Genomic DNA, 72,089 nt, shown 5'->3' on the forward strand with positions numbered 1-72,089 from the left:
TGGATTGATGATGTGATCGATGATTATGATGCGATTGATATGATGGATTGATGATGTGATCGATGATTATGATGCGATCGATATGATATGAGGTGATGATGTGATCGATGATTATGATGCGATCGATATGAGGACATGAGATGATTTGATCAATGATGCGATGATCTATCTATAATTCCAGTAATCTCTGTACGTTTGTACGTTTGTACGTCTGTTTGTCTGTGACCGCTGTTTCTCGACAACCACGGGTCCGATATACTTGAAACTTGCCAGGTATATTGCTGGGGACCCGAGGATGTGCCTTTTCAAGGTTTTAAATTAATCGGACAAGTACTTACCGAGCTATGTCCAAAAAACGCTTCAACCAATCAGAGAGCAGCGAGCTATCACGTGTGCCGAACGTGGCGATCAGACTCTGCCTCGGACGGCACATTTGACAGCGTATTCATTTATTTCACGTTGGAAAACTATGTTGCCGTTAAACTATGTTTTAAAACGAATTCAAACTGCGATTAAATTAAAACGATTCATCGTAACTGCGATTTGCGAACTTCCGACTTCCGGCAGCCAATCACAGAACGCTTTGTTGCGTAGGCGTGGCCGATGTGAGACGAGCGGAGCTGAGCGCGTTACGAGCTGACCGCCATTACGGTACGTAATTCGATTTCTTATGCGCATTATTTCTCCCAATTCAGTCAGAGCGAAGGGCGGAAGCGAAGAGCGTTGTTTTTTTTGTTTACGGGCGTACGGGCGGGGTAGAGCGTACGGGTAGCGTTTTTTTTTTTTTTTGGCAAGGAACGGGCACCCACGTACGGGCAATGCCCTAGTATGAGATAATTTGATCAATGATGCGATGGTACGATCGATGATGTTCGGAATGGTAAGTACAAGGAGAAGGATAAAGTTACGATGGTACAACAGTGCACAGCATTTTGAACTATCAGGTGCATGGCTCGGATACAGTGGGTACGTACTCTGAGCAGCACCAGGTGCATGGCTCGGATACAGTGGGTACGTACTCTGAGCAGCACCAGGTGCATGGCTCGGATACAGTGGGTACGTACTCTGAGCAGCACCTCGAGAGGGAGCAAGTCCTCGCCGGGGAAATCAAGTCACACAGCAAATGGAACACCTTCGCCGAGAGCGACGATGGAAGAATCACTTTCTGCTTCCGCGCCTCCACGATGTTCTTAGTGATGAAATAAAAGTTCAGCTGCTGCACAAAAAGTCCGGGACCTTTCCACACGTCGGAGCCATGGTCCGAAAAATCCTCGTCGCCAATTGTGGTGTTTTTAGTACACAGATGTAGACACGTAGAGGACATGAAGCAGCATCTTTATTCCAGGCAAAATAGGCCTCACTCGGCCCGCAATGTGCAAAAGACCCCAGCAACCACATTCTGTAACTCGTCTCCAAGGACGGACACGGGACACGTGACCGCAGCAATAAATACATGAACGGGGCGTACGTAATAAATAGATGATCGCGGCGTACATAATAAATAGATGAATGCGGCGTGTTACTTGGTCCATATCTCGTCAATCCCGCGTCGTAGAGAGACCTGTGAGGACTCGTTCGACTCGGGAGAGACCCCTCTACCCTGTGGACCGAGTTGTTTCCCGAATCGAGGGATTCTTACAATTTAAAGTTATAGCGTTGCAATTAAACATAAACGTTCATCAAAAACTCATTTCATAAAACTACATAATGTATTGTACTTATATGAATACATTGTGTGTGGAAAAATCCGTTATAAACGTGTTTTTAATCTAAATAAACATCGTCCCTCCATTCTCGGAGCCTCGCGCGAGTCCCTCGATATTAATGTGCAAAAGACCATAGCAACCACATTCCGTAACTCGTCTCCAAGGACGGACACGTGACCGCAGCGTAAGGCGGGGCGAGGCGGAGTGATACAGCGGAGGGATTCGACGGTTTAAATAAAGCCGCGATGAGGCGGATTTTCATTGGGACCTTCTGGCTTCTGCCTTCATCCTGATTTCGTTAGCTGCGCCATCAAAGGTAGATGGAGGTTATGTTTTCACTCCTGTCTGTTTGTCCGTCTGTTTGTGAACACAATATCTCAAAACGTTGTGGACGGATTCGGACGAAATTTTGTGGAGATGGAGCGTGTGTGACAAGGACGAAATGATTAGATGTTGGTGAAGATCCGGATTCGCATCCGGCTACTAGAAGTCTTGAAGTAAATCTTCACCATTGGGAGACAGGACCAAAACGATACATAGCGGGATATCTCAAAAAGTTATGGACGGATTTGGACGAAACTTGGTGGACAGGTTGGGTGTGTGACAAGGAAGAATCGATTCGATTTTGGTGAAGATCTGAATATGGATTCGCATATGAGAATTATTTGATTTTTTAAGTGAATCTCACCATTGAGTGATATGGCCACCAGGTGGAGGTGTGCTAACTTCCCAACAAGCCGTTCGAGTTTAAACTGATTTGGCGGCGGATTGACTGCGCGGTGTAAGAGATTCAATTTCCTCTCTGCTCTCTCGAGTTGTTTGCTATTTTAATGGTCAGAACAACGATTGCCGACAGGAGTTTGGTTATTGTACGAGGAGAATAATAAGGTAAGTTTGATGTTTGTGACATTTGTAGTTTTTAAATTATCGTCGAGGAAACAAATCGCGCTTTTACCTCAGGCTATGGTCTTGACTAGTCTATCTATAATTCCATTAATCTCTGTGTGTATGTTTGTTTGTTTGTATGTTTGTATGTTTGTATGTCTGTATGTCTGTGACCGCTGTTTCTCGACAACCACGGGTCCGATATACTTTAAACTTGCCAGGTATATTGCTGGGGACCCGAGGATGTGCCTTTTCAAGGTTTGAAATTAATCGGACAAGTAGTTACCGAGCTATGGCGATTTAGCCGTTCGCCGTTCGCCGTTCGCTTTGGCGTTGCGAATGGACCAAACCATTTCATGTAAATAGAGGGGGGGGGGGGTTCTGTGGTCGTTGCGAATGGACCAAACCATTTCATGTAAATAGAGGGGGGGGATTGTCACTGCACTCGCAAGCCGTTCGCCGTTCGCTTTGGCGTTGCGAATGGACCAAAACATTTCATGGACCAAACCATTTCATGTAAATAGAGGGGGGGGGATTGTCACCGTACTCGCACCCACGTACCCACGTACCCACGTACCCACGTACGGGCATTGCACCCAGGTACGGGCATGCCCTAGTAAAGATAAACAAGAATAATAAAGACAGACATACAAATAGTGTCCACAAATACAGAATACAGACACAAAGGTACGAGGAAAGCTTGATGACATCATCGTTGATTTGGAACGGATAAACCTGGAAGACTTCCATGCCTGCTATGATGTGATCGATATGATGGATTGCTGATGCGATGATATGATGCGATCGATATGATGGATTGATGATGCGATCGATATGATGGATTGATGATGCGATGATATGATGCGATCGGTATGATGGATTGCTGATGCGATCGATATGATGGATTGATGATGCGATATGATGGATTGCTGATGCGATGATATGATGGATTGATGATGCGATCGGTATGATGGATTGCTGATGCGATCGATATGATGGATTGCTGATGCGATCGGTATGATGGATTGATGATGCGATCGATATGATGGATTGATGATGCGATCGATATGATGGATTGATGATGCGATGATATGATGCGATCGGTATGATGGATTGATGATGCGATCGATATGATGGATTGATGATGCGATCGATATGATGGATTGATGATGCGATGATATGATGCGATCGGTATGATGGAGTGATGATGCGATCGATATGATGGATTGATGATGCGATGCTATGATGCGATCGATATGATGGATTGATGATGCGATGCTATGATGCGATCGATATGATGGATTGATGATGCGATGCTATGATGCAATCGATATGATATGAGGTGATGATGTGATCGATGATTATGATGCGATCGATATGATGGATTGATGATGCGATGATATGCTGCGATCGATATGATGGATTGATGATGCGATGCTATGCTGCGATCGATATGATGGATTGATGATGCGATGATATGATGCGATCGGTATGATGGATTGATGATGCGATCAATATGATGGATTGATGATGCGATGCTATGATGCGATCGATATGATGGATTGATGATGCGCTGCTATGATGCGATCGATATGATATGAGGTGATGATGTGATCGATGATTATGCTGCGATCGATATGATGGATTGATGATGCGATGGATATGATATGAGGTGATGATGTGATCGATGATTATGATGCGATTGATATGATGGATTGATGATGTGATCGATGATTATGATGCGATTGATATGATGGATTGATGATGTGATCGATGATTATGATGCGATCGATATGATATGAGGTGATGATGTGATCGATGATTATGATGCGATCGATATGAGGACATGAGATGATTTGATCAATGATGCGATGATATGAGATAATTTGATCAATGATGCGATGGTACGATCGATGATGTTCGGAATGGTAAGTACAAGGAGAAGGATAAAGTTACGATGGTACAACAGTGCACAGCATTTTGAACTATCAGGTGCATGGCTCGGATACAGTGGGTACGTACTCTGAGCAGCACCAGGTGCATGGCTCGGATACAGTGGGTACGTACTCTGAGCAGCACCAGGTGCATGGCTCGGATACAGTGGGTACGTACTCTGAGCAGCACCTCGAGAGGGAGCAAGTCCTCGCCGGGGAAATCAAGTCACACAGCAAATGGAACACCTTCGCCGAGAGCGACGATGGAAGAATCACTTTCGGCTTCCGCGCCTCCACGATGTTCTTAGTGATGAAATAAAAGTTCAGCTGCTGCACAAAAAGTCCGGGACCTTTCCACACGTCGGAGCCATGGTCCGAAAAATCCTCGTCGCCAATTGTGGTGTTTTTAGTACACAGATGTAGACACGTAGAGGACATGAAGCAGCATCTTTATTCCAGGCAAAATAGGCCTCACTCGGCCCGCAATGTGCAAAAGACGAAAGACCCCAGCAACCACATTCTGTAACTCGTCTCCAAGGACGGACACGGGACACGTGACCGCAGCAATAAATACATGAACGGGGCGTACGTAATAAATAGATGATCGCGGTGTACATAATAAATAGATGAATGCGGCGTGTTACTTGGTCCATATCTCGTCAATCCCGCGTCGTAGAGAGACCTGTGAGGACTCGTTCGACTCGGGAGAGACCCCTCTACCCTGTGGACCGAGTTGTTTCCCGAATCGAGGGATTCTTACAATTTAAAGTTATAGCGTTGCAATTAAACATAAACGTTCATCAAAAACTCATTTCATAAAACTACATAATGTATTGTACTTATATGAATACATTGTGTGTGGAAAAATCCGTTATAAACGTGTTTTTAATCTAAATAAACATCGTCCCTCCATTCTCGGAGCCTCGCGCGAGTCCCTCGATATTAATGTGCAAAAGACCATAGCAACCACATTCCGTAACTCGTCTCCAAGGACGGACACGTGACCGCAGCGTAAGGCGGGGCGAGGCGGAGGGATTCGACGGTTTAAATAAAGCCGCGATGAGGCGGATTTTCATTGGGACCTTCTGCCTTCATCCTGATTTCGTTACCTGCGCCATCAAAGGTAGATGGAGGTTATGTTTTCACTCCTGTCTGTTTGTCCGTCTGTTTGTGAACACAATATCTCAAAACGTTGTGGACGGATTCGGACGAAATTTTGTGGAGATGGAGCGTGTGTGACAAGGACGAAATGATTAGATGTTGGTGATCGCATCCGGCTACTAGAAGTCTTGAAGTAAATCTTCACCATTGGGAGACAGGACCAAAACGATACATAGCGGGATATCTCAAAAAGTTATGGACGGATTTGGACGAAACTTGGTGGACAGGTTGGGTGTGTGACAAGGAAGAATCGATTCGATTTTGGTGAAGATCTGAATATGGATTCGCATATGAGAATTATTTGATTTTTTAAGTGAATCTCACCATTGAGTGATACTAGGACGTGCCCGTACGTGGGTGCCCGTTCCGTGGCCAAAAAAAAAAAAAAAAACAATTTCCAAATTTAAATCAAGTGTACCTCCCTGTCTTTGCTAGCCATGACATTCGATGCCATTGACCATTGCCACTCCTACGCCACGGTGAGGCGACAGGGTAGGATTTGTAGGAGACCTGAAAGTGCAGTGTCAGTATGTATTCCATGTTCGAATTGTATTAGTTTTAAAATAGTTAAAAAAAAAAAAGGTTTGCAAAGCATATCAGCAAATTGAAACAGAATTGAAACAGAGCAGAATTCGTTATTATTATTATATCTATTACTACAAATTATTACAAATTATTACATTACAAATGTTATTCGTTAATGTTAATTCCCTGCCATCACCCTCTGCCATCACCCTCTGCCATCACCCTCTGCCATCACCCTCTGCCATCACCCTCTGCCATCACCCTCTGCCATCACCCTTCCATCACCCTGCCATCACCCTCCCATCACCCTGCCATCACCCTGCCATCACCCAGCCCCATCACCCTGCCCCATCACCCTGCCCCATCACCCTCCCATCTCCCCCCCATCACCCTCCCATCACCCTCCCATCACCCTGCCATCTCCCTCCCACCACCCTCTGCCACCACCCTTTGCCATCACCCTCTGCCATCACCCTCTGCCATCACCCTCTGCAATCACCCTCTGCTATCACCCTCTGCCATCACCGTCCCATCACCCAGCCATCACCCTCCCATCACCCTGCCATCACCCTCCCATCACCCGGCCATCTCCCTCCCACCACCCTCTGCCACCACCCTCTGCCATCACCCTGCCATCACCCTGCCACAGCACCCTGCCACATCACCCGCCCATCTTCCCCCCATCACTCTCCCATCACCCTCTGCCATCACCCTCTGCCATCACCCTCCCATCACCCTGCCATCACCCTCCCATCACCCTGCCATCACCCTGCCATCACCCAGCCCCATCACCCTGCCCCATCACCCTGCCCCATCACCCTCCCATCTCCCCCCCATCACCCTCCCATCACCCTCCCATCACCCTGCCATCTCCCTCCCACCACCCTCTGCCACCACCCTTTGCCATCACCCTCTGCCATCACCCTCTGCAATCACCCTCTGCTATCACCCTCTGCCATCACCGTCCCATCACCCAGCCATCACCCTCCCATCACCCTGCCATCACCCTCCCATCACCCGGCCATCTCCCTCCCACCACCCTCTGCCACCACCCTCTGCCATCACCCTGCCATCACCCTGCCACAGCACCCTGCCACATCACCCTCCCATCTTCCCCCCATCACCCTCCCATCACTCTCCCATCACCCTCTGCCATCACCCTCTGCCATCACCCTCCCATCACCCTGCCATCATCCTCCCATCACCCTGCCCCATCACCCTCCCATCACCCTCCCATCACCCTGCCATCTCCCTCCCACCACCCTCTGCCACCACCCTTTGCCATCACCCTCTGCCATCACCCTCTGCAATCACCCTCTGCTATCACCCTCTGCCATCACCGTCCCATCACCCAGCCATCACCCTCCCATCACCCTGCCATCACCCTCCCATCACCCGGCCATCTCCCTCCCACCACCCTCTGCCACCACCCTCTGCCATCACCCTGCCATCACCCTGCCACAGCACCCTGCCACATCACCCTCCCATCTTCCCCCCATCACCCTCCCATCACTCTCCCATCACCCTCTGCCATCACCCTCTGCCATCACCCTCCCATCACCCTGCCATCATCCTCCCATCACCCTGCCCCATCACCCTCCCATCTCCCTCCCAAACAAAGAATAATAAAAATTGTCTACATGTACATTGTACACACCTTTATGTCGTTAGCACCACTTCATAAGGCACCACGTACGGGCTTCTTCTTTGTTTCCTCGTCCTGGGCAAGAATGCGGAGGCTGCTGGAACTGCCAACCCTAGAGGTCGCCACGTAGAACTGGCAATGGCTGAAGAAGGCTCTTGGGCAGAAGATCCCAACATGGTGTAGCGACTGCCAAAAGAAGTTGTGCATGTATTTTGATGAAATCTTTTCGTAACAATTTTTCTTCAAGTAATAAATAAATAATAAGAATTGTCCACATGTACACACCTGTATGTCGTTAGCAGCTCTTCATAAACAACATTGCTGAGGAAACGGCACTTCTCCAGGAGATCCTCACATGGTGTACAACTGGCAAAAGAAGTAGTGCATTTATTTTGATGAAATCTTTTCGTAACAATTTTTCCTCAAGCAAAAAATAAAAAATAAGAATTGTCCACATGTACACACCTGTATGTCGTTAGCAGCTCTTCATAAACAACATTGCTGAGGAAACGGCACTTCTCCAGGAGATCCTCACATGGTGTACAACTGCCAAAAGAAGTTGTGCACTTATTTTGATGAATTCTTTGCGAAACAATGTTTCTTCAATCAATAAATAAAAAATAAGAATTGTCCACATGTACACACCTGTATGTCGTTAGCAGCTCTTCATAAACAACATTGCTGAGGAAACGGCACTTCTCCAGGAGATCCTCACATGGTGTACAACTGCCAAAAGAAGTTGTGCACTTATTTTGATGAATTCTTTGCGAAATAATGTTTCTTCAATCAATAAATAAATAATAAGAATTGTCCACATGTACACACCTGTATGTCGTTAGCAGCTCTTCATAAACAACATTGCTGAGGAAACGGCACTTCTCCAGGAGATCCTCACATGGTGTACAACTGCCAAAAGAAGTTGTGCACTTATTTTGATGAATTCTTTGCGAAATAATGTTTCTTCAATCAATAAATAAATAATAAGAATTGTCCACATGTACACACCTGTATGTCGTTAGCAGCTCTTCATAAACAACATTGGTGAGGAAACGGCACCTCTCCAGGAGATCCCAACATGGTGTACGACTGCCAAAAGAAGTTGTGCACTATTTTTGAAGAATTCGTTCGAAACAATTGTTCTTCAATAAATAAATAATAATAAAAATTGCCTACATGTCCATTGTACACACCTTTATCTCGTTAGCACCTCTTCATAAACAACGTTGCTGAGGAAACGGCGCTTCTTCTTTGTTTCCTCGTCCAGGGCAAGAATGCGGAGGCTGCTGGATCTGCCAACCCTACTGGCCGCCACGTAGAACTGACCATGGCTGAAGAAGTCTCGTGAGCAGAAGATCCCAACATGGTGTAGCGACTGTCCTTGGGATTTATTCACAGTCATGGCAAAGCAGGGTCGTACCGGAAACTGCCGACGCCGCAGAGTGAACGGGAACATGTTGTCAGATGGACTCAAGGTTATGCGTGGAATGAGCAATGTGCGTCCAGAATTGACACCCATCACAGATTGTGCAACCAACAGATTTGGAAGGATCTGAAGTATGATGTACCTTGAGCCATTGCAGTGCCCGCTCTGCTGGTCGAAGTTTCGCAGCAGCATGATGACCATACCCACCTTGAGAGAGATACGATGTGGCGGCATACCAGATGGACAGAGGGTGTTCAGGAACTCAGGCGGATACAAATGATCACCCTCAGATTCCGCTGTATCGACGCTACAGCAAACATGTTCCTCCCCTGGAAATATGGTCGTCATGTAGGCATTTACCTGATCGACTTCAGAATTGGTCGGACATAGTATAACACGCTCGCAAAGCCACTTGGGGTTGCTAATGTTGTTATGCAAGTCTTCGTACACCCAAGCGACAATATCCTGAAGTTTTTCACCAGGAAGAATGAGCGGTTCCCTGAGCTCAATAGCAAATTCACCCTCTTCTGGATTGACAGGAATCTTCCCTTCACCCAGATCCAGCAGGAATTTTGCAAAAGCAGATTCGTCCTGTTGTTCTCCAGCACCCTGCATGATCCTCATGTTTACTCTGAGACGAAGAATCTGCACTTTTCTCCACAGGTATGAGCTCTTGAAGCACCTTCCAACTATGTCAATACGGCTACCGTGTGGCACAACAGTAAGGATTTGCCTCCAGTCACCACTGAAAACCATTGCGATGCCGCCAAATGGTTCCTCGGAGCCCCGAAGCCACTGGAATGTTCGATCTGCTGCCTCCAATGCGCGACGATCCATCATTGAAACCTCATCCACCACCATCAGATTAGTCATGCGTATGAGTGCTGCAGTGGTGTCATTTTCACTGATGTTGCAAGTGGACTCATCAGTGAGAATGAGAGGACACTTGGTCCTACTATGGAAGGTGGCCCCTTTAGGCAGCAGCGTAGCTGCAATACCACTTGCAGCAGTTGCAAGAGCCACTTTGCCCATTGCGCGCACTTTGTTGAGTATATGAGACAATGTGAAGGTTTTCCCAGTCCCACCACTTGCATCAACAGCAAGCATGCAGCCATGGCCGTGTTCCACACTCCACATCACTGTATCGACAACAACGCGCTGCTCGTCATTAAGAAGGCACTCTGTTTGAGCGATGTGAGCCTCAAGTTCTCCTATATTGTGCACTGTTTCGTGCTCGATGACGCGCGGAATGCGAGACTGGAAATGAACTGGGTCAGGCTCAGGAAGGCCAAAGGTCCTACTGAGCGAAAAGCCGTGGCACTCAACTTTGTTCCTCAGCTCTAGTAGCACTGCACTCACAATGCGTCCATTTGGAACATTCACACCTGCAGCACGCATGAAGTCCTCGCACAGCACATACTTGTGCCTTTCCCAGAACTGCACGTGGTTGCCTCTGAGAACGAATATGAGCATGTTGGCAAATACTTCGCGGACTGCAGGGCCAAAAGCAATATTTGCAGCCTCTTCCATAACAGAATCCACCTCCTGGTCATTGTCAACGATGCCATATGCAATGCAGGCTGCCAGATAGGTCTCCATGACCCTACCACCAACACGACGGAGATCCAGAAAGCATGTGGGGCCAGGCACGCGGTACAGTAGCATGCGGAGATAGTACAACTCGGCAGTATGGGAGTTGACGGGAATAATGGGGAGCCGCCCAACCGTATCAGCCTTACGGTTATCCTGGAAACTCAGCCTTCTCTTCCGCAATTGAAACCTTTTCCTCAAGTAGGTGAAGTGCTGGAATACATCTGGATATAGAACATGACGCATGTGTGGATGGAGATTCATGGCTTCGAAAAAGGCGGTGAGGGTTGTTGCAGGGGGTCCTGACTCTGCCACGTTCTGTATGGCACCTTCGTCAGTGAACGTGATCACCTGCTCATCCTGTAGATGGAGTGCCAGCATCTCGACTGGTGGGTACTTGCGTTGAATGGGGAAATCGTATATGCGCCAGTATCCCTCAGATGCGGTGATGTAACGCCCTAGTTCGTAGCGTGCCACTTCATCATGTCGTAATGCCTCTCGCATCCTCTCATGAGGCTCTAGTCTGACCAGGCACTGGTCCGGGCCCTTTTCAAGGTATTTGTACAGGTACTTGACACAGGTGACAGCACAGACGATCTCAAGGTTGATGTGAGCATCGTACCTGAGGACAATATATGGATTGTAAGGCACAACCCATGCATTGTTAACTAATACGTTAGCACCGCCTCGTATTGTCTTCATGATGGGATCACCAGGTGCTGCTTCTGCCCGTCTTCTGTACAGGGGATAGGAGTCATCAGAGAAGCTTGTCGTCTGACGTAGGGCTTTGGGATAGTCCTTTGTGCACTTCCGGTCTGCCATGCAAGGGCTCAAGATGTTCCATTCCCCACAGGGGCCGTGAATCATGTGTGATGTCACAATACGGTGTAGTTCCGGATTTGTGAGGCTGTCAGGAATCTCAGCAGAGACCACGCGATCGACATCTGCAGGTGTTCTGGGCTTGTCGGGAGGTACCACGGTCAGGAGCATGTGTATATGGGGAAGGTGACGCTTTTGCGTTTCCTTCACCATCACGTAAGCGTCCACATGCCCCAAGATGTCATGCTTGAGGAGGTCTGCGAGGAGTGCTTCCACCTTCATATGAAACACCCGGGCGATGATATCAGGTCTTGCATTGGGTGGCTGACCCTCAAAAACCGATGCTTTAATTTCTGGCCACTTTGGGTTGCAGGTGAAAGTTAGGAAAAAGTCTGGCTTTCCCTTGACTCGGACTAAAGCCATTGCATCCTGAAACTCTTTGGCATACCAACGTGGCGACCCATAAATTGACGGAGGCAGAATGGTGAGGCGTCCAGGTAGCACCTCAGCATCACTGTTTAACGCATCAACGATGATCTTATACTTTTCTGCCTTAATTGACTTCTGGTTGCAGCGAATCCAAGTGAGACGGTGTGACTCAATTTTTGCCATCATGTCGCATACGTACTGCTGTGTCAACCTTCCACCACGAAGCAGTAGATTGAAGTGATGAGTAGGATCACGTACTTGTAGATGGTAGCGGTAGAAAGTTGTTGGCGTAGTCCCTGCCAACTCAGTGTGGTACCCCTGAGAGCCGCAGGGTAGCAGAAGTATGTATGATAGTGGGTCATACGCTGGATGCATGGCGTCTATTGTCTGTAAACCTCCTCCCCTGAGGTGAACAGCGACTGCCAGCCTTCCAAACTGCTCAGTTGTCATAGCCCCTGGAGCAATGACAGCCACATCGCTGTCTGCTGAGGGAAGGTTGACGGTACCATGATGAAGGTCTCGGCGCCGCGTGCGACCTGTTAACACAATATTCAGTTCATTGGCGCTATCATTATGAACCACATACTCAATGGCTGATTTGAATTGCTGGACGTATGGGTTGCACTCATGAATGGCCTGTTGTGCTCTTAGCAAAAACTGTTCATTCAGGCCACTGTTTGAGGTGTGGGCACGACGATAATCCAGCTCATGGGCTGGATCGTGAAAGTAGATCTGAGCAAAGCGTGGGGTACAACCCAGATCGGCAAGAGGAGCACCAATGTAATGGTAAACCTTACCTTGTATGCGCACTCCAGGATTGAAGCCAGGCATACGTATCTCTCGGACACCGATACTTGCCATTGCCAGCGCGTTGTTGTACTGTTTGGCGTGCTTCACAAAGTCCTGGTTAAGGAAAAGGTTTTTAATAGCATCTGGAGGTTGTGATGGAATTGAACCGGGTTTTGGATTCGTAGGATCATGCATAAGAACGACCTTGCCGTGGTTGCAGCAAAATCCTCTTCTCTCCTCATGCCACACCAAAGCAGCACAATGCGAGCATTTAGGGCATTGAAATATTGAGGTCCTGCTCAACGCGTGCCTGTACTCACCATGAAGGACCTCTCGGAAGAAATCGGTATCATCGAATCGAGCAAGGTTGCGATTGTCATGGTGAGCCTGCTCCAGTCTCACACGGTGTACATCCTCATGACGCAGGGCATCCCTTACTTGCCGGTCTTCTCGCTGGTGAGGGATTTCTTCAGCACGACGCCTTGTCATGCGTCCAGTGTTGTCTGCCAAGCGAGCAGTCCGATCTTCATCCGTTTCAGCTGCACGACGCCTTGTCACGCGCGTAACGTCGCGTGTCAAGCGAGCAGCGCGTTCTTCAGCAGTTGCAGCTGCACGACGCCTTGTCACGCGCGTAACGTCGCGTGTCAAGCGAGCAGCGCGTTCTTCAGCAGTTTCTTCTGTACGACGCCTTGACATGCGTCCAGTGTTGTCTGCCAAGCGAGCAGTCCGTTCTTCATCCGGTTCTTCTGCACGACGCCTAGTCACGCGCGTAACGTCGCGTGTCAAGCGAGCAGCGCGTTCTTCAGCAGGTTCTTCTGTACGACGCCTTGACATGCGTCCAGTGTTGTCTGCCAAGCGAGCAGTCCGTTCTTCATCCGGTTCTTCTGCACGACGCCTAGTCACGCGCGTAACGTCGCGTGTCAAGCGAGCAGCGCGTTCTTCAGCAGTTTCTTCTGTACGACGCCTTGACATGCGTCCAGTGTTGTCTGCCAAGCGAGCAGTCCGTTCTTCATCCGGTTCTTCTGCACGACGCCTAGTCACGCGCGTAACGTCGCGTGTCAAGCGAGCAGCGCGTTCTTCAGCAGTTTCTTCTGTACGACGCCTTGACATGCGTCCAGTGTTGTCTGCCAAGCGAGCAGTCCGTTCTTCATCCGGTTCTTCTGCACGACGCCTAGTCACGCGCGTAACGTCGCGTGTCAAGCGAGCAGCGCGTTCTTCAGCAGTTTCTTCTGTACGACGCCTTGACATGCGTCCAGTGTTGTCTGCCAAGCGAGCAGTCCGTTCTTCATCCGGTTCTTCTGCACGACGCCTAGTCACGCGCGTAACGTCGCGTGTCAAGCGAGCAGCGCGTTCTTCAGCAGTTTCTTCTGTACGACGCCTTGACATGCGTCCAGTGTTGTCTGCCAAGCGAGCAGTCCGTTCTTCATCCGGTTCTTCTGCACGACGCCTAGTCACGCGCGTAACGTCGCGTGTCAAGCGAGCAGCGCGTTCTTCAGCACTTTCTTCTGTACGACGCCTTGACATGCGTCCAGTGTTGTCTGCCAAGCGAGCAGTCCGTTCTTCATCCCTTTCAGCTGCACGACGCCGTGTCACGCGCGTAACGTCGCGTGCCAGGCGAGCAGCTCGTTCCTCGTCAGATTCCATTGCGCGTGCACTACGTGCAGCTTCGTTCCTTCGTTCTCGTAAACGACGACTCGATTGGGGCATTGTCGTTATCTACAATCTATCTATAAGATAGACAGTAAGTAATAAGTATATAGCCGGTAAGTATAGAGCACTTCCGTAAGGCCGGAAGTGAAGTCTACACTGTCCGGAAGTTCGCATATCGCATATCTATCTATCTATCTATTAATGCCCAATTATTCAATTATCGCCAACGTATTTTGGCTTTTTGCAATTTAATCGCAAGGAAAAGTAGAAAGAGAAGAGGGAAAAAAAGAAAAGCCGTGCCTTGCTGCAAACAGCTGCTGCAAACAACAACAACATGGAAGGCTGCACTGTCCGGAAGTTGGCATATCGCAGTTACGATTATTTTAGTGTTAATGGCCAATCATTCAATTAGCGCCAACGTATTTTGGCTGTTTGCAATTTAATCGCAAGGAAAAGTAGAAAGAGAAGAGGGGAAAAACAGAAAAGCCTTGCAGTAACGCATTAACGCTTGCATTGCATTAACGGTTCGGCACACGTGATAGCTCGCTGCTCTCTGATTGGTTGAAGCGTTTTTTGGACATATCTCGGTAAGTAATTGTCCGATTAATATGAAACCTTGAAAAGGCACATCCTCGGGTCCCCAGCAATATACCTGGCAAGTTTCAAGTATATCGGACCCGTGGTTGTCGAGAAACAGCGGTCACAGACACACAGACACACAGACACACAGACACACAGACACACAGACACACAGACACACAGACAGACACACAGAGATTGCTGGAATTATAGATAGATGGCCACCAGGTGGAGGTGTGCTCACTTCCCAACAAGCCGTTCGAGTTTAAACTGATTTGGCGGCGGATTGACTGCGCGGTGTAAGAGATTCAATTTCCTCTCTGCTCTCTCGAGTTGTTTGCTATTTTAATGGTCAGAACAACGATTGCCGACAGGAGTTTGGTTATTGTACGAGGAGAATAATAAGGTAAGTTTGATGTTTGTGACATTTGTAGTTTTTAAATTATCGTCGAGGAAACAAATCGCGCTTTTACCTCAGGCTATGGTCTTGACTAGTTGCTAGGCCGCACCAGTTTTCGACGAATAAAGGGGTCAAAATTAACTTTTTGTATTTTCTTTTTCGTATCGCTGGATGCCTGAGGTTCGGAGCTTTCTGTGCATGTCAATGTGGATTGTCCATGAATGGTTTAGGAATCCCGAGTTCGGACTTTGGGGAAAAGTTCCTCTGGTATAAATCCTTATGGTGAAAATTGCGGTTTGCTTTGTGAGCTCTGACCGGTTTATTTTAACACGGATTTTATTTCTGTGTTCGGATTTGGGAGTTGCTTCATTCATGTCGTTACGCACAGCAGAGTGATTTCATTCGGTGAAAAGAGTACAAGGAAACTTCTAGAATGTGTAAAGTGGATACAAGTGGAAGGAAGTCCCGATTCATTTTTTTAATAACTAACAACGGTACCCGCTCTATGGGCGGGGCTTCAATTGGGAAGCCCATGAAAAGGCAAATTATCAGAAATTGAAGGTTTTTATTTTATTTTAAACGATTCATATAAACATCCGTTGAATCATATCACACGCAAATCATCAAAATCTAAACAGTACGTGGCGCCCATTTTGAAAAAAGATTGAATTCTGCAAAATGGAAGCGGGCGCTACACTTCTCAGTCGCACGTTTATGTGTGAAGAGTGCGCGCCGAATCTGTAACACGGAAGCGGCCGCTACACCTGTTTCTCAGTCGCTTTGCACACGCTGCCGTGTTTCTTCGGAGCCGCCCGTTTATATCGGAAGAGTTCGTCAGGAGTCGATCTACTCTCTCCTGGTATGTACAATTCCATCAAAAGCCACATCACTGTTCATATCGGCAAATATTATTCCATCGTGTTTGGAAAAATTGAAAAGCTTGGAAAAATTGGAAAAACAATATTGCCGATTTTACTCCCAGGGGTCCCAGGAATACCCACCCAAAATATCGTTACCACCCAAAATATCGTTGCGATCGGTTGAGCCTTTTTTGCGGTACCTTCAAACGGACAGACGGACATTTGGTGAATTATAGTATTAAAGATGGAGGTGGATTAATTTATCTTTTAATAAGAGCTTTGATAACTTGTTTAATAAATAATTTCAGTTCACGAAGAATAAAAATATATATACTCAGTTTGATATTAACCACATTATTGCTTTAACGCTTGTGAAAGGTTTTACTGGTTAATTTGATTACACGAGATGACAAGATCACGACTCAAAATTCACAGCAACACAGGTTTAACAAGAAAGAGCAATCATAGATTGCAGACCCTTGCCAGGATGTTTTCAGTGTTTTTTTAAGGCTTTTGTGTTAAAACATATATGGCAGCCGAACCACGTGACTGATGACGTCATCATTATTTTTTTCTCCGCTAATTTATCCCTAGATTATGCTCAATAAATTTCCTCTTGATCGGATGACGTTTTGTACTTGTCAAATTATGACGTCATAATGGAGGAACCTATGACATCATCATTAACATATTTTATTCCCCATGGAGAGTTCTTTACAATGAGCAATGTCTGAATTTTTTATATTCTGCACTTTCGGAGATACAGAGGTGCAAAGTTTTTCGGTTTTTCCAAGATGGCGGCCGAACCACGTGACCTATGACGTCATAATTATGATTTAAAAAATATACAGGTGGATTGGCAGCAATGGTGAAAATGTCCTTGTCAATCGGACCAACGGTTGCAGAGAAAAATCATATTTATTCTGTGCTGACAAACAAACAGACAGACAAATGAAAAATCACTCATAGAGCGACACTTGGCAAAACAGAACAAAGTAGAATGGCAGTCCGTAGAGCATCCTTTTGACCTCAAAAATAATTCGTGGCTGAATTCAGTGACCTGATATGCAAAGTTATGCAAATAGCACAGGGCCCAGAACACTGCCTTGGGGAACTCCAGCCTGAACAGGAAGGGGAGATGAGAGAAAACCATTCAAGGCCACACGTTGACTGTGACCGGAGAGGAAGTCCGCAAGCCAAGCGTGGAGATTTCCATGGATACCATTAGAGGAGAGTTTGGTGAGCAGGAAGTGGTGCCTGACCTATCGAAGGCATGACATATGTCAAGGGAGACAGCTCTGATTTCCTGTTTAGCATTGAGGACCTCCATCCATTGTTCCATTGTTGAGACAGCAGAAGCAGAATATCCAGATCAGAGTGGCTTGGTCTGAATCCAAAATGTTGATCAGAAATCAAGCCATTAGGGAAGAGGAAGGATTTAATATCAGAAGTGTTGATAGATTCCATGACCTTGCTGATGATTGGGAGTAGGCTCATTGGTCTATAGTTGCAGGGATCTGTTTTTGCACCTTTTTGTGTAAAGCAGTAATGTTGGGTTCCGGTCACAAGATTTTTAGACGAACAGAACGTTGAGGCATTCAGCTTTGTCACGTGCGGAGTCAGCTGTGAAGCCGTTTGAGGTAAGGGAGGGGATGGAGGGGGAACAAACACCAGAAACAGATTTGACCAGACGCCACCAGGATTTGGAGGAGGGAGGCAGGTTTGAGAGTTCAGTCTTGAGAGTAGAGAGATATTATTTCCTGGCTCTCCTCAGGGTAGACACACACAATTGTTCCGAGCTTTGTGAAAGGAAATTTTGAGATTTTTTTTACGCCAGTAAATTCCAGAATTTCTATTCGATAAATTTTACAATCTTTCTTTTATTTAAATTGAATTAAATACTTGAACACTGTTGAACACAAATCGCCTTCTTGGTACTTCCAATAACCTACGGTTTAGCCGTACTTGGTCATGTGAAATAGGGTGGTGAATAAGGGTGATACAGTAGAAGACTGCTTCAACAGCGCTTAACATCGGGAATTTTTCTTTTTAACAATCTTTAACTTCATTATTATATTTAAATGGGAGTATACATTCCATGACGTAACATGTTCTATGAACTCTCGACATGTTTTCAATCTAATTTCCCTGTAAAAGACTGATGCTGATTTGTACACAGATGATGTCTTTCCTGTGAATGTGAATGGCAGAAAACATAACAACGATTCATCTGTCACAGAAGATTCAAAATGTGCTTCTGAAAAGGAACATTCAGATGATATTCACATTAGAAACGGAAGTGCTTCCTGTTTTGCAACTGGTGAGTGGAAATGTAAAAAATTAACTTTCGATCTTTTGTGTTGAGAAAATAAATAATTTTGGGAAATGTGTTAAATATTTTGCATTTTGGTTTTAACAAAAAAAAAATTGCTGTGTTCTTTGTTTCTGTTGAACAATCCAGAAGTAATATGGGACAAATAAGGTCCAGTTGCAGCTTGACGGTGAGGAAGAAGCCTTTTTTCAAGAAATAATCATGAAATCAAGACTCGCTTCCTATAAAATACAAGTGCATGTCTGGGACTCGCAACACCAAGATTTACGTTAAATTAAACAAAAACAAAAAGGTTCCAGAAAAGCGAATACGTTACAAGTGTAATGTGTGCAGAATGGATTTTGCTTCAACGAGTAACATCAAAATACACATGAGGATCCACACTGGAAAACGCCCCCACAAGGGCACTATCTGTGATAAATGTTTCTTGACAAAAAGCAATTTGAATAAACACATGAAGATCCACACAGGAGAGCGACCTTACAAATGCTCGATCTGTGATAAAGGTTTCTCTCAAAACAGCCATTTGAAAGAGCACATGTTGACACACACAGGAGAACGACCTAACAAATGCTCGATATGTGATAAATGTTTCTCTCAAAAAGGCGATTTTAATGCACACATGAGGATCCACACAGGAGAGCGACCCCACAAATGCTCGATATGTGATAAAGGTTTCTCTCATAGCAGCCATTTGAAAGTGCACATGAGGATGCATTCAGGAGAGCGACCTTGCAAATGCTCGATATGTGATAAAGGTTTCTCTCATAGCGGCAATTTGAAATCACATATGATGATCCATACAGGAGATCGACCTCACAAATGCTCGATGTGTGATAAAGGTTTCTCTCATAGCAGCCATTTGAAAGTGCACATGAGGATGCATTCAGGAGAGCGACCTTGCAAATGCTCGATATGTGATAAAGGTTTCCCTCAAAAAGGAAGTTTGAATGCACACATGAGGATCCACACAGGAGAGCGACCCCACAAATGCTCGATATGTGATAAAGGTTTCTCTCATAGCAGCAATTTGAAAAAGCACATCTTGACCCACACAGGAGAGCGACCCCACAAATGCTCGATATGTGATAAATGTTTCTCTCAAAAAGGCGATTTTAATGCACACATGAGGATCCACACAGGAGAGCGACCCCACAAATGCTTGATATGTGACAAAGATTTCTCTCAAAACAGCCATTTGAAAGTGCACATGAGGATCCATACAGGAGAGCGACCTTGCAAATGCTCGATATGTGATAAAGGTTTCTCTCATAGCGGCAATTTGAAATCACATATGAGGATCCATACAAGAGTTCGACCTTACAAATACTCGTTATGTGATAAAGATTTCTCTCAAAACAGCCATTCGAAAAAGCACATCTTGACCCACACAGGAGAGCGACCTCACAAATGCTCGATATGTGATGAAGGTTTCTCTCGAAAAGGAACTTTGAAAACGCATATGAAGATCCATACCTGAGAGCTGAAATCTGAAATACCCAGAAATGAAAAATGAGGTGAAGAGGATTTCAAGATTGAAGAAACCTGAAATTGTACCAGTGATAGTCGGAGCAACAGGGAATCCGGTTGATCAAGAAAACCCTAACTGAGGACTGAAAAAGCATTCCGGGGAATATCACGACAAACAAGCTGCAGGTGGAGGCTGTCAGAGGTTAATTGAGGATTCTAAAAGGAACCCTTGGGACAAAGCTAAGATAATAAAAAATGCCACCCCCATCTACATCCTCCAACTAAGTTCAAAGAAAATGACAGCTTAAAAAAAATGTAAATTTGTTAATTCGGTTTTCCATATTCTCATAACAGGATTGTTGGAAACTTGTTGCCAAAAACTCAAATGTTAACAAAACTTAATCTCTCAATCTGATCTTGGATCTCATGGTGCTTCTTTCAGGGTCTTCCTTAGGTTGCCAGTTTGTTATTCTTGTCTCTGTCCTTGCCATGTATTCAGCCAAGTTCCATTTGAATTTTTTGATTGTGACCAGTGTTTAGGAATTTTGTTTTCTATCTAATTTAGTTGTTTTTCTTGTCCCTTTTTGGTTATGCTCAGATGGCGTCTTTCAATAGCAGTTTGAACATCAATTTTTACTCAATCTTTGCTGTAGTCCATATTTCATTGCCATGTGTGATATGGGGATAACAACCTTGTTGTAAAATAGTTTATCAGAAGAAGGCTCCTGCCTATGTTTTTCATGAAACTTGAATTTGTGTAAAGTTTTGCAATAAAGAGAGGTCCTAAAAGCACAAATGCACTGTTTGTGTTATTGTGAACTAACAGGAGTACCCGGCGTTGTGGGGGGGGAGGGGAGTGGAAGGGGGAGGTGAGGGGAGAGGGAGGAGAAAGATATACGACATATATATCCTTTGGGGGGAGAGGTGGCTTTGACAGGCCCTCTGTTTTGGGGGAGGGGAGGTGGTGGGGGTAAGGAAAGGAGGAAAAGATTTCCCGTGCAAAGAGTGCTTCATAACCTTGGTGTTGCACAGGTATAAAAAGGAAATTGTAATACCCTCTGCCACCATCATTAGGTGGCGCTACACAGTACACATTTACTTGGAGAAGTTACGCCCCTGTCCCAGACCCCCCCCCCCCCCCTGCATGAGGCCACGGCCACATAGTCTATGTTACCCCCCCCCCCCAACTCCCCCAAGATAAAGTTGTTTTTGTACCCTGAGTAAAGTATTGTCACGTGACTCCCCCTTGGTTAATACCGGGGAAATCACGGATAGCCAAAGCCAGCTTTAACTCCAAAGGCGTTCAGTTCAATTAGCGGATTTCACGATATATACGCGGGAGGAAGAAAGAAGAAGAGGAGGCTGAAGCTTACCTGTCGCTTTCGCTTGCAGTTCCGAAGCCTGCAAAGAAAATAACTCACACAAAGATGGATTTAGAAATGTACAGAGAAAATAATGCAACAATTTATTACAACAGATGTCGGGACAAGAAAAGTGCGACGATAATAAATACGGTTCCTATATGGAGCGCTCCCACACCAGACTTACAACACAGATGAAGGGAAGATAAATAAAAATAACTGTGTGTGTGCACTTAACTCTGATCAGCTTGTGGGCTTTGTCAGGGTCTCGCCAGGGTCTGCAAATTGGTCCGGCCGGCGTGCGCACACACAAAGTGCATTGGCGGGAACTAGGCCTCATTGCGCCCGTTCGCGCTGCAGCGCTCGCACCAGGCCTCGTCACGCCGCATCGGCACGTCGCACGTCGTTTTCGCCTGCAGAACCCTGCACGTCTCCCGGTGGTGTCTCTGAACACTTTGTCTCTCCACCAAAGTCCGATCCCAACAAGAGGAGGAATATGTCGGTGTAAAGGGCAATTAGCAAGGGTCCAGGGTCAGTGAGCAAGGGGGGAGGGCAAGAAGAAGAGAGACAAAATGTCTGTCCTTGAGCTCTTTTGACATGGTGTCCTGACGTCATCAGCGCTTCTCCATCAATCAGCGCGCCGCTTCTTGCTCGCCTCTGGCGTCCTCTGTGGTCTTCACCAATCGGTCGTCTGGCTCCTTCTCGGGCTTCTTTCCACCAATCCGCGGGAAGCTTCTTCACGAGTCTCCCGGGCGTATCTTCGGCCTGCTTGTCTGAGTGTGCTTGCCAGGCGGGATTGTTAGCCCTGATGCTTGATGCCTGGCTTCCGGTTGGATTTTATTGTTGGTAATAATTAATTAGTGTACTAATGGCGATGGATTCCTAGTGTCTATGGTGTGGTGCCATAAAGGACAAAGGATAAATCACATAGGGCAAGACTTACAAGGGATAATTTACCCTTATGCCCTAATCTAGTTAACATGCCCAGCCCCCTCGTGACGGGGACAAACATACAACTTAATCCGAACACACGGTTCACACAGGTCCTCTACTTATTGTACATCGAAATGGTTCTTCCACACGACAATCGGAGCATGATACCTACACAAATGTACCTGACTACATATCACTACCCCACAAATATAACAGTATAAAAGCGTTTATAGCTGGAGTACCCAGCGTTGCTCAAGCAAAACAGAAACATTAACATATTTGAAATGAGGGAAAATATAATGGAAAAGCAATTAAATCCAAATCATCATCCATCACAAATGTCAAATCATCATTTTACCTTTTCGTTGAATATATATATGCTGGTGAATGTGCCATTCATCACGTTTCTGCGTTAAGTATGATCACGTTCAGGAAGAAGAAGAAGCCTTAACACCAACTTCGACCTCTTCCTGAATTGTTTTATTATTTGTGTTCTAATGTCTGGTGATTGTTTTGTATTTATTTATGTGAATGTGTAATTGTATATAACTCATTAATCAAAAAGGCTTTGGCACTTTGGGATGATTTAAAAAAAATCCAAAACAACAAATTTATCTTTTTGCCTAAAACACTTCCAGGCACTCACTGATGAACCTCTGAAAGTTTGATGAAGATCCATTCAGCCATCCCTGAGAAAAGTGAAGACCTGAGAAAAAAAAGTAAAAGCAGTGGGGTTTATTCCTCGAACCCACAAACACAGATAAGAGACAAAGAAAATTCACAACACAAAAAATGAAATGCAACAATAAAGGATTTAATGAAAATAAATGCATGAGAAAAGAATGAAAGGCGAGGTAAAAACTATAATTCCTCATTTGAGACGTCTGCACTCAAATACGAAAACAGACAGGGGCATGATTGAAGAAAAATAAACAATGTTCTCTTTATATCGGCTGGCACTCAGCTTTGGTCTAGACGAGCACTTTGGTGGGGTTGGTCGCCGAGAGGAATGCGTGTAGAAGCGCCCGAACAATGGCGCCGGTTAATCGCGCCTTCACTCCGAGCCGTGCAGCAGGCAGCCAAACGTCCCCCCACTTGATTCTGGGCCTGACCAGCACAATCCGGTCCTTAGCTCCCTCGAAGAGCCTTTTCAAAACAGTCACACCTGGCCAAAGTCAAAACAACACCCCTTGCTCCAACGCTGCAGGGTTTTCTGGGCTCCGAACAGTTCTCCTCAAGCATACACGGGCCTCAAGCAATCCATATATATTGTTATGTCGGTGGGTCGGGGGATATATAGATTTAGGTAGATCTGCATAGGTAGGTGTCTGGCTGTCGTGATAGGGGATCTTGATGTAATAAGTTCTGTAGCCCGAATGTCGGAGTAAGCTGCGTATCTGTGTCCCCGCCATTCGTCTTCCTCTATCTTTCCTCCCCCGCGCATATATACAGTCAAATCCGCCATTGATTGTCGCCTCATTAAGCTCGTTTCCATCCTTGATTGCCCGGTCTTCACCGAGGGCAATCGCACGATGATATCATACAAAATATGTAAACCTGCCCCAATCACATTGCTGCTCAGGAATTCTGCGTTTTCCCACAGCATAATTCTGGGGCAGATTGTATAATTTCCAAAGTCCCGGATTAAGTGATAGTGTTTCCATGTTTGAGATATCTGGTGTTTTAAATATTATTCCCACCACTAGAAGTCTTCCTTTGCGAGCTGGGTGATCTGCATTGTGGAGCTTTATGACTGAAGGGGCATTGAGCTGGCTGTTTTGTCTTTCTGTGGACCTCAACAATGCCAATTGTTTTGTATATTTTACAAGCAAAATCATTTCGTATTCTACAATGGCCAAATTAATATCCCTGCAATGGTTGAATGGTGAAAGCTTTTTTTAAAATCAAGACTTTTCATGGTTTGTTTTCACTACAGCAAATTTGTGGCAAATGGATTGCCTCATTATTTAGATCTTTTTTACTTGCAGAATGGAAAGTTTTTCAAGTATGCTGGTTGGTCTTGTGCATTATTCTGTCTGTTTGTCTGTCTGTCAATCCCCTCCAGGTCACAATTTTAAACAGAACTTCCTGAAACGTTACCAGATGTTAGAGTTGGTCAAAAGGAAGAACCCTATTTATTTTGAGATCAAAGGTCATCTGGAGGTCAAATTTCTAAAATTGTCATTTTTCATCCGATTGACGTGAAAGTTGAACAGCATTTGTATATTGAATCACTAAATTGGGAAACCAACTATTTTGAGGTTAAAAGGTCAAAGGTGAACTCAAGGTCAAACTTCTAAAATTATCATTTTTCATCTGTAAAAATCGTCACTTTTCATCCTGTTGACCCAAGCTTTGATTAAGATCGTCAATTTTAATCTTAATGAAATGGACAATTTGATGTATCCATGGCAATACAACCTTTTTGGGGATGGAGGGGTGTATTTTGCAAGCATCATGCTCTGCATGCCGTTGTCTTGTTTTTTCATTTGTTGAAAGCACTTTTTTTTTTTTCTTTTTTTTTTTTTTTGTATACTGAATCGAGGCTCGTGAAAGAGCTAATACGAAAACCTATGCAGATGATTTGGATTTGGAAACCTTTGAAATGGGTTTAAGTCCCATGATAAGTTACTCATTCAAGTACATATTGTTATGTCAGGGGTGTCGAGGAATATCTAGAGCCAGATAGATCTGTATAGGTAGGCAACTCGACTGTCGTGATCGGGAATCTCTATGTAATAAGTTCTGTGTGGCCGGATGTCGGTATAAGCTGTATTGGTGTCCTCGCCATGAGCGTGGCGGGGCATGCTAAGTAGTACAGGGATTATGGGTAAAATTCCTTCGTTTGTCATTCCCTCTGTCACCAAACCTGTGTCCATTTTGGCAACGCACTCATATAAACACTTAGATAGGTCCTTAGTGCACAACAGTAATTAAATTCCTGCCGCTTACAATGACTGACCGGAAAGACAAGTAGGCAGCGGTCGCGTACAACGCCACCATGGGCAACGAGCATCGTGGCAGGCTATAACCACGCCCAGAGAACGTGTGATTGGATGGAGCGGAAGGCGTGATCCTTCAGCCAATCAGCGCGGAAGGCACCAAACCACGACTTAGAAGGAGGTTGTTGATTGGAGGGAAGGCGCGAGAGGTTCGAGAGACCACGAATAATCGAGGCTCTGATTGGGAATGCGCCAGATTGACGTCACAGGGCGAGTGATAAAACTGCTGACTCGCCCTCTTCCCTCCTCCGGTTCCCCAAAGATTCCCCAAAACGAATGTCATTTACCAATGTAATGTGATTCCTCTTCTTCATTCAAATCGACCGCTGCGGTTTTTATAACCATAGCATAAGCAGCGTACGATGGCATTTCAACAATCCTGTAATAATGCTTTTTCAACCCTGGAACGGATTAAAATCAATTCGGAATGGAATAAAATAAAGTGGGAAGGTGGAATTTTCGTAGGAAATATGCTGATAATTAAATATTAAATTCTTTAAATTCCCTCCAATTAAATATTAAATAAATTAAATATTATAATAATAAATAATAATATTAAATATTAAATAATTAAATAATTAAATAAATTAAATATTAAAAATATTAAAAATATTAATATTAATATTAACATTAAATATTAATAGTAATTAAATATTCTTTAAAAATTTAAAGAATAGGAAAATAGGACTGCGTTTACTTTTTCATGGCTGATAATATAACATGGATCTGCAAAATATTGCTACGGTTTTGAGATTGGCACATATTGATCATTAAAGGTTAAAGGGTTGCCCCCCATAGTTAGTCCACGAGCAACACGTAGGCCACCTTGTAGTATTAGTTATGTCATAGTATGTGTGAGTATAGGCCATTTCCCCTAGTATTGTCTGCGTTGTGTAAAGACATGAGCTTAGGTCCCTTCATTTTGTGTCCACCCTCCAAGTCCATCCCAATGGGCATAATTGATCCTGCGCCCCATTTGGCTGATCCCTCAGTTTGTTACGCTTTGGCTACACGCAGCATTTATTACGCGTTGGCTGCCAGCAGCGTTTGCTGGCCTTTGCTCGCTCACTAGTCGAGTAACACGAGGTAGGCCTAAGAGGGAGGAGCGCGGGGTCGGGGTGGGGCGGCGTCAAGGCAGCGCGTCAGAGGCGATGACGGTAAGGGCCACCAGCCAACCAGGGCTCTAAGGGCATGGCGTCATAGGGCATGGTAAGGCGCGTCTGGTAAGTGCTAGAAGGTTTGTGGGGCGTGCCTATAAAAGTCTTGGCACAAAGCCCTTGAACAGGACTTGCACGAGAGAAAGGACTTGCACGAGAGGAAGGACTTGCACGAGAGGAAGGACTAGCGCTGGAGGGACTTGTTACAAGGAGCACGAGAGAGCACGCGTGAGTGGTGAACAGGACTCGACTGAAGCAGCGCTCGCTTTGGGGACATTGCGCTATATCTCAGTATTACGTACGCGGTGAAGGAAAGGCAGCCAGACGCGCCGGTGGCGAATATCACCTATTCAGCCACGCGAGTGAACGCGGCAATAGCCGCTAGTGATAACCGCCAACTGCCAGAGCCCAGACCCTACCGTTCGCCCCGTATTAACCCGTGTGTGCCAAACGACACGCGGAGAGCTCCTGCCCCTCTACTTACCATCTGCCCGGGACGAACCAGAGGCCGGAGGGAGCTGCACGAGAGCCATCCCTGGATGTGGTGAACATCATCCTGCAGCTGCAAACCCCGTGTGAGTGTGTCTGTGTGTGAGACGGGCCCGTTTGTCCTGGGGATTAAGTTAAGACTGTTTTTAAGGCTGCACTGTGTCCTCTTTTCTGGAATCATTGTAAATAGTGTAAATAAATCTTGTTATTCCTTTCTTCCCAATTCGATCGCCTGTGTGATTTCTCCATTGGTTAAGCGTGGTACGAGTAAGATCGCTAGAACCGGGTTCACCAACTAAACGGCACGGATCGCGTGTACGCTCCGCTCGGCGTCTCAGCACGCGTGATTCGTGCGCGGCTTATTTCCTCGTTTCTGGGCAGCGCGAGTAATTAGGTAATAGTGATTCTAGTCCTACAACCCTATTTCACGCTGTCCGGGAAGGACGTCATAGGTCCCGGGTCCCGTCGGCCAGTCAAAGACAAGGGGACTAATCCCCCCTTGGTAAGGGGAGAAGGCCGGCGCTGAGATCCACAACAATATATTGGTATGTGAATACTTGTATACCATATTTGTGGTCGTGTTGGTTTTGTTTTGTTTTGTTTTTTCATTCCACATGGCACAATATTCTTACTGAAGTGAGTACCATTGAAAATAAATAGCATCCATTTATCAAAGAATCAGAATCAGAAGAGTATAGTGAAAACAAACTTCTGTGTTATACTTCTGGGCAGAGAAAAATGATGGTCATCATAAATATTTTTATTATTCTCCTCCAAGACATGTCAGGATATTGCCAAATTATGATAAATTATAATTACCGAATATAAAATGGCAACATGTGTGTACACTGTATCATGTGTGTTCTATAATCTCACTGGTGCTTGAACAAAATCAGATTAGACATCTGCTTCCTGACTTTCTCTCCGGTGATGGCTTCCATCTCCTTTTTCCCAAGATGAAAGAGTTTGATTCGACAATAACAAGAAGCTGCTCTCTTCACGAGGTTGTGAATATGATTATCTTCCACTGCAGTTTCAAACTGGTGTGAGTGCAGTTCAGGAAATAAGTCCATATGAACAGTATTGCTCATAACAGCCATGGATACTGCAGCTGAAATTCCGGATCCTTGAGGAAGATTCCCATTTGTCGTCTTCAGTCGTCGTTGAAAACATTTCTCTGTTTCCAAGCATGTGGCAATGACGCTTGATGATGCTTTCTGGGCCCCCCCGTGGTCTTTCATCCTCAAGAAATTATGGCAACTACCATCTGAAGTAGTAAGTGCTATCGCACAAGACACACAGTCGATTCTCTTCTTCATCATGCGAACTACATAGCCAGTGATGTAGCCAACAGCCACCTCTTTGTATTGTGAAAGTGTTTCGAAGTTTGGCGTGTCAGCGTAGTCATGATCATCTTGTGATGGTTGTCTGTCGATGATGTCATATTTGCGTGCAATGTTCATTGTCGATTGTGTAATGTTCTGAACTGGAAGAATGTTAGTGTGATGATCTGAGAGGGAACAGTTTCCAGTACCATTTTTACATGATGTTGTAGCGGCTACCGCTGGGTTTACACAATCGCCTTGCACCTACCAAGGACGCGGAGCGATCACCATGCCGGGCTCGTCCAGGACGCCCGGGCAGGCCCGCGCTCAACTTGCCAGGCCTCGGCCGGGACGCCCGGGCATGCCCGGGCACGCCCGCTCTCGACTTGCCAGGCCGCGTCCGGGACGCCCGGCCACGCCCCCTCTCGCCTTTCCCGGGCAAACGCTCCGGGATAATGTGTGTATATATATTGCTGCCCGATAAACGGGCTTTTCAGAGTACCCGAGTTGTTTTGTGACAATAAAGAAACTCGGACGAATTCCAGCTTTTTGTCGCGTCCATTCTTCCGATTGACGTGGGAGCACAGCCCCTACAATGTCGCATTAGGAGGCGCTTGCAGGTCGACTGAAATTGACGAGCCGTAGGATTGTTGTTAAATCCTCCACATGAACGTACCGCTGCAAAGAAAAGTTCCAGATGGTCTTGACTGAATTTGTACATCAGTAGATACTTCATGGGGGCATCCGCACTGTCTACAAGTTCTGAGAACAATTTTCTCATGCTTTCCATACTCGCCACAAAGCCGATGAAGGCAGTCGCAGATTTTCTGGGGGAACCAATATGGCGACGAATCTACTTCCGGTGACTTCACAGCGAATGGACCGATTAGCGTTGATTTGGCGTCGAGCCTCCAATCCAGTTAGTATAGAGATCAGTGCGTATGACGTGTTCAACTTGGCACCGTCCCACAATGCATAGCGGCGCGAGCGTACGAGAATCCGTCCCACAATGCATAGCGGCGCGAGCGTACGCGAATCCGTCCCACAATGCATAGCGGCAAATCATCCACGAAGACATGTTTTAAACTTGGCTCTGTTCCCTACAGTTGAATGAGACCTTAGCGTATTTCGTGGAGCGTTAGAGGTTCGGGGGTGAGGATTGCTTTTGCTTTGGGTGAAGGAATGGCGCAGGAGGGAGGGAGCAAGCTTGGTGTTCACTTGGAATGTATGGATATATTTAGAGTTCGCGGATATGATACAAAAAGCTGTGGCGAAAGAGCGACTGCCTCTGGCCAAGGCAAGAGTGAGCACAGTGCGTGTTAAGGGCTTCTGCGGTCATAGGTAGGCCTACACATGTGTTAAGGGCTTCTGCAGTCATAGGTAGGCCTACACACGTGTTAAGGGCTTCTGCAGTCATAGGTAGTAGGTACGTATGTTTATCGGTACGTACGTGTATGTAGGTACATGCGTTTATTGGTATGTAGCACGTAGCTGCGGGTAGTATCATTTGCTGGGGATGCAGCTCAATGTAGGAGGGTAAGATGTTGCGTACTCTTGATGAAGTAGGCCTACACCGTGGGATCTTCAATGTGAATGTCCATCGACTAATGTAATACAATAGTAATAGCGGCAGACGGGACACCCGGCTTAACGCGTCCATCCGAGGGACGACACAACATTTATGCCGCACCCTGCATGTGAAATACCAGGATGGTGGTTTATAGCGGGGTCGCCATTCAAATCCAGGGCAGACAACTCAGAGGCGAGCGTGCATACCTCGAGGCTGTCCTACCAGCCCATCAGTACGTCGTATGTGTTTTGTAGGTACACGTGTTTGGTATAGATACGTGTTATAACTTCATGTGGTATTGGTACGTGTCGTGTGTGTTGTGTTGTATGTAGGTACGTGTTATAGGTATTTGTACGTGTTATAGATACATGTTATTGGTGTGTTATAGGTACGTGTGGTATTGTTAGGGCAAAGGGGGGCATTAAGCTCCAGGGGGCATTAGGCTCCACTATATTGTAAATGCATTTTATAATAACTTCCTGTACAAGAAAAACCCATTCTGATTGGTTCTTGAGTCACTTGAGAACATGGCTGGTGTATCACGAATAAAATATAATGCATTTACAATGTAGTGGAGCCTAATGCCCCCTGGAGCTTAATGCCCCCCTTTGTGTAGTGGAGCTTAATGCCCCCCTTTGCCCTACATGTTATAGGTACGTGTGGTATTGGTATGTGTTATACATACATGTATTGTTAGTGTGTCATAGATACACGTTTATAGGTACGTGCAGTGTTGGTACTTGTGCTATAGGTAAGTATGGTATTGGTATGTGCCATTGGTATGTGTGGTATTGGTACGTGTTTATAGGTACATGTGGTATTGGTACGTGGTATATGTATGTGTGGTATTGGTATGTGTTTATAGGTACGTGTGGTATTGGTACGTGTTTATTGGTATGTGTTGTAGGTATGTGTGGTGTTGGTATGTGTTATCGGTACGTGTGTTAAGCTTATAGGGACATGTGGTATTGGTACGTATTATAATTATTAACCTCAGAGATTGTCCATTATTCCCACGTTCTTGTCGGGTCGATCTGTGTCGTCTGAGAAGTAGATTGGATTAAATTGATCAAAACGTTATGAGGAATTATAACCTTCCTTTTGATCCGGCGAAGGGTTAACACCCAAAATGTCAGCGTCGTACTTTCCACGACAGTTAGCATACCTTGATCAACGTCCTGTTCATTTCATCCATTGTACTTATGGGGTCAGTAAGGGAAGGTTTTCACGAACAGGCTGGCGAGGTTTTCGACTGAAGGTATTTTGGTAGGAATTTGTAATCTGATCCGGGTGATGGCGATAACTCGCCAACTCTGCGAAATAGACCTTGGGATCTTTAACTAATGATGCCAGCAGACAGGACACCCTGTGATAGAGTGTAAGAGCACCATCTTGTGTACATGTTGGGCAGTGCTGATTTTAATGAACAGGTGTGAGCAGAAGTCTTCCAACCTGCCATTGAGTGCATTTGATGTGTCTGGCGTGTCAAAGATAAAGCAGAATGGCAGCAAGGATGGGATAGTGGATTCCCTCGCTCGATTTGTTTTGTCGGAGGATACGTTTAATTGTTCCTTCTGACCAACGAGGCTGTGTTCTTTGTTTTCGTGTAAGATTGAAAAAAATTGGCATTTCTTTGTCAAGTTGCACAAATGTGATGGTGGGGGAAAAATGGAGGTGCGGGGTTTGTGAGGTGGCTGGGTGAATTCACCCTTTCCTGGGAGTAGGGGCGTCGAGAGCCAGCACGAGAGCCAACTCGCCGCTCAACTCCTTCCCCTTTCCCTCTCTGACTTTAATACCTATCGAAAAATAATATCCTCAATTAGGACGACGAGCTCATAAACAAAGCAAAATCACAGCAGCAGTCGTTTTTAGTTCAAAGTACAAGTGTAAAAAAAATTAATAAAATATTAACAAATACATCTAATAAATCTATAAAGTAACAAAAATATGAATTATTATTCGAATTATTTTATTTATCATTGCCCCGCGCACGCGAAGTGAAGTGAAAAGTGTGGTTAAGCAATTGGTCATGTCTGTCCAGAAACGTCAGTTTATGATCGAGAAACAACTTAATTTAAATTGATTTTTGATGTCATATTTTGAACATGTTAAAAAATGGTATATTTTTAACAATACTTTGGTTTTGAATTCGTCCTGATCATGAATGCACAGAGAGGAGTGAGATTTTTTTTTTTTTTTAACTCTGCCTGTGTGGAAATCAAACAAAATAGAAAATCATTCCAAACTGGAAACAATATTTTTGAGGATGTCATAAAGGACACAAACAACAGGCATGAAGAACTAAGGTAACATGTCAGATAGGACGGTGTAAAAGCTACTGCGTCAACAGCGTTAAATTCCAGAATTAATAATTTTCGATGACCTTTACTATCTTTATTTTTTATTGAAATTGAATTATATACTTGAACGCTGTAGAACACAAATCCCCTTCTTATCACTTCCAAGAACTTCACGTTTTGCAGTACTTCCACATGTTAAATAAGGTTGTATTATAATAAATAATGACCGATTCAATAGCACTAAACTTCCGGAATTTTTAAAACTATCTCTAAAATCATTATTTTATTTCAATTGAAGTATATTCAAAGCTAGAGCTCGAGCCTTAAGGTTATCCCGGTGTGTACCCCGATTTAGAATAGGTACACCGTATCCCAGCGCATCGTAAGAGGCGACTAAGGGTTGGCATCAGGAAGGGCATCCGGCCATAAAAACTGCCTCAAACAGGGAACCATGATTGTCATGGGGCCCGCAAGGATAACTCCCGCTCTAGCGGGGAAAAATGGCCTTAAAACGATCATTCATTCATATTCATTCAATTGAAGTATATACTTGAACACTGCATTGGATAACATGTTCTATGAAATCTCTGGTGCTGCACGTATCAGTCGTATATCTATCGTGTAAAACTGTCAGTTTGTGTGTTTGTACAGAGGTCTATCCCCCTTCATAAGGGTAGGTTTTAAAGCCCAATCTTTTAACACGAATGTGTGTTCGCTACGATCTGTTTTCAAGGATAAAACAAACTCGAAAAACATTTTCCATAAAATAATAATTATGTCTCTTCTATTGGAATTGAAGATGGTGGCTTGCAAACAAAGCCTCAAGGGCGGTGTATAGGAGCGTTTTTTAAAAAACAACAAGCAGGGATGTTCCACAGAAAGCACACCTCTCCCCCCTTCCCCCCCCCCTTGTTTGGGCAGTGTATAGGCAACAAAGCACTGCCTCGCATGCTCCCAGAAGTTTATGTTGACTGCTAACAAACCAGTGTTACTTTTAGTCATCCACACACTCACTGCCAAAAAAGAATGTGATGAAATTGTTTTATGTTCCCAGAGATCAGACGTTAAAGGGAAAATAAATGATAAATTTCAAAATGAAAGTGTCAATGATGGTGCCTGAAAGGCGCAATCAGGAAATAAACATGTCGTTTTATACATTTCACGAAAACAAACGTTGCAAATTCGTGTTCTAGGCGAACATATAGATTTACGTTACGTTATTATTACGAAAACAATACTACTGCATCAAAAAACCTGGGCTAATTCCTTACTCCCACGGTTATCAGTACCGTACAACACTTATCATCGATTCATGAACCATACGCCGCTTCATCCCAGTAGCTTTTCAGTGACGACAATGTTACGATTATATTTACATAATAATTATTTATGTTATGTTATTATTATTACGAAAACGTTACGTTGTTATTACGAAAATGATATTACTATCAAGAAACCAAGGCCAATTCCTTACTCCCGCAGTTATCTGTACCATACACCGCTTATCATTGATTCATGAACCATACACCGCTTCAGTCCTTTAACTTTGCATTCACGACATTGGGATTAAAGTTTTACGGTTATATTTACGATATTATTATTGTTAATTTTATTATTATTATTATTATTATTATTACAAAAATGATACTAATGTATTAAGAAGCCTGGGCTTAATTTGTCCAAAGCGGCCTGAAGTTGAGGCATGAAGGCATGAAGCCTAAGGCCTATACGTACTGTGTCGTTGGAAGACCCGTAACATCTATGTTTTCCATATTTCATGGTCATTTTAACAAACGGTTTGTTTGTGGTCCACACTGAATGAAAAACAGAAAGGTAGAGCATGGTGATTGTGATATATGACAGGGTCGATCGCTTCGACGACGTGTTGGGCCTGAATGGCATATAAATTAAAATGGCTGTCGGTGGAGTCAGCCATCGTACGCCGTAATGACATCATATACGCAATGATGTAGCATGACGGACGGATGGAAAACTGCCACTACTTCAATATATAGACAATAAATACAAGGCACAGGGAGGTGAAATTTGCTGCACATGATGTGCAACACACACAGAATAAAACGAGTGTTCCTTTACATCCACAGGACGTCTCATAAATAGAAATATGAGCACACCTGACACGAGGCTGAGGCTTCAGAATTTGGCACGCTCACGAGGCTGCACCGTCGAATAAACTGTTGCAATCCGTCATTTTGGACGTCAAACAGCAAACAGTTTCCTTGCTGGATGCACCTCCATTACCAGTGTTCCCAAACTCATCAGTCAATCTTAACTACTTGAATGCTGAATTTTTCCAGTATGCAATATGAAAACATGGTATTTCTTCAGGCAAACTGAATAAAACGTCTATTGTTTATAAGGTAACCATAGAAACAAACACTTCCATTGGAACAAACGATAAAGATTGTTGAACAATGACGCAGGCCACAATTGTGGCCAGCAGCACATTCCCATTAGGCCACAATCGTGGCCAACAGCACTCAAAAAGTTAACATATCGTTGATCTCAGGACATTTTGTATCAGGCAATGCAAGTGTAGTGTATCATGTAACGATGTGGAAGTGAGGACGATGCTTTTTGCTCTACTGTTGAAAAAGGACCAAGTGGAATTTAAAAAAAAGAGGATCTCAGGCATGGGCCGCTCAACAGACCCCAGGGCAGCGACCTCCCCTAGACCCTCACCCCCTCTCATGGGTGACTTTTGATGCGTGCATAGAATGACTCAACATGTTTTTTATTGCCAACATCATTGAAAACCCTGATGACGAAAGCCATAACCAGACAATTTTGGAAAATCAATGCCCAATATTCCTGACTGCTGTTGGGCCTGAAGTCCACGTGACTTTGACTAACTTACTGGTCCAGGTCAAGCCGATGGACACATTGGTGGGACAGATTCTCACGGTGCTGAAGAAGCATTATAATCTTGAACCATTAGAGATTGCTTAAAGGTAAGGATCAATACCATTTTACCGGGAAAGGAAATCGGTGCGTACATTGTGGGAATAAAAAAAATACAACCTCTCGATTCAGTCATTTTGGTCATTTTTGGAACAGAGCTTTGAAATATCGGTTTGTGTGTGGACTGATAAACGAGTGCATACACAGCAAACTGTTGGGCATGCCAAGGTTAACTTTTGAACTCGCATGCAAGATTGCGTTTGCTATGTACATGGAGGAAAAGGACTCCAGAGAGTTTCGGGCTCATGGGGTTGGCTTTCGAGCCCAAGATCATTGGAATCTACGGCGATGAGGCTGAGTCTATGGGCCGATCAATTTGCCATCACAGATAGGACAGTGGTCTCTGTCTTCTACCACCTTCTTCCTGGTCTTGCACCCTCTGCTCTCTTCGTGCTTTGTCCACCGCAGGTTTCTACAGGGTGCACATGGTCTGCCAGTAACCTTTTTCTTGTTCCTCCAAATCCAGGTTCACTGCTCACTTACACTCATTTGGTCCACTTTTCTCTAGTCTGTGGAGACAACTTCCCAATCCTCTTCCCAGTCTGTTCAGTCCCATTGTTCCCTCCAGGGCTCCAGAACAGCTGTTCACCACTAATTCCGGTAATCCCCCATCCATACTCATGATTTATTCTACCCCAAATGACCCCATTCCCAAGCACTCCTTTTCCAGGTTATTGTTATTCCTCCCCTCCCTCCCTCCCCCTACTCTCCCTCTCCTCTTTTTGTTTCTTCGCTGTTGGTTGGTTTGTTCCTTCTCTGTTTAATCCCCGTTTGTGCCTTGCTCTTCTTGCTTCGTTTCATTCAGCTTGTTCACCCTCATGTGTCATTCTCCCCTCCCGCCTCCTTGATCTCATTCTCACTTGTACTCTGCTGTTGATGTTTCCTCCTCTCCATTTTGTTTCCTTCCATTTTGCTCGAGCTCGTCCATGAGCCTCAATCCTGTTTACAAAAAAACAATAATCTTCTTGACTGCCCATCCTACGGCGTAGACGAATCTGGCATCTCTTCCGATGAATGTACGTCACTTATTTCAGAGTTTTCATCAATTTCGACATAAAGTCCACTCCTCTGACAAGGTGCTTGCAATGAAGTATCAGATTTTATCAGATAGGTAGATTAGATCAGATAGATTAGATCAGATCAGATAGATTAGATCAAGATCAGATATCCAGCTTTACACAGAGATATGTGGATGGACAAAAGGACCACTGAGGCACTTGGAAACATGGTGGTGGGATGATGAAGTTGGAAAGAAGATTGACGAGAAGAGGAAGAAGTTCAAGGAGTGGCAGAAGGTGAAGGGTACGGGGGCAGAAAAGGAAGAGCATGAAAGTTATAAGGCAGCCAAGAAGGCTGCAAAGAAAGAGGTAGCAAAGGCGCAGGAGGCATGTAGGAAAATGTTCGGAGAACGCTTGGATTTGGAAGAGGGTCAGAGAGCGGTAAACAGGATTGCAAAGCAGATGGTGAAAGAGAGGTGTGATGTGATGGGGTGAGTTGCTTGAAGGATGAAGTGGGACAAATCGTTGTGGACCCAGATGGAATGAAAGGAAGATGGAAGAGATATATGGAAATACTGTTGAATGCAGAGAATGAATGGGATGGCAACATAGAGAGTAACCCAGTTTTAGGACCGGCAGAGAAGATAACCGAGAAGGAAGTTGAGGAAGCGATTAAAGCAATGAAGAGGAGAAAAGCGGGAGAGCCGATGGGTGTTGTGGGAGATATGTTGAAGGCAGCGGGAAATTGGGGTGTGAAGAGAATGACAGAGATCTGCAATCTGGTGGTGAAAGAAGGCCGCATTCCAGTGGATTGGGAACTGAGTACCCTCGTCCCTCTATACAAGGGGAAAGGTGATCCTCTGGACTGTGGCTCGTATCGAGCGATAAAGTTATTGGAGCATGGAATGAAGGTATTGGAAAGGGTGTTGGAGAGGAGGATAAGGAAGAAAGTGAAGATTGACGAAATGCAGTTTGGATTTATGCCAGGAAGAGGAACGACAGACGCGCTTTTTTATTGTGAGGCAGTTGCAGGAGAAGTACATGGAGAAGAGGAAGAAGTTGTTTCTTGGGTTTGTTGATCTGGAGAAAGCATTCGATAGGGTTCCACGTGAAGTAGTGACATAGGCATTGAGGAAGTTAGGAGTGGAGGAATGGTTGATCAGAGTAGTGATGGCAATGTACAAAAGAGCACGCACAGCTGTAAGGACGAAGGATGGGAACAGTGGTGAGTTTGAGGTGAAGGTGGGAGTGCATCAGGGGTCGGTACTAAGTCCACTACTATTTGTAGCTGTGATGGAGGTGCTGGCTCGGAACGTAAAGGAGGGTTTACCGTGGGAGTTGTTGTATGCAGATGATCTGGTGTTGATTGCAGAAAGTATGGATGGACTGAAGGAGAAGATGAACAAGTGGAAGGAATGTATGGAGACGAAAGGTCTGAAGGTGAATATCGGAAAAACAAAGGTGATGGCAAGTGGTAAAGCATGTGGTGAGGTGGAAAGAACTGGGAAGTGGCCATGTGCTTTGTGCAGGAAGGGTGTCGGAGTGAACTCAATTCAATGTACAATGTGTGCTGAGTGGGTTCATCAAAAATGTAGTGGTTTGAGAGGGTCATTAACCAGTGTGGCAGCTACATTCAAGTGTAAGGTGTGCACAGAGGGAGCTGCAGATGGAGGAAATGTTGAGTTGGATCTTGGAGACGGCGTGAAGCTGGAAGGTGTGAAAACATTTTGTTACCTAGGAGACATGCTGAATGGAGAAGGTGGATCAGACTCGGCAACGGTTGCTAGAGTGAGATGTGCATGGAAGAAGTTTCGGGAACTGAGTGGCGTGCTGACGAGGAGGCGAGTGTCGTTGAAGCTGAAGGGAAAGGTGTATGCTGCATGTGTGAGAAGTGTTATGATTTATGGGAGCAAGACATGGGTTATGAACGTAGAGCAGCAACGAAGGCTGGAAAGGGTGGAAATGCGAATGGTTCGGTGGATGTGTGGAGTATCGTTGAGAGAGAGGAAGACAAATGATGAATTGCGAAAGATGATGGGAATAGAGCCTGTGATGGATGCTGTGAAGAGAAACAGTTTGAGATGGTTTGGTCATGTGTTGAGGAAGGATGAAAGTGACTGGTTGAGAAGAGTGATGGAAATGAATGTGGAAGGAAGTAGAGGACGGGGAAGACCGAGAAAGACTTGGCTGAAGATGGTGGAAGAAGAAATGCGGGCAAGGGGGTTAACAAGGGGAGATGCAGAAAATAGGGCAAAATGGAGAAGATTGTCATGGGGACCGCAGGGCTAACCCCCGCTCTTGCAGGGAAAATGGCCTTTAAAATGCCTGTTGTACACAGAGATAAAAGGCTGCGACACCAGTCAGCAAACATATCCGTCCAAACAAAAGTGCTTTTTGTGGAGATAGTTGTGCAAATTGTTATTGGTTGGAGGTGAAGTGGTGGGATGTGATGCAAGTTCAGTGATCATTACAATTTGTCACATTTTCAGCACCAATTCGTTTAAGATGGCTGGTATGACAAATATAGGGATACCATATGTAGATTGTAGTAAATGATTTTGTGTTGTTCCGCTTTTCCTCCTTGTGTATGTACACCTCCACCATACCCTATGGTAGTTTGTCAACTTGCTGCCCTTTGTAATTTAGCTCTTTCATGAGGCTAGCACCTTTCCTTAAAAAAAAAGACTTTACTTTGGGACACAGATGGACATTTGATTGCGCATCGCTACTTATTCACGATTTGAAGAAAAAAACATTTCGATTGGCAAAACAACTGATTACTAATTTATCCCTTGGGAGTTTGCCTCTTCTGTCCTCCCACAATCACCATGTATACTGTAATCATAAATTGGACTTCAGCCTAATGAGTAAACAAAACTGTGAATGTACACAAAACCAGCCACTCAACCATTCTTGAAGCTTCTCATCCCTCCCCCTGCCCCCTAACTAACCTTCCCTCCTCCCCTTTCCAGACTGAGGCAAAGTCCATCACTGCTTCATCAATAGTTTGGAAACTGTCGAAAAACCGCAACTGTTGCATGGCGACCCAGGCGAGTATCTTCTCGGCAGGAGAGAACTGTCAGAAAGAATGGCATAACGCCCAAGCCGAATTTGATGCATCAGATGCACACCTGGAGATAATGGGAAAGCCAGTGATGGAGCGCTGGGAAACACCGTACATGCACAAACTGGCCTCCATCGCAGCTTCTCGAGGTATGTGCCAGCTTGACACTATTTTCTCCCCCGACACTTTCAAAATCGTACATTTGTTCAATTTGTATTGTATTTTACAGTGATACAATTTTTCAAAAGGAATCTTAATGTACAGTTTGTTTATTGTCTATAATTTTGCATCGGAGGCGATGGGTATGATGAAATACATGGATGATTCTACAAAGTCCACTTATTAACAGACAACGAGACAATGGAGATAAGTCATCGCAGTGAAGAAGCGAACATCAAGTTAAGGTTTTAACCTTTCACTTTGCACAGATAGGGACATTTGTTTACGAGAGGAGAGTTAGATTTGATCAAACTCAACGAGATGCATTAATTGAATTGTATTTCAGATGTGATCTCAATCTACCGGTAGTCACCATCCCAAGGTTATGCAATTGGGATGTAATAATTGAGAACTGTTGCTGGAGCTTGCAAATTGCAAACTAATTGGGTAGTTCTGGATCCTTGCAAAATATGTGGCCCCCATCCTTTTGTCATTATCTACCAAGTGCTGTGCATTTTTCAGTCCCATTGCTGTTATTTGGTCCAGATGGTTCAAATAAAAATAAAATTGATCATCCCAACCACAGATAACTGCTGTATTATTGGTTGTGCTTGCTCGTCCATTCGTTCGGTCTGTCTCTCTGTCTCCTCTCTCTACCATTTTCCACAGTGTTCATGATAAAGTCAAAAAGCCCATGCCCTAGACACACCCACCCCTTTAAACCAACCACAAAATCAACTAGAAAGCATCTCAAAATGCAAAGCCTGTCAGCATCCGCTTTGTATTCAAACTTCTTCAGTATGCTAAACATGATGAAAACGGCTAAAATATATATATGTGTATATATATATAAATTGGACGATTTAGGCGATCTTGACCTTTTCATCTCAAAAGCAATATTCTTCAGTGACCCAATATATGCAAACCCTGCTAAAATTTCAAGTCAATCGGATGATAATTGACAATTTTATGTAATCTTGACCTTTGACCTTTTGATCTAAAAAAACAAAAAACAATCAGCTTCTAGCTTTTGATTGGCGAACCAATTCAGTGACTCAGTATGCAAATTCTTAAACTTTCTGGTAAATCAAATGAAAATTGACGATTTTATGCAACCTTGACCTTTGACCTTTTGATCTAAAAAAAAAAAAAGGTCGGCTTCTAGCTTTAGTTTGGCGAACCAATTCAGTGACCCAATATGCAAATTCTTAAAATTTCAAGTCAATTGGATGAAAATTGACTTTTATGCAATCTTGACCTTTGACCTTTTGATCTAAAAAAACAAAAAACAATTGGCTTCTAGCTTTTGATTGACGAACCAATTCAGTGACTCAATATGCAAATTATGAAAAATTTCAGGTCAATTGCATGAAATTTGACAATTTTATGTGATGCTGACCTTCGACCTTTTGATCAAATTATCAATTTGTTTTCTCATAATAAAGCTATGTTGAAAATTTGATCACCAGAAAAATCACCAGATCCTAACCCAATCGAACATTTATGGGATATTCTGGAAGGACGCCTGAGATGGCGTTTTCCACCTCCAACAAACAGGTGTGAGTTTGATTGACTTTCTCGTGGAAGAATGGTGCCGCAACCCTCCTGCAGAATTCCAGACGTTGGTGAACTCTCTGCCACGGCGCATACAGACCGTGCTGGACCAACGCCCTATTAAGTGACTTTACATTGGTTTTTGCATTTTTTTTGTCGACTACCTGTATCTTTGGCATTTGATACAGCCTGGCAGATGCCCTGTTTGCTCAACTTTCTGCAAACGACACTCACTCACTTGTATCGCAGACTTTCTCCACTCCTGCAAATGAAAATAGCCTTCTTATACTCTCTCTTTAGAAACTGTCATGAAGAAATCATTCTGGACCTGATCCTTCTTCACTTGTACAGTGGTGGATAAATGTTTGTATGTCTCTTGCACTCAGTAAGAAACTTGCACATTATGGACAGATAATTTAATAAAACAGAATATGAATAAAAAAATATAATAAAATTTTAAAGTTTTGTCACGATATACATATACACCTTTCATTGAGGACATTGCTCAAACCTTTTCATCAAATTTTCTTGCGGAATAAAGCATTTTTTTTTCTTTGGAATCACAGGCGATTCTTCGACAAATACTTATTTTGACTGTTGCTTGCTCTTCGGGTACCAAGCCTCAATTTTTTTTCCTAAACTCACTTGGAGGCAATAAGTGGGAAACTTATCCCCGTGATCCACATTTCCATTCACCCCATGCTTCGACAGGTGGACGTGTGCTGGAGATTGGCTTTGGAATGGCAATTGCAGCCAGCAAAATTGAAGAGTTTCCTATAAAAGAACACTGGATCATCGAGTGCAATGATGGAGTCTTTGCCCGGCTGCAGGAATGGGCAGCACACCAGCCACACAAGGCAAGGATGTGTTGGCATGCTGATTCTGGCTTGGCACACAACTACAAAAAAATTCAATCTTCAAACTTACTTTCATAGTGTTTGTGATTACAAAAATGCAACCAGGACTGATAAATTAACTTGCCAAGTATTGAGATGGTGTATCTTTTTTATATTGAGTGTGATCAAATGCCCCCACTATAGTGACAATCCCACTCACAGATTGTGCCGCTGAAAGGCTTGTGGGAAGACGTGGTGCCCACATTGCCAAAGGGCCATTTTGATGGTGCGTATGAATTTTGTTTTTCCACACTAGATGTAAAGGCCATGAACATTAAATTATCTGTATGGGCTCTGCAATCAATTAATTGCTCCTCAACCATAACCTCTCCCTTCTGAAACAGGTATTCTTTATGACACTTATCCGCTCTCAGAGGAGACTTGGCACACGCACCAATTCGACTTCATCAAGGTAAGTCCGACATCACATAAAAGTCACCATGGCTGGACTTGACTTACCGTAACTATTTCAGTCCACTGTAAGACAAACCTCCCAGACTCAGTGTTGTGATGGTTAGAGCGTCCGCTCCGAGTCTAGATCAGCGGTTCAAACCCCGACGGTCACACGAAAGACCAAAATAGTATGTGCTCTTTCCTTGCTTGATGCTCCACATTAAAAAAAAGATAGAGCACGTACAAACAACCATTTCACAAACTTCAATGGGTCTAGCCTCTTCCTACAGTGAGGTCCCTTGTAAAGGAACTCACATTAATTAACATGGTTCATTATTTTCTATTGTTAGCACTTTTGGGAAAATTTATGAATCATCAATGTTAGGTTCAACTTGGCAAAAAAAAATTCTTTGGAAAATCAACTTGTCAGATCACTGGCACAGCCACTAAAAAGTTGGAATGGATCATCCACAATTCACACAAATAAATAAGGGTACATCTACATATGTATGCGATAATTATGTCAATGTGACACCCCGCTCCATCCCCCACTCCCTGAAACACAACCTGTTGAGCACAGATTAAACTACACTCACCAATCCATGCTCCCACTCTATGTACCTGCTTACCTGCCTTCACTTTCTGTGGTGCAACTCTGTTTCCTGCTTACTCGTTCCCTTCTGTTAATCAGCCTTCCTCAGCTCCCACATATGCAACCATAACCCTTCTTCCCTCCTCCCTAAACACAATATATACACAAAGAATTAAGTTAAGCACCCCCCCCGTTTTTTTACAACCTCGCACATTACAAGTTTGTTGTCGTCAAAACAGTGTAATATACCCATGATATTGCTATATTTTCTGGAGAAGTGATATTATGGTCACATAAAAACATAACAATCATGCCGTTTTCAATATTTTATTCTGAATAATTTAAGGTGAAATTTTTTGGGAATTTTAGGCATATTTTCACCTCAATTTAAGTATGGAGCTATAGGTCCATCACGGACAGTGTGGATGACGTTTATGTTTTCTAACGTACAGTCATTGTTCTGAGAAGACCTCTAGCGATCTTTGCGTCAATAACGTGTGTAGGACCCACGTGATCGGATCACTGACTCAACCCTACGTCTCATAGACCCTGTAAGCCGTCGTATGCGTTGCTGTGGCAGGTTGTTCCATTCCCGATGTAATGCACGTTCCAATTCATCCAGATTGGCTATTGGAGGGACCATCTTCGCAATTTGTCGTCCCAACATGTCCCAAACGTGCTCGAGGGGGTTCAGGTCAGGACTGTACGCAGGCCAGGGGATGGTTGTCACAGCACCTTGCTCCAGCAAGGCTCGGACGCGTCTCGCACGGTGAGGCCTGGCGTTGTCATCCATGAAGATGGGTCTGCTGGCGAGGGTGTGGTCATCGAAGTGCGGGATTACGGTGGTATTCTGGATTTCCGGACAACGCCAGGCCTCACCGTGCGAGACGCGTCCGAGCCTTGCTGGAGCAAGGTGCTGTGACAACCATCCCCTGGCCTGCGTACAGTCCTGACCTGAACCCCCTCGAGCACGTTTGGGACATGTTGGGACGACAAATTGCGAAGATGGTCCCTCCAATAGCCAATCTGGATGAATTGGAACGTGCATTACATCGGGAATGGAACAACCTGCCACAGCAACGCATACGACGGCTTACAGGGTCTATGAGACGTAGGGTTGAGTCAGTGATCCGATCACGTGGGTCCTACACACGTTATTGACGCAAAGATCGCTAGAGGTCTTCTCAGAACAATGACTGTACGTTAGAAAACATAAACGTCATCCACACTGTCCGTGATGGACCTATAGCTCCATACTTAAATTGAGGTGAAAATATGCCTAAAATTCCCAAAAAATTTCACCTTAAATTATTCAGAATAAAATATTGAAAACGGCATGATTGTTATGTTTTTATGTGACCATAATATCACTTCTCCAGAAAATATAGCAATATCATGGGTATATTACACTGTTTTGACGACAACAAACTTGTAATGTGCGAGGTTGTAAAAAAACGGGGGGGGTGCTTAACTTAATTCTTTGTGTATATATCGCAAGGTACCATGACTCGGTTCATGCAGTCCTCCTTTTGGCTCAAAATTATTTACCAAGATTTGTGCATCTTCTAAAACATAACCACTTCAACTGGCCAGTCTTACTGGCTTTTGGGTTTACAAAGAACCTTCCTGACCTATCGACTCATGAGAAACAAACAAAAGGAAACTCTGCTTCATAGCCTGAGTGAGACTTTTCCTGCATACTAAGAGTATTGGTGAAAGCATGGGTATAATTTACGACACTGGCATCTCCAGGCACTCGTTGCATTCTGTGGGTAGCCAGAGCAAGGAAGAACATCTCTTGGATGTTATTATTCAAGTTTATAAACAATAAATAACCGAAACATTACCTACTGCTCCTTCCTACAGGGATACGCTCATGACTTGCTTACCACTGGTGGAGTGCTCACCTACTGTAACCTCACGTCTTGGGGAGAACTCCTGAAAAACAAGTATTCGGACATCCGTAAAATGTTTGAGGTATGCATATAATTAGACTTCGTTGCTGTGATGAACAAAAATGTTATTTGACCTCTTTATGAGATCCATGTGAAATACATCCAGCAGAATTTTCAATAGTTTATCACAAACAATGTGATATGCTTTTCTTTTGGGTAGTTATTCATGGTAAACTTCTTTCTCTACTTGTGCGATTGCATTTCCCCATAAGATCGAGAAAGAAACCTAAATTTATAAAAAATAGAAATTAAAATTTTCAAATGCTAAAGATATCGATTGTTTTTTTAATTATAAATTTGAAACAGATGTTTTAAAGTTTTTTAAATGTAAATTTTCATTTATGGACGCATTTTCTTTTTTATTTACGGACATTATTGTCATGTTAATTTCACACTTTACAGTGGTAAAAATTACAATTTTCAAATGCTAAATATCGATTGAGGTTTTTTTTTTAACGGACAGTTTTTAATGTACATTTTCATTTACAGATGCTTTTTATTTTGTTCATTTACGGACATTGTCATGTTTATTTCACAATTATGGTTATAGAAATTACAATTTTCAAATACTAGATATCGATTGAGGTTTGTTTTTTTTAACGGACGTTTTTACGGGTTTTTTTAAATGTAAGTTTTCATTTACGGACGCTTTTTCTTTTGTTCATTTACCGACATTATTGTCATGTTTATTTCACAGTTAGTTATAGAAATTACAATTTTCAAATGCCCTTTTTTTCCCCAGACGAATTTACGTTTTTTTAAACATAAATTTTCATTTACGGATACTTTCTGGTGGTTCGGTGATATTTTTTCCCCGATACCGGCTTCAATGTCCGTCAGCACGCCAAATTTCAGCTTTCTATGACATCTGAAAGGCACCTAACATTAATATCAGTCAGTCAGTGGATAGAAAGAGCTTTATACTCGTATATACATATATGAGGATATACATACGAGGGGGGGGGGGGGGGGCGTGAGGAAGGGAGTAGGGGAGTGGAAGGGGGTTCATCACCTTTTTGTTGAATATATGCTGGTCAGTATGCCGTTCATCACGTTTGAGTTAAGTGTGATGCCGATCAGGAAGAAGAAGAAGCCTTACCACCAAATTCGTACACTTCCGGAATTGTTTGATTTATTTGTGTTAAAATGTCTGGTGATTTGTATTTATTCATGCAAATGTGCACTTGTATATAACTGTCATTAATTTTAAAAGGCTTAGGCACTATCGAGCGATTGTTTTCTTTTTAATTTTAATTTTAAATCAAAAAAACGAACTTTTTTTGTCAGATTTTTTTTTTTTTTTTTGCCTAAAACACTCCCAGGCACTCACTGATGAACCTCTAAAAAGTTTGACTAAGATCCATTCAGCCATCTCTGAGAAAAATGGCAACATACACACACACACACACATCTCTCTTATATAGTAGATTATATGTATATGTGTATAAATTTTGTGCTTCGCATAGGTTTTCCCTCTCCATTATGTCTTCTTTCTCTATTCCATGTTCCTCTGAATAAAAGAGCAGGTAGGTGTATGTGTTTCTGAGGGTGTGTTGGGGAGGTTCATCATTCATTTGTTATAGTCTGAGATCGCCACTGTGTGGCAGTGTTCCTCTTCCTCCCGCTTTTCTCCATCCATAAATATTCTTTTTTATGAAAATGGTCGTTGTGAGCAGGCTCCATAGCGCTGAGAAAATTGGCATATTAACCCATTAAACAGGCAGACTGGATTCACGGGAAGTGCTGTAAACATGGATCACCAATTTGCACCAAATTAACTTGGCAGACTTAAGAGCTCCTTTTGTTCCATACCAACCATATACTGTGTGTGTGTGTGTGTATATATATATATATATATATATATATATATATAAATATATATATATATATATATATATACAGACTTGGCATTTTATATGGAATATTTTTTTCTGGCAGTGAACTTACTTTTCAAGATGTCTTAGAACCAAAAGTTCATTGGAATTATGTTGAAATCATTCTAGATTTTGTTAATGTGACCTTTAAAAGAAACAAAAACCACATTTGACATTTCGAAACAAATAAATTGATCCTTGAAAGTGATGTAAACTGACATCGAACTCAATTCATGGACAGTACTGTGTTAAACCTCTGTACGTTTTCCAGAAGTATCTCTTTATTTTGCACATTAGCCAAAATCTTTTTAACAAAAACAAAAGTTAAATTACGACTGGGATTACAGACAGTAAAATTACAGTTCAGTACTTCGTGTAACCCGCACGAGCATTCAGGAGAGCACGTACATGTTGAGGCATGCTGTTCACGAGATTTGCCAAGGTTTGGACAGGAATCGCTTGCCATGCAGTGACAACGGCCTGCTGCAATTCATGCACAGAGGTTGGCTGCTGGTACCAAGTGGTCGATTTGACGCGTTAATTCTGCCCACAAGTTCTCTATCGGATTCATATGCGGGGACATGGCAGGCCACTCCATATGCTCTACACCACGGTCAGCAAGAAAGTGTTGGATCATGCGAGCATGATGAGGCCATGCATTGTCATCTTGGAAGACAAAGTTTCCTCGAAAGGCTGCACGAGCAAATGGAAGCAATGTTTCTTCCAGAATGGCCCTGTACTTGAACTGGTTCAGGTTTCCATTCAGAACAACCAGGTCAGTTTTGCCACCTGCATGAAAAGCAGCCCAAACGGTCACCCCACCACCTCCAGCTTGGACTCTTCGCACTATATACTCGTATATACACTATATACTTTGTTGTAGGCTTCATGCACTTGTCTGCGCACTCGGACGCGGCCATCCTGACGATAGGCCAGAAATCTAGACTCGTCACTGAAGATCACGTGATTCCAGTGTCCTGGCTGCCATTTGACGGTGCTCTCTGGCCCACTGCAATCGGCGCTGGCGGTGTTGTCTGATCAAGCGTGGCTTTCTCAGGGGACGCCTGGCACGATAGCCTGCTTGAACCAGTCGTTGGTTAAATAGCCTTCTGGATACAGGCACATTTGCCAGTTGCTGCCACTCAGCCCCAAGCCGATTAGCTGACTTGGTACGGCCATTGCGGATTAACCGGTCGGTGCAGCTGGCGATCATCCCTCCTTGTGGTTCTGCGGGAACGTCCTGGCCTCGGTATTGGAGTAGGGACACCCCTCTGAGCATTTCGTTTCAGGATCTTTGACACCTGACCTTGAGTGACGCCATACTGCCGAGCAATAGCATGCTGTTTCATGCCGTAATTTCGTAAAGCCACCACTCCATGACAAACAGCATTGTCGAGTTGACGGACCATCTCCAGAGGAAGCGGCGATAACCGTTGGAGACGTGCAGCAGTTGTTTTCCACTAATACAGAACGCAACAACCCTTGTATACCCGACTGTGAAGCCAATCATCAAATGCACCTGTCCGTACATTTTGCCACGCCACCTGTGATATAATCCTGTTGTTGACTTCTTGCTGCGACAGACAATCAGTGACATGGTTCTTTTAACAAATGAATCACCAAAGTGTAAAAGAAACTCACTAGATTGATATACTGAGTTAAGAAAGTAAACCCAAGTCAAGAAAAAAAAAAATTCCATATTAAATGCCAAGTCTGTATATATAAATACAGTCACGTGAAAAAGTAAGTACACCCCATGTAAAGTTTTGACTTTTTCAACATATTTCAACATACAGCTATTTGATCTTCATTTCAACAATATTGATAGATCAAGGTGATATAATATAACAAATATCATGAAACATTTACATTTTGTAGTCCATTGTATAATTTAAATAAACATAAATGCAAATTTCGTATGTGGAAAAAGTAAGTAGACCCTTGGCTCTAATAGGTGGTATTGCCCCCTTTGGCAGAAACAACCTCAAGTCGGCGTTTCTTATAACTGTCTACCAGTCTTCATTCAGTCTCTGACATCGACTGAGAGAAATTTTTGCCTACTCCTCCATGCAGAATTCTTTCAGCTGTGCGATGTTTGAAGGGTTTCTTGCATGCATAGCTCGTTTCAAACCCCCCCACAACATCTCGATGGGATTTAGATCCGGGCTTTGACTTGGCCATTCCAGAACCCTCCATTTCTTTCTTTTCAGCCATTCCTTGGAGGATTTACTGGTATGTTTAGGGTCATTGTCATGTTGCAAGGTTCACCCTCGGTTGAGCTTCAACTTTCCGACAGATGGTCTCACATTATCCTCAAGCACCCCCTGGTACAATGAAGAATTCATAGTGGATTATATGATGGTGAGCTGCCCAGGCCCTGATGCAGCAAAGCTGCCCCAAACCTTAATATTTCCACCACCATGCTTTACAGTTGGTATCAGGTTCTTGTGGTCAAATGCTGTCTTTGGTTTTCACCAAATATGTCTTCTGGTACTGTGGCCAAATAGCTCTACCTTTGACTCATCTGTCCAGAGCACATTTTTCCAGAAGTACTGGTCTTTGCCGAGGTGTTCATTGGCAAATTTTATTCTTGCAAGAATAAATTATCACTACTTCAAATACCTAAAATTAGAATCAGGTGCACCATTTGCAAGAATAAAATTTGCCAATGAACACCTCGGCAAAGACCAGTACTTCTGGAAAAATGTGCTCTGGACAGATGAGTCAAAGGTAGAGCTATTTGGCCACAGTACCAGAAGACATATTTGGTGAAAACCAAAGACAGCATTTGACCACAAGAACCTGATACCAACTGTAAAGCATGGTGGTGGAAATATTAAGGTGCTCTTTCTGGACAGCAAATGTTTCCTCCTGGCACACCTCCCATGAAGATCAAATTTGTGTAGCCGCTTTCTCATGGTAGACTCGTGCACTTTGACATCAATAGTGGTAAGAGCTACCTGTAGGTCCCTTGATGACATTCTGGGGTTCTTAGAGACTTCCTTCAGCATCTTGCGGTCTGCTCTCGGGCTGAACTTGCTGGGGCGGCCTGGCCTGAACAAGTTGGCAGTTGTTTGGAATCTTCTCCACTTGTAGATGATCTTCTGGACAGTCGAATGATTGATTTAAAATTGTTTGGAGATCTTTTTAAATCACTTCCCATACTCGTAGGCATCTATAACCTTCTTTCTGAAGGCCTCAGAGAGCTCTTTTGATCTCGGCATGGTTACGCCGCACACTTCAACAACAAAGAGCAAACCAAACTAAATGTCTGAGGTTTAAATATGACAGGTTCCTCCAAGATCCTCTCTGACGATGTTCTATTCATTTGCACCTGAGCTGGTGCACCTGATTCTAATTTTAGGTATTTGAAGTAGTGATAAATGCAGGGGTGTACTTACTTTTTCCACATGGGAAATTTGCATTTATGTTTATTTAAATTATACAATGGACTACAAAATGTAAATACAACAACAACAACAACAACATGCATTTTAAGGCCATTTTCCCTGCTAGAGCGGGGGTTAGCCTTGCGGTCCCCATGACAATCTTCTCCATTTTGCCCTATTTTCTGCATCTCTCCTTGTTAACCCCCATGCCCGCATTTCTTCTTCCACCATCTTTAGCCAAGTCTTTCTCGGTCTTGCCCGTCCTCTACTTCCTTCTACATTGATTTCCATCACTCTTCTCAACCAGTCACTTTCATCCTTCCTCAACACATGACCAAACCATCTCAACCTGTTCCTCTTCACAGCATCAATCACAGGCAATATTCCCATCATCTTTCGCAATTCATCATTTGTCTTCCTCTCTCTCAACGATACTCCGCACATCCATCGAACCATTCGCATTTCCACCCTTTCCAGCCTTCGTTGCTGCTCTACGTTCATTACCCATGTCTCGCTTCCATAAATCATAACACTTCTCACACATGCAGCATACACCTTTCCCTTCAGCTTCAGCGACACTCCCCTCCTCATCAGCACGCCACTCAGTTCCCGAAACTTCTTCCATGCACATCTCACTCGAGCAACCGTTGCCGAGTCTGATCCACCTTCTCCATTCAGCATGTCTCCGAGGTAGCAAAATGTTTTCACACCTTCCAGCTTCACGCCATCTCCAAGATCCAACTCAACATTTCCTCCATCTGCAGCTCCCTCTGTGCACACCTTACATTTGAATGTAGCTGCCACACTGGTAAATGACCCTCTCAGACCACTTCATTTTTGATGAACCCACTCTGCGCACATTGTACATTGAATGGAGTTCACTCCGACACCCTTCCTGCACACAGCACACGGCCACTTCCCAGTTCTTTCCACCTCACCACATGCTTTACCACTTGCCATCACCTTCGTCTTTCCGATATTCACCTTCAGACCTTTTGTCTCCATACATTCCTTCCACGTGTTCATCTTTTCCTTCAGTCCATCCATACTTTCCGCAATCAACACCAGATCATCTGCATACAACTCCCACGGTAAACCCTCCTTTATGTTCTGAGCCAGCACCTCCATCACAGCTACAAATAGTAGTGGACTTAGTACGGACCCCTGATGCACTCCCACCTTCACCTCAAACTCACCACTGTTCCCGTCCTTCGTCCTTACAGCTGTGCACGCTCTTTTGTACATTGCCATCACTACTCTGATCAACCATTCCTCCACTCCTAACTTCCTCAATGCCCATGTCAATACTTTGTGTGGAACCCTATCGAATGCTTTCTCCAGATCAACAAACCCAAAAAACAACTTCTTCCTCTTCTCCATGTACTTCTCCTGCAACTGCCTCACAATGAAAAGCACGTCTGTCGTTCCTCTTCCTGGCATAAATCCAAATTGCATTTCGTCGATCTTCACTTTCTTCCTTATCCTCCTCTCCAACACCCTTTCCAATACCTTCATTCCATGCTCCAATAACTTTATCGCTCGGTACGAGCCACACTCCAGAGGGTCACCTTTCCCCTTGTATAGAGGGACGAGGGTACTCAGTTCCCAAACCACTGGAATGCGGCCTTCTTTCACCACCAGATTACAGATCTCTGTTATTCTCTTCACACCCCCAACTTCCTGCTGCCTTCAACATATCTCCCACAACTCCCGTTGGCCCTCCGGCTTTTCCACTCTTCATTGCTTTTATCGCTTCCACGGTGCCCGACCGTGGGCACCGTGGTGCCCGAAACAACAACAACCATGGTGCCCGAAAAAGGCCAACCCCCGCTTGCGGGGAAAAATGGCCTCTAAAGGTGGTTTTTTTATTTTATTTTATTGCTTTTATCGCTTCCTCAACTTCCTTTTCAGTTATCTTCTCTGCCGGTCCTAAAACTGGGTTACTCTCTATGTTGCCATCCCATTCATTCTCTGTATTCAACAGCATTTCCATATATCTTTTCCATCTTCCTTTAATTCCATCTGGGTCGACAACAATTTGTCCCACTTCATCCTTCAAGCAACTCACCCCCATCACATCACACCTCTACAAAATGTAAATGTTTCATGATATTTGTTATATTATATCACCTTTATCTATCAATATTGTTGAAATGAAGATCAAATAGCTGTATGTTGAAATATGTTGAAAAAGTCAAAACTTTACATGGGGTGTACTTACTTTTTCACGTGACTGTATATGTATGTATGTATATATATATATATATATATATATATATATATATATATATATATATATATATATATATATATATATATATATATATATATATATATATATATATATATTGTTACATGTTGACATCAGGGCACCACAGTGAGTGCACAGGTAACCCGGAGGGTGTCACAGCAGAAAATAAACAAAGACACTGATGTGCCTTTAGTGTTGTTTTGAGGTGAAACCAATATACGACAGGAGACAGAAGGGTAACTATATCAGGAATGTTTATTAATCCCTAATGTCTACTTTAAGCACAAAATACTAATTAAATGCAACACTTAATGACTTACCTAAGAATCTCCAAATTAAATAAGTACAAACGTCACAGACAACAATGTAGCTATAACTTAACGCACAGTAATTGAGTGAAAGTTCGGTGCAGTTCGCGGTTGAAAGGATCTAGTCCGAAGGGTAATAGTCTGATAGTCTGAGATATTCTGAGATAGTATAGAGAGAGAGATTCTGAGATAGTATGAGATAGTATTCTGAGGTCGAGAAGGTAATAGTCTGAGATAGTAGATTTAAATTTGAATCACCAACACCAAAAATGTTCAACAAAATAAAAGCTCAGCATCTCTCATGGTGCAAGTGCAATGCAGGCACTCAGAGTCCTATACTTGGTACTGTGTCAAAACATAGTGGAGCTACCGCAACCACAATACCCCACACACACACAGCACTCTTGCCAGGACCAAGAATAGCTCTGAGGGATAATGTTGGCTCTTGCCTGAGTCCCACTTTTTTTTTTTTTCTTTGCAGGAAACACAGATGGAGAAACTTGAAGAATCTGGTTTCCTCAGAAAGAACATCACTACAAAGGTGCTGGATATCACTCCTGATGCAGACTGTCGCTACTACTCATTTGGGAAGATGATTGCACCCACAATCCACAAGGCCTGATGCAATGCTATAGCTTTGACTGATCTAGGGTGCCAAATCAGATAGGCTCAGATACAAACAATGCTGATATTTATCAACACGACAGTATTAACATACTTTTCTTCAAAGGTATTTTGATTTATAATGAGCCGTGACCAGTTGTAACCCGGATCGTTGGAAATTGCACAATACTTGAACCCAATAAGATTAGAAAAGTTAAAATGAACTGGAAAGCATCTGAAAATGCAAAACCCGTCTGCATCCGTTCAGATGTCTTCTTCTTCTTATGTATGCTCAAAATAACGAAAACAGTAAAAAGAAATACATGATGAAAATTGATGATTTTATGCAGCGTTGACCTTTGCGCTTTAGATCTAAAAAAAACAACTAAAATCAGCTTCCAGCTTTTCATTGGTGAACCAATTCAGTGACCCAAAATGCAAATTCTTAAAATTTCAGGTCAATTTGACAAACATTGATGATTTTATGCAACCTTGACCTTTGACCTTTTGATCTAAAAAGAACAATCGACTTCTAGCTGTCAATTGATGAATCAATTATTCAGTGACCCGATATGCAAATTCTTTAAATTTCAGGTCAATCGGATGAAAATTTCCGATTTTATGTGATGCTGACCTTTGACAAAATTATTAATTTTCCTTCTCCATATTATGAAAATAGAACTTTGGTGAAAATGTGATGACAAAACTCAAATGGTAAAAAAGTTACGGCTCGGACACGGACACACACACCACACACACACTATTGCAAAACCCCGTCTCCTGCTGCACAGGGGACCAGCTGAAAAGATGTTCAAACATGTTGAAATGATCTCCCTACCTACTCCCTTAAACCTGAATAAAAAGCCTGAAAAACTTCTATCATTTCATTTTAATTTCATTTCGCTGATGGTCCAATTCAAGTGCATTAACAATGCCTGCAATACCAGTTGCATGACTGCATATATATGCATGCATGTATGTATGTAGTCATGGCCACCCTTGCACCATAGTCATCATGGCCATATTGGCACCCTTGCACTTTTTTCAAATATCACTTATCAAAAATATTTTCAAAAATATCACCGTTTTTGATTCAAAACTTACTATATCCTTTTAAATCAGAAAATAAAAAGCAATGGCATTGACAAAATTATTGACACCCAAGACTTAATATTTGGCAGCACAGACTTTGGACAAAATAACTGCAGTCAAGCGCTTCCTATAGCCATGAATGAGCTTCGTACACCTCTCTACTGGAAGTTTGGTCCACTCTTCTTGTGCAAACTGCTCCAGTTCTCCAATATTTGAAGGGTGCCTGTTTTCAGATCTCCCAACAGGTGTTCAATGGGAATTTGATCTGGACTCATTGCTGGCCACTTCAGAACCGTCCAGCGTTTTATCTTGAACCATTCCTGGGTGTTTTTTGAAGTGTTTGGGGTCATTGTCCTGCTGCAAGACCCATGACCTTCGACGGAGACCCAGCTTTATTACACTGGGTTGAACATTGCACTCCAAATTGCCTTGGTAATCTCATGATTTCATGATGCCATGCACACATTCAAGGCACCCAGTGCCAGAGGCAGCACAGCAACCCCAAAACATCACTGAACCTGCTCCATCTTTGACTGCAGGGAAGGTGTTCTTTTCTTTGAAGTCTTCATTTTGTTTTCTGTAAAAATAGAGATGATGTGCTTTACCAACAAGCTCTAATTTGGTCTAACCTGTCCACAGGACATTCTCCCATCAGGATTTTGGCTTGTTCAGGTGTGTTTTGGCAAGCTCCAGTCGGGCTTTCTGATGTCTTTCTCTCAGCAGTGGGGTCCTCCATGGAACCCTCTTTCATCGAGTTGGCGACAGATGGTGCGAGTTGAAACTGTCGTACCTTGTGTTTGAAGGTCAGCTTGAATCTGTTTGGCAGTTGATCGAGGTGCTGTCTCCACCATTCAAACAATCCTTCGCTGCAATCTTCGATCAAGTTTTCTCTTGTGACCATGTCCAGGGAGGTTGGCTACAGTGCCATTGGCCTTAAACTTGCTGATTACATTGCGTACGGTGGACACAGGAACATCAAGGTGTCTGGAGAGGAACTTGTAGCCTTGCGATTGATTATCCATGCTTGGCAACAATCTTGTGTCTGACTTCCTCAGACAATTCTCTGGTTTTCTTTCTTTTCTCCATGCTCATTACGGTACACACAGTGACACAAAACAGCAGAACGACTCCTTTTCTCTATTCAAACTGATTGAATGAGTCATTTTTATGTTGCAGGCACCTGCTACTCACCACAGGTGAGTTCAATTCCAACGTAAAGGAGAATCACCTGCTTGAAATCTAATTATTTCTAACAACTTCGAAAAGGTGCCAATAATATTGTCCAGGCCATTTTAGGATTTCTGTGTGGCATAAGCTAAGATTTAGTAATCTTTTCAGCTTTTTTTTGTTTTTTTTTCCACTGCAAACCAAAAATACATATGTGGATACCAAAAGATTTTTTAATTTCAACAGTTTTCTGTAAGAAATGGTGCATTATTTAAAAAAAAGTGCAAGGGTGCCAATATTTTTGGCCATGACTGTACACATCAGTATGTGGGCTCTATAACTGATTGTATCTCAGCTTTTGGTGAAGGGAAACTTGTTAAAATCAATGGGATGCTAACAAAAGAGAAGTACAAGCAGATACTGCATCACCATGCAGTTCCTAGTGGAAATCGTTTCATTGAAAGCGGATTCATCCTCCAACAAGCTAATGATCCAAAATACCCTTCAACCGAGAAAAAGTAAAAACAGTATTTCGAGAACAGGGTTAAATCAAGTGTGCTCCAAGTGTTAGAATGGGCATCCTAGATTCCAGACATGAGTCCCAGGTAGGCCATATGTGATTACCTGGAGTCGAAGATTTTAATCCACACGTACAGGCAGACACACACACACCAACAGACACACTGACTGTTTTTACTCAGTAAGGGTGTTACAAAGGAGAAATGTATTTTAATTGGATAATCATAAAGGTGATTGATTAATTATTGGAGACTATTTCGTTCATGAATTCTGCTCTGAGAGTGTTGTGCCCAAGCCGTGCTGTTGGTGAGATGGTAGGGTGGGGTGAAGGCCAGCCAACTCCTCACTTGGAGTGTTTGCAGGAGACGTCTGGAGCACAGCGGCCTCTGTCCTCGCATGATAAATGCAAACACCTTTGTACCCACATCTCACAAATGTTACATCTTAAATGCTAAACGGAATTGTGTACCATTTTAAATGGTTGTGAATTAGAATTCAAATGTTGGCAAATTAGTTAATTGTATTGTGATTAATAAAAATGGTTTTAAAACTAAATATATGCATGTCCATACAAAGGTCAAAATGCCCCCTGGGCGACAAGATGTCTGCAATTCCTCTCGTCTGTACGTGACACAACCTTTGGACTACTGCGGCATAATTCAAAACATTACATCTGCTGTGGCCTTGATGATGAGATAATCGGCCGCGTTTGAGACTATACAATTGGAATCGCTGGGAGAGAGCGGTCCTGGCCGAAATGATGTTACTGTTCTGTATTTTGATGATCCTTTGATGTACTTTTGATAGGTACTTCAAGTACCTTTGTATTTTGGTATGTTCTTTGTGTATAACCATGTTCTTTGTTAATTGGAGTGGCTGACTGAGAACTTACATATAACAACGTACTGAGACGACCCATATATGACTCGTGTCAGGAAAGATGAAAATAACTGAGAGTCCAAAATTCTGTTGCTTTCATTTGAGAAACCAGTAAAAATGTTCCTGGGACGATTTGATTCAAAAGTTTAAAGAGGAAAATGCATTTTATCAAACAAAGATGTCGTATTGAAAACTAATCAGAATGGAAAAAGGATTGTTGAACTTGTAATGAAAGAACATTAGCATTGGGAAGACATGGTTGTGTGTGTGCTAGCTCTTTGTCGATTAGCATTCAAACAGACATGGTTTGAAACAAGCTCTGCCCAAAGGCTGTAAGGGCTCAATGAACTTTTTTTTGCACGAGTGAGAAAACGCGTGGGAGGAATGAAAACATTCATGATAAACATCCTTACTCACGCCAAGGCCATGGGTTTGTCCGCAGCTGAAAGGTTGTACTCATGCCAGAGATGGGGACCGACAGTCGAATCAGTTGAAAATTGGGAAAAAAAAGTTGGAAAAAGTACTTGAAAATAAAAGAAAATACTGGAACGATATGAGATAAAAGTTATAAAATGTGGAAAAAAAATGAATACTGCTGGAACCAGTGTGATTGAGAACAGCTGTGTTATGATAATGAGGACCAATGATACAAATAGCATCTTAAATTATGATGACATTAACCGAGCAGGAGCTAAAAGGGGGGTTTACAAATTTCAAAGAAAAAAAAAAATCGGATATATTCCCATGGTGAATGAGATGATAATATTGTCGTGTAATTCCCCTTGGTTAATACTGGGGGAATCGCGGATAGCCAATAGCAAGCTATCCGCGATAGCCTCGGAGGCAATGCCCAAATGCGGATTTTATATATGCAGGGAAAGAAAGGGGAAGAGGAGGCTGAAGCTTACCTGAGCGATCCCGCCGAGTAGACTTAAACCTGCGGAAAATAACACATGTAAAAAGGATTTAAAATGTACAGAAAATAACGAAAGGATTTATTAAATAAAATGCCGGTAACAAGAAAAACGCGATGGTAAAACTAAATTCCTAAATGGAGCGCTCCCTCGCCAGACAGAACACAGATGAAGGGACAGGATAAACTGGATTCAATAAATTATGTGTGTGTGCACTTAGCTCTGATCAGCTCGGGGGCTGGGGGGTGGAGGGGGGGAGGGTTGTCTCGCCAGGAATTCAAGACTCCGGAGGTCCGGCCGGGGTTGCGTGCGAAACGCGCGCGCTGGTGGGAAACAGGCCTCACTCGCGCACTGTAGTGGCAAGCCGCACATCGTTTCCGCCTGCAAAACTCTGCACGTCTCCCGGTGGCGTCTCTGACCATGACCGGTCCAAGCGCAAATGTGTGAGGGAGAAGAACAAGGGAACCAGAGAAGGGCAGGAACAGGGCAAGATCGGAGGGTCAGAGAACAAGAGTCCAGGGTAAGAGCGGAGGGCAAGAACAAGAGTCCAGGGTCAGCGAGCAAGAGAGAAAATGTCCGTCCTCGAGTTCTTTTAACGTTGGGTCGTGACGTCATCAGCACCTTTCCACCAATCAGCGCGCCACTTCTTGCTCGCCTTTGACGTCATCGGTGGTCTTCGCCAATCGGTGCTCTGCTTCCTCCTTGGCCTTCCTTACACCAATCAGCGGGTAGCTTCTTGCTCCGCCCTGGCCAAACACGAGTCCTTACTTAACATGGCCTTCCCGTTGGTTGACTCCCACCCAATAACGAGTCTCTTCTTGCTCTGCCCTGTCCAATCACGGCTCCCCGGGGCGTGTCCTCGGCCAGCCCCTCTTTCATGGCGATGTAGCGTTTATTTTTCAAGATATTTCGCTCACAAGGTTCAGACATATACAGACTTGGCATTTATTATGGAATATTTTTTTTTCTTGACTTGGGTTTACTTTCTGAACTCAGTATATCAATTTGGTGAGTTTATTTTACCCTTTGGTGATGGCTTTGTTGAAAGAACCATGTCACTGATTGTCTTTCGCAGCAAGAAGTCAATAACAGGATTATATCACAGGTGGCGTGACAAAATGTAAGGACAGGTACATTTGACGATTGGCTTCACAATCGGGTAGAAAAGGTTGTTGCGTTCTGTATTAGTGGAAAACAACTGCTGCACGTCTACAAAAGTTATTGCCGCTTCCTCTGGAGATGGTCCGTCAACTTGACAATGCTGTTTGTCATGGAGTGGTGGCTTTACGAAATTCTGGCATGAAACAGCATGCTATTGCTCAGCATTATGGCATCACTCAAGGTCAGGTGTCAAAGATCCTGACACGAAATGCTCAGAGGGGTGTCCCTACTCCAATACCGAGGCCAGGACGTCCACGCAGAACCACAAGGAGAGATGATCGCCAGCTGCACCGGTTAGTCTGCAATGGCCGTACCAAGTCAGCTAATCGGCTTAGGGCTGAGTGGCAGCAACTGACAAATGTGCCTGTATCCAGAAGGCTAGTCAACCAACGACTGGTTCAAGCAGGATATCGTGCCAGGCGTCCCCTGAGAAAGCCACGCCTGACCAGACAACACAGCCAGCGCCAATTGCAGTGGGCCAGAGAGCACCGTCAATGGCAGCCAGGACACTGGAATCACGTGACCTTCAGTGATGAGTCTAGATTTCTGGTCTATCGTCAAGACGGCCGCGTCCGAGTGCGCAGACAAGTGCATGAAGCCCACAACGAAGATTGTATAGTGCCAAGAGTCCAAGCTGGAGGTGGTGGGGTGACTGTTTGGGCTGCTTTTCATGCAGGGGGCAAAACTGACCTGGTTGTTCTTAATTGAAACCTGAACCAGTTCAAGTACAGGGTCATTCGGGAAGAAACATTGCTTCCATTTGCTCGTGCAGCCTTTCGAGGAAACTTTGTCTTCCAAGATGACAATGCACGGCCTCATCGTGCTCGCATGATCCAACACTTTCTTGCTGACCGTGGTGTGGAGCATATGGAGTGGCCTGCCATGTCCCCGGATATGAATCCGATAGAGAACTTGTGGGCAGAATTAACGCGTCAAATCGACAACTTGGACCAGCAGCCGACCTCTGTGCGTGAATTGCAGCAGACTATTGTCACTGCATGGCAAGCGTTTCCTGTCCAAACCTTGGCAAATCTCGTGAACAGCATGCCTCGACGTGTACGTACTCTCCTGAATGCTCGTGGGGGTTACACGAAGTACTGAACTGTAATTTTATTGTCCGTAATCCCAGTCATAATATTTTTTTTGTTTAAGTTGAATTTTTTTTTGGCTAATGTGCAAAATAAAGAGATACTTCTGGAAAACGTACAGAAGTTTAACACAGTACTGTCCGTGAATTGAGTTCGATATCGGTTTACATCACTTTCAAGGATCAATTTATTTGCTTTGAAATGTCAAATGTGGTTTTTGTTTCTTTTAAAGGTCACATTAACAAAATCTAGAATAATTTCAACATAATTCCAATGAACTTTTGGTTCTAAGTCATCTTGAAAAGTAAGTTCACCCCCACAAAAAAATATTCCATATTAAATGCCAAGTCTGTATATGGTGGCGGCCATCTTGGATTTTGACGTGGCGACCCAATTTTCAATAGCGTTCTTCCTTATGCCGAGATACACCCACACACCAGATTAGAAGTTGGTACTTCGCTTATTTTTCAAGATATTCCACTCACAAGGTTCAGACATACATGGCAGCGGCCATCTTGGATTTTGACGTGAGTTGCACCCACACACCAAATTAGAATTCGTTCCTTCGCTTACGTATGCACGCTTGCATGTACGCACGCACGTACGCAAACACGGAGGGGAAAACCATAGTCCCCCTTTCGCTCCGCGGTGCGACGGGGGGCAAAAAATGATTATCTAATTGCTAATATTGCTGTTGCCTGACGAGTCGGAAAAAATGAATTTTAATTCCTGTATTCCAGTGCGGAAAAAGCAGCCGAGTGAGGCTCTTATGAGAGGCGGCTCCTTGCATGGTTCTCACAGCGTTTGATTTTTTTTGGCCTGTAAGTGGGGAAGGAATGCAGCTGATAACGAAGTGAAGAGCTGTGTCTGGGCCGGAGGTTATAATCTAGCATTTTGCAGCTATAAAGTGGATTAACGGTGGAACTTTAACCTTTAACTTAGAATTTGACAAGTCAACTATGATTAATTGGATGTTGATCCAGATATCCCGATTTAAATGCTATAAATCATGTCTTTGTCCATTAATCTCCTTGCGATTCATGTTAATGTAAACTATATAGTAATGCATGTGTTCAGTGCAGGGATAAAGATTGCCATCTTTGATTCAATACGGACTCTAAGTTTGTTGGGGAAGATGTTAATTAATTAATTTAAAAGAGGCCAGCTATGTCTAACACCTTGCGCCATGGGGCAACACCGTGTCAAACACCCTTTAATTTTAATTAACTTATAGCTACATAGATTTCTGTACTTTTTGTAGTTGCTTCAAAGCTGTTTGATTTTAAAAGGAAAGTATAAGCTGCAGTGCTCGTGATGGGTATTTTGAAGGCCACAGCTCTCAGGAATTCTACTGGCTTGTCTATGGAGCAAAGAAAGAAATGATAACGCTTTGATTTTTGCAGCCTGGCCAGGCCAGGGGAAAAGAGGCAGATTAAAATTTCACCTTTTGTGCATACGTCACTTATATTTATGCAGAATAGTATCGTAATTTGCTAGTTTCTTGCTTATCTGTAACCACCTGCTAACTTAAAAAGTTTTTTTTAGCGGAAACGAGAAAACAAAATAGGAAATTTGGGTTTAATATTCTGGAGAATGACCAACAAGTTCTCCAGCAGGTGTGCAAAGACACTTGTTGAAGAAAAAACCTACACCTTGAAGATGTGAGATTTTGTTAATGTTTAATCGTTTTTAAACTTTACGTTGGCACATATTGGGAGAAATGACCTCGCAGCTCAAGCAGTGTTTATTTTGAAAATGCGGCTCCTCGGGCCTGCGTTTCCGATTAAGAATGATTGAACAGTTTCTTTGCGATTTTGCATGTTCAGATTAATTAGTCTAAAGAATCGTTAATTTCATGTCGTTTTTTGGGGAATGTAAATTCAATAATTTATGGACACTATCTGTTTGTTTTGAACAAAGAACGAAATAATCTTTGGTAGGTTCATGCATGTATGGCATCAGATGAAAGCCTGGGAGGCCTGAGCACAATAACACACACGCAACATGGCCTGTCCACTTGCAAAATAATAGTTATGAACAATAACAGCACTCGGTAGAGCGCTTACTGAAGCCAGGTGAACAGTTTACGTTTTGTATCCCACTGATAGGCCGGATCTTGATCCGGACCTGAACCAAAATCCAATTGGCTTGTTGTCACATATCCAACTCATCCACAACTTTTTTTTAAATGTCATGCTGTATATCGTTTTTGGCCTTATCACTCAATGGTGAAGAATCATTAAAAAAAATTCGAGTATCCAGGTCTTCACCAAAATCGAATCATGTCCATGCCACATTGCCACACACACAAACTCTCCACCAACTATTGTTTGAATCCATTCACAACTTTGAGATGTCCTGTTCACTGCAGACAGGGTGAAAACATAACCTCCTTCAACCTTTGGTGGAGTAAGTAATGAATGTAAGTGAGGGTTAAGCTTGGACTGAGGAGGGTAGCAAAATAATGGTTTCTGGTGTAACACGTGGCCTCGAAGAACAGGAATTGGACAAAAGATAAAGGGCAGGAGGAGCAAAATAAGAAGAGGCAGTAAAAGACTATAAGGTCACAAATATGCCTGTAGTAAAGAAGAAGCAGATTCTGAGACTCAACCCCTGGTGTTGACATGGAGGGCTTCAAAACTCCTATGCCTCAAGATGGGATTAATGTTACTGGCAACGGTACCCACCCTATGGGCGGGGCTTCAATTGGGAAGCACGAATGAAAAGGCAAAATATCAGAAATTGAAGGCTTTTTCTATTTTAAACGATTCATATAAACATCCGTTGAATCATATCACACACAAATCATCCAAATCTAAACAGTACATGGCACCCATTTTGAAAAAAAGATTGAATTCTGCAAAACTGAAGCGGGCGCGACACGTCTTTCTCAGTCGCACGTTTATGTGTGAAGAGTGCATGCCGAATCTGTACCACGGAAGCGGCCGCTACACCTGTTTATCAGTCGCTTTGCACACGCTGGGGTGTTACTTCGGAGCCACACGTTTCTACAGGAAGAGTTCATCAGGAGTCGATCTACTCTCTCCTGGTACGTAGCATTTCAACAAAAGCCACATCACTGTTCATATCAGTAAATATTATTCCAGTGTTTGGAAAAACTGGAAAATTGGAAAAATTTGAAAAACAATATAGCCTATTTTACTCCAGGGGGTCCTAGGATTACCCACCCAAAATATCGTTGCGATCGGTTCAGCCGTTTTTGCGGTACCTTCGAACGGACAGACAGACAGACAGACAGACATTTGGTGAATTTATAGTAAGATTGGAATTTTGGATAAATTCACTCCTGAACTCTTATCCACAGTTTGATGGAGCACTGCTTTGCCCTTTAGGCTGATGCCCCTTCCTCACCTTCACTCAGCTTGATGCTGTGGAAAACAAGGCCTTCAAGATCATTGGACTCTCCCACGATGAAGCTGAGTTTATGGGCCCTTCATTTTCATATCACAGACATGTCTGTGGTCTCTGTCTTTTACCACCCCCTTTCTGGTATTTCACCCTCTGCTCTCTATACTCTGTCCCCCCCCCCCCCCTTCAACCCCCTTCTGCCAGCAACAGAAACAACCAGCAACCCCCTTCTGCCAGGTCTGCCAGCAACCCCCTTTTATTTTTATTTTTTCAACAAGTTTGAAAGTTTATTTTTGAAGTTGGACATGTTTTCTGACTCTCCTGAGTGGACATACACTTGTTGCAGACTTTCTGGAATGCAATGAGATTGCCTTTTCTTCCTGGAAGGCAAATCTCACCGAAGGCGTTTTTTTTTTTTTTTCAGAGCAACTTCCTCACCACAGAATTCAATGTACCATGGGCAGGGAGAACTAAGGGAAGGATTAATTGAAGACGAGATGGGATTAATCTGTGGATGAGAGAGCAGGCTTCTGTGGAAGAAGTCCCATCAGGGTTAACATCAGGGGCAATAGATATGGGAGACCAGTCCTGAAGAGACTTCTGACTTCCTGTACATTTGAAGACTGAACAATGCGTCTTCTATCATGAAAGAAGACACGTTTTGACGACACTTGCAGAGGAAATAAAATAGTCTGGGAGGTAATGTGTGCTGATACTGATGATGATGACCCTCCTTTTTTGCACCATGATAATGCATAGGGCTGTCAAAGCAGTTTCTTGGCTGTTGGGCACAATTCTGGATGGGTCGCCACTCCGACACAGGATACTCAAATGGCTCATCCATCCCAGTAAGCTGGTACTCATTTTTCCGACTTCGGAAGGATGACAGGCTGAGTCAGCCCACCTGGTGTTAATTCAACGGGAGGACAGGGGCTTCAACTCAGGACCCTGAGATCTCCACCTTATGGAATTGACTATGTTGTGGAATGTCGGTCAAGGCCCTCAATTTTTCTTTCTTCCACTCTCAAATTTTCACCTTCATTCGTATCAGGTAAAACGCATCTCACTATACGAGATCAGTGCTATACTGACGATAGATATACGTGTGAGAAAAGGATCAATCGACAAAATGTGATGAAGGCACAGTAACAACTCGATAAGATGTAGTTAGGTACAGGGTAGATTGATCACGGGTTAAAGTGGATCGTTTACCACGGTCCCATAAAGTGTGTGTGTGTGTGTGTGTGTGTGTGTGTGTGTGTGTGTGTGTGTGTGTGTGTGTGTGTGTGTGTGTGTGTGCGCGCAAAGCGATACTCACACGATTGCAAGCCACGTTGGAGCTGCATCTTTTGCCAGTAGAGCAAGACTCATATGGACGGGTGTTGGGCGAATGCTTGCGTGTCAGGAAGAGAGGATTATACGGGCCACTCAATGTGGAGCCAGAATCCAAGTGCTGTCGTGGTCATCGGAGCATGCCCATAAGTCACAGACACCGACTAACAAGTTCCCCGGTTGGAAAACCCTTACAATTCGCTTTCTCCACAACCGCTTGAGCGATTTGCATGATACTTAACATAGGAGCTTATACTCGAGCATTTTTTTTTTTTTTTTTAAATAAACAAAGTCACATGATGATGGATGGAAAATGCGACCGGAATTCCAAAAGTCTCTTCTGTAGTCATGGCTTGCAGGGTGTTTCACACTTCAGGATTAAACAGTCGACGTCACTTCCCTCGGCATTGGCCAAATAAAACAACTTCAACCCATCAATTTGTGCAATACACCAGTGAAATAAAAAGCTTTTTTGTACGTAATTTCAGTTTTAGCCAGAGTTTTCAGGGCGAGATCATATGAAAACAGATTTCAATATTTCCTTGAGCAACACAGACAGATGGTGCATCAAGCTATCCTTTAACCAAGCTTGCAGGTTTCGAGAAAACATTGCAATTCGTCCACTTTTGAAATTTGCTTCAAATAACGAAGCATATGTCACGTTTAATTGTTAACGCTGAAGTACAGTACACTAGTTGTAAACCACATAGACCTACGCTACACGTGCTGGCCAAGCAAGTTGCTGGCTACTCACTATGGTGCAACTAACTGGTAACTGCACGCATATGGAATTGCATGAGCATTATTTGTGCATTCTAATAATGCAATCTCTCTTCTTCTTCATTGACCACTAACTTATGAACCCACCTTTTCTTGTGGGGTCGGCCGGGGGAAGCTTGGCCCGAGTCTTCAGAAAAAGGCTGGCCAGGCCTGACGTTCTAGTTAGGGCAGGAATTTAGCCATGTTGCCTGCGAAGGCTCGCCTACTCTTCGCGAAGGACACCATGGGATCTTCAACGTCCACCAACGAATGCTGGGAGACGGGACAGCCGTTTAATGTCCATCCAAGGGACAGCACACACGATGATGAATCACCGGGCCTGTGAAACACCAAAGCTGACAGTTTAAAGTGGGGTCAGGAATCAAACCCAGGCAAGACAGCTTTGATAATGCAACATCTCTAAAAAAGGTAAATATATTCGTGTGTTGTTAAATTCGCGGTTCTCTGTTGTAGAATGAAATGTGCAAAAATTTACACTTTTACAGTGAATATTCTTGAACTAAATGCACAGACACGAAATGAGGGGTATGAAACACTGGAAGGGTTTGAGTTTAGGCTTGGGAATGTTTCTGGCAAAATGACCAGACTTGGAGGGGCAGGGATCTAGGCGGAGGGGGAGAGGGCAGGTGAAGCAAACACACAATAGAGCTCGTTTAAAAAGAAAATTAATTCTGCTTAGCCCCAGAAGATAACCATAAATTGGAAAAATTGCCTGCTCATCCCGATAAAGGGCTAAAGTGCGAATATCTTTCTTGCATTAAAATACACCAGTTGGATGACCAGTTGCTCATTTTCTCCAGATCGACAGAGGGAAATTGCTCGAGTCTGCCTGACAAAGGGGGTGCAAATCGATCCTGCATATAATAAAATGGTTAATGTACATGAGCAACAGGATTGGTCCCGGAACAGTACCTTAAGTGACACCAGCCTCAAGATGTACAGTATTCTGTCCAAAATCACCTGCTGCTTGCAAATACACTAATCCGATAGCCACTCCAGGAGGGAACCTTGGCTAACTAACATGTGCCATGTTCAGAAACCAGGATGGACTTCTAATAAATAAATGGCTGCCAAGAACAACATACCATTGGTTCCATCACCAATAAAAACTGCCAGTCTTCGGTTCCGATCACGATTGGAAGACTATTTTTGAGCCAATTTCTACGGATGTTAGGGTCTGTTCGAGTTCTCGTTCGGATCCCTGGCTCATAATTCTTATTTAAAGAAAACCGAGGTCAACTAACGTCTTTGTCCTGGTTGTGGTATATACAGTAGATATAAACATACACACGGCTTGAATATTTTTTATCTTGTTCAAAAATATATATATATATTTTTTAATGACAATGCAGTGAGACTTTCATACTATCTGGATGATTATGACATCACAGATTTGGCATCGACAATGGCATAAAGGACTGCACCGAACATTTAAATGATAGACAAATTACGATGGATTCACTCAAAAGAAATCTGAATTTAATAATATGGACATCTTATTGCTTTCCATTTTTCTCAACCATCGTTCAATGAAATACAGGATGCTTACGAGTTATTTACAAAATGCAAAGGCAGGTATCCAGGTAGCATTTCTTTCGCTGCCAAATATAAATAGAAAAAATAAACATTCTTTTACATGATTAGAACTTCTATGCCATGTGAGAAGACAAAAGGCTCGTCTGTAGCGCAATCTCTCTGCAACGCGATTTCATTTAGCTTTTTTTTTTAGTACTGTAGCGCAAGTGTGTCACGACTTCGAAATTTAAGAGCAAACCTCGAGCTACTCATTTACACGTCACAAATGTCAGTATTCTTCCTAAGCCTATGATACAACAGCTCCGCTTTGGTTTTCCTTTGTAAACGTTATTTTTATAGTACAGGAGGGAATTAGCCTTCTAACAAGAGCTAGCAGATTAAATAATAAACACCTGGTATTGCATTGTGGGAGATCATGAGAGAAATATTCCGTTTGTGCATCTTGATGCTGCAGGCCTTTCGTTCGCAGTGTTTATGTTGTATGGTGTGCATCTTTCAATAGATCCAGCATGCCAATCCTGAATTCTTCATAAAACCTGAAAGAAAGACAAAACTAAAGTAAAACATGGGAATTTATCCTCTCTACCCCACTAAATCACAAAATTATTATCAATGTAATGCCCTCAGGATATTGTCAAGAACTCAGCAGCCAAAGTAGTTTGATGAAGATTACAAAGCAATATTCAAGAGGCCAAATAAAAAAGCTACTTTCCATTTTATATTGAACATTTGCTTTCTCAAAATTGGATTATACAAACATAGGTGCAATACCCCTGGTGCTCACCTGGTAGAATAAACAGCATACGACACTGACTAAAGGTATTTTAAACCAATTTGGATGGTTTATAGAAGACAGGGCAGCATGTCGAATCGTACTAACATAATCATAAGACTTTAGACAAACAAACATACCTATTTTGGGGGGTCAAACCTGGACCCACTGACACACATAGACCCCTTTAAAGTTCGATTTTCTTCGTGCCGTGAACAAACTTCGGTACATCACGGGTGATGAAGGTTGTGGTCAAGTTTCATCGAAATATTGTGTGTAGTTTCAGAGAAAAAAGCAAATTCCTATTTTTGGAGGCGGGAGAGGAGGGGGGGTCAAACCTGGATCCACTTAGACCCCCGGTAAAACCCCTTAGACCCCAATATTTTTAATGCCGTGAACAAACTTTAGTCACAACACAACAAGTATCATTTGTGCCAAATTTGGTCGCAATCCCATCAGCGGTTTTGAAGAAGTTTCAAATGTTTATGGACTGACGGACTGACGGACTGACGACGCGCCATCGCATTCGCTCCTCTGAACTTCGTTCCAGGTGAGCTAAAAATCGCAATTCAGTCTGGGAGGGATGGAAGGAGGAATGTTTAAAATAGAAGTAAGGTAAAATGTACAAAGTTAAGGCAACAATTAATTTGTCCAAACAACTGAAAGGTCATGAGTTTAAAAACAAAACAATATAAACAAACAAAAATTATCGTTACTTGTGCTCACAAATATTAATTAGGGAAGAATAAAATTGCTGTGGTTATTTCTTCTTCTTCTTTCATGGCCACTATTAACCCACTTTTTCTTGTGGTGTCGGCCAGGGTCAGTTCTTGGCCCAAGTCTTCACAAACCAGCTGGCCAGGCCTGATGTTCAAGTAGTTAGGGCAGGAATTTGGTTATCGTTATCGCAAAAGCAGACCTACTCTTCGTGAAGGACACCAAGGGATCTATAACGTCCACCAACGAATGCTGGCAGACGGGATGCCAACTTAACATCCATCCAAAGGACGACACACATTGATGAATCACCCTGCCTGTGATGAATCACCACCAGGGTTGACAGATTCTAGCTGGTTCGGGAATCAATCCCAGGCGAGACAGCTTAGAGGTGAATGTGCATACCTCGAGTCTAGGCAATCCTGCCAGCCCTTGTTGTTGTTGGTGTTCTTAGACAACCCTTGTTGTTGTTCTTTGACAGCTACAATTATTCCCACCTCATGGGGTTGGCCAGGGAACTCCTTTGGCTCAAATCTCGTCAGCCCAACCTGATATTTTAGGCAGGCAGCTTAGCAGCATACAACACAACAACATGCATTTTAAAGGCCATTTTCCCTGCGAGAGCAGGGGTTAGCCTTGCGGTCCCCATGACAATTTTCTCCATTTTGCCCTATTTTCTACATCTCTCCTTGTTAATCCCCTTGCCCGCATTTCTTCTTCCACCATCTTTAGCCAAGTCTTTCTCGGTCTTCCCCATCCTCTACTTCCTTCTACATTCATTTCCATCACTCTTCTCAACCAGTCACTTTCATCCTTCCTCAACACATGACCAAACCATCTCAACCTGTTCCTCTTCACAGCAATCACAGGCTCTATTCCCATCATCTTTCGCAATTCATCATTTGTCTTCCTCTCTCTCAACGACACTCCCCTTCTCATCAGCACGCCACTCAATTCCCGAAACTTCTTCCATGCACATCTCACTCGAGCAACCGTTGCCGAGTCTGATCCACCTCCTCCATTCAGCATGTCTCCGAGGTAGCAAAATGTTTTCACACCTTCCAACTTCACGCCGTCTCCAAGATCCAACTCAACATTTCCTCCATCTGCAGCTCCCTCTGTGCACACCTTACATTTGAATGTAGCTGCCACACTGGTTAATGACCCTCTCAGACCACTACATTTTTGATGAACCCACTCAGCGCACATTGTACACTGAATGGAGTTCACTCCGACACCCTTCCTACACACAGCACAGGGCCACTTCCCAGTTCTTTCCACCTCACCACATGCTTTACCACTTGCCATCACCCTTCGTCTTTCCGATATTCACCTTCAGACCTTTTGTCTCCATACATTCCTTCCACGTGTTCATCTTTTCCTTCAGTCCATCCATACTTTCCGCAATCAACACCAGATCATCTGCATACAACAACTCCCACGGTAAACCCTCCTTTACGTTCTGAGCCAGCACCTCCATCACAGCTACAAATAGTAGTGGACTTAGTACCGACCCCTGATGCACTCCCACCTTCACCTCAAACTCACCACTGTTCCCGTCCTTCGTCCTTACAGCTGTGCGCGCTCTTTTGTACATTGCCATCACTACTCTGATCAACCATTCCTCCACTCCTAACTTCCTCAATGCCCATGTCAATACTTTGCGTGGAACCCGATCGAATGCATTCTCCAGATCAACAAACCCAAGAAACAACTTCTTCCTCTTCTCCATGTACTTCTCCTGCAACTGCCTCACAATGAAAAGCGCGTCTGTCGTTCCTCTTCCTGGCATGAATCCAAACTGCATTTCTTGGATCTTCACTTTCTTCCTCATCCTCTTCTCCAACACCCTTTCCAATACCTTCATTCCATGCTCCAATAACTTTATCGCTCGGTACGAGCCACACTCAAGAGGGTCACCTTTCCGCTTGTATAGAGGGACGAGGGTACTCAGTTCCCCATCCACTGGAATGCGGCCTTCTTTCACCACCAGATTACAGATCTCTGTCATTCTCTTTCCACCCCAACTTCCTGCTGCCTTCAATATATCTCCCACAACTCCCGTCGGCCCTCCCGCTTTTCTACTCTTCATTGCTTTTATCGCTTCCTCAACTTCCTTCTCAGTTATCTTCTCTGCCGGTCCTAAAACAGGGTTACTCTCTATGTTGCCATCCCATTCATTCTCTGTATTCAACAGTATTTCCATACATCTCTTCCATCTTCCTTTAATTCCATCTGGGTCCACAACGATTTGTCCCACTTCATCCTTCAAGCAACTCACCCCCATCACATCACACTTCTCTTTTGCTATCTGCTTTGCAATCCTGAATACTGCTCTCTGACCCTCTTCCGAATCCAAGCGTTCTCCGAACATTTTCCTTCATGCCTCCTGCGCCTTTGCTACCTCTTTCTTTGCAGCCTTCTTGGCTGCCTTATAACTTTCATGCTCTGCTGTTTCTGCTCCCGTACCCTTCGCCTTCTACCACTCGTTGAACTTCTTCCTCTCCTCGTCAATCCTCTTTCCAACTTCATCATCCCACCACCATGTTTCCGAGTGCCTCGGTGGTCCTTTTGTCCATCCACATACCTCACCAACGGCTCCCAACAGACTAGCTTTCATTGACATCCAACCACTTTCAAGCTCAACCACATCATCCTCTACCCTACTCAGTCTCTCTTTTAATGCCTCCCTTACTCTCACCTCTTTCAACCTCCACACCTTCATTCTCGGTTGGTACTTCACCCGCCGAGCTCTCCTCGCACCTTTCACCCTTATGTCGCAGACAACCAAGTGGTGCTGTGAAACAGCCTCCTCCCCCGGGATTCACCTTTGTGTCCTGGAGGTGCCCCCTATCTCGCCTACGCACCATCAGGTAGTCAACGGTTGTCGACGACCCACCTGACGTGTATGTAACAAGCTTATTATCCTCTTTCTGGAACTGAGTATTACAAATCAACAAATCAGCTCCATCAGCAAACTCCAAAATCCTTTCACCTTCTCCATTTCTCACACCATATCCATAACCCCCATGAACTCCCTCAAAACCATCCATACTCCTTCCCACATGTCCATTTAGGTCTCCCCCTACCACAACAACTTCCTCATCTTTCACGTTTTCCATCAGCTTCTCTATCGCACACCAGAACTTGTCCTCTTCATCGCTCCGACCAACCTGCGGAGCATATCCCAAGATGACGTTCACCAAGAGCTTTCCAATCATCATTTTCACCATCATCAACCTATCACTCACTCTCGTCACACTCACCACACTGTCTACAAACTCCTCAGAAAACAGGGCACCAACACCATTCACGTCCTCCAGGCACCCTTGCCACACAAACTTGTATTTCTGTCCCTGCCTACCCTTCACCATTCTCACACCACTTCCCTTCCATCTCATCTCTGGCACA

The 72,089-nt window shown here is 43.8% G+C and overlaps 3 protein-coding genes across 7 annotated transcripts in view; 2 read left to right on the forward strand and 1 right to left on the reverse strand.

Moving 5' to 3' along the window:
• The first annotated feature begins 5,580 nt into the window (after positions 1-5,580).
• On the forward strand, positions 5,581-54,229 carry GAMT (guanidinoacetate N-methyltransferase). Of its 5 annotated transcripts, XM_068130704.2 has the most exons (8): positions 5,581-5,648; positions 18,606-18,715; positions 39,287-39,527; positions 41,803-41,948; positions 42,150-42,213; positions 42,332-42,399; positions 44,839-44,949; positions 53,231-54,229. In XM_068130704.2, the coding sequence occupies exons 1-8, from the start codon at positions 5,585-5,587 to the stop codon at positions 53,369-53,371; spliced, it is 945 nt and encodes a 314-aa protein (XP_067986805.2). In that variant the 5' UTR covers positions 5,581-5,584; the 3' UTR covers positions 53,372-54,229. The 5 variants fall into 5 exon arrangements, with proteins under 5 accessions (XP_067986805.2, XP_078642811.1, XP_067986808.1 ...); XM_078786685.1 differs by lacking the exons at positions 5,581-5,648; positions 18,606-18,715 and adding an exon at positions 29,509-29,689; XM_068130707.2 differs by lacking the exons at positions 5,581-5,648; positions 18,606-18,715 and adding an exon at positions 29,514-29,616.
• On the forward strand, positions 18,577-20,993 carry LOC137436700 (uncharacterized). The gene is made up of 2 exons (XM_068130703.2): positions 18,577-18,715; positions 18,857-20,993. Exon 2 carries the CDS (start codon positions 18,966-18,968, stop codon positions 20,205-20,207), a length of 1,242 nt encoding a protein of 413 aa, XP_067986804.2. The 5' UTR covers positions 18,577-18,715; positions 18,857-18,965; the 3' UTR covers positions 20,208-20,993.
• Positions 54,230-67,110: 12,881 nt separating the features above from the next.
• The window catches only part of PWWP3A (PWWP domain containing 3A, DNA repair factor), a 68,479-nt gene continuing 63,500 nt past the window's right edge, over positions 67,111-72,089 (reverse strand). The window contains exon 12 of the mRNA XM_068130702.2: positions 67,111-67,725. Coding sequence (XP_067986803.2) covers positions 67,662-67,725 — 64 coding nt within the window. The 3' untranslated portion in view covers positions 67,111-67,661. The remainder of the gene's footprint in view (positions 67,726-72,089) is intronic.

This window comes from Myxine glutinosa, chromosome 11 (assembly GCF_964187855.1).
Source record: "Myxine glutinosa chromosome 11, kmMyxGlut1.1, whole genome shotgun sequence".
Classification (NCBI taxonomy): Eukaryota; Metazoa; Chordata; class Myxini; order Myxiniformes; family Myxinidae; genus Myxine; species Myxine glutinosa.

Excerpts from the sequence above, each read along its gene's own strand:
- GAMT (XM_068130704.2), top strand. The coding sequence starts at position 5,585 with ATGAGGCGGATTTTCATTGGGACCTTCTGCCTTCATCCTGATTTCGTT. Across the intron at positions 42,214-42,331 it reads GCCAAAGGGCCATTTTGATG|GTATTCTTTATGACACTTAT; the intron begins GTGCGTATGAAT and ends CTTCTGAAACAG. Across the intron at positions 44,950-53,230 it reads ACATCCGTAAAATGTTTGAG|GAAACACAGATGGAGAAACT; the intron begins GTATGCATATAA and ends TTTTCTTTGCAG.
- LOC137436700 (XM_068130703.2), top strand. The coding sequence starts at position 18,966 with ATGTCTGGGACTCGCAACACCAAGATTTACGTTAAATTAAACAAAAAC.